Source organism: Erinaceus europaeus, chromosome 16 (genome assembly GCF_950295315.1).
Source record: "Erinaceus europaeus chromosome 16, mEriEur2.1, whole genome shotgun sequence".
Classification (NCBI taxonomy): Eukaryota; Metazoa; Chordata; class Mammalia; order Eulipotyphla; family Erinaceidae; genus Erinaceus; species Erinaceus europaeus.
Window position 1 is genome coordinate 72,207,248 of NC_080177.1, and position 72,089 is coordinate 72,279,336.

The following is a 72,089-nucleotide window of genomic DNA, read 5'->3' on the forward strand; positions in this document are numbered from 1 at the left end:
TGCCTCCCTTTAGTGAGCAGTTAAAGGATATTTGTAGGACCAGAGTACAGTGAGTAGGTGTAATACATCACCTTGCTCCCTGGATCAGAGTTCTGCAAGAAAGAGATTTCTTTCCTAGTGCACCTTGTTATTGTAGGTTGGGTTTTCTTTCTTACTTTTAAAGAAGGTATTTCTCTGTATCCTAATTTTCTGGGTGTTGATCTTTTATCACCAGCTGTGGAAGCTTGCTTATATGGGTACCAGGTCTATTTATGGATAGGTTGTTCTATCTCAAAATGTGTACGTTTGCTGTTCTGCAGGAGGAGGAAACACAGGTCCTCTCTGATCACCTGACTGTCTCGTTATGATGGTCTTAGCCTCAGTTAGTCACAGACCTCCTATAATTTCTAGAAATTCTTTCCTACCAGAGTCTTTGTATTTTCTTTTTTATTTTTTTTATATTTTTTATTATTTATTTATTCCCTTTTGTTGCCCTTGCTGTTTTATTGTTGTAGTCATCAATGATGTCGTTGTTGTTAGATAGGACAGAGAGAAATGGAGAGGGGAGGGGAAGACAGAGAGAGGGAGAGAAAGAGAGACACCTGCAGACCTGCTTCACCACTTGTGAAGCGACTGCCCTACAGGTGGGGAGCTGAGGGCTAAAACCGGGATCCTTAAACAGGTCCTTGCACTTTGCGCCACCTGCGCTTAACCCGCTGCACTACAGCCCGACTCCCTAGTCTTTGTATTTTCTATTCTCTATGTCCCCCCCCCCTTTTTTTATTGTCACCAGGTTTGCCACTGAGGTTCAGTGCCTACGGTACAAATTCATTTCTCCCAGTTACAATTTTTTCTTTTTTTTTTTAATTTTTCACTTGATGGGACAAAGAGAAATTGAGATGGGAGGGGAAGATAGAGATGGAGAATAAATAGAGACAGCTGCAGCCCTGCTTTGCCACTCATGAAGCTCCACCACTTCCCATGCAGGTGGGGACAATGTGCTTGAACCCCATTTTTTGAGCTTGGTAATGTGTGCATTCAACTGGCTGTGCCACTGCCCAGCTCCTATTTTCTAGATGTTTTTCTTCTCTTGTGAAAGTTAAAAAGTATTATTGACTCAATGACTTTTTTTCTAAAAAGAAGTCATCGCCACACATCACTATATATCACCATTTATTCTCTGTCATATTTCTCTTTTAATTTCCTCTTGTATCTTTTTCTTAAGTATTTTGTTTATTTATTATCAATAGAGACAGAGAGAAATTGAGAGGAGAAGGGGAGAAAGAGAAGTAAAGAAGCAGAGAGACACCTGCAGCCCTGCTTCACCACTTGTGAAGCTTTCCCCTGGAGGTGGGGAACAGGGGCTTGAACCTGGGTCCTTGCACACTGTAATGTGTGTGCTTAATCAGGTGCACAAACCAACTCCTGTCCCCTCCTTCTTGTCTCATCAATAGCAGAAATTGTTAATTTTATGTATGTATATTTTGAAGTTTTTTGCTTATTGTTTACTGACTTATTGTCTAGCTATATTTCTTTTTTAATTTCTTTATTGGGGAATTAATGTTTTACATTCAACAGTAAATACAATAGTTTGTACATGCATAACATTCCCCAGTTTCCCGTATAACAATACAACCCCCACTAGGTCCTCTGTCATCCTTCTTGAACCTGTATTCTCCCCACCCCAGAGTCTTTTACTTTGGTGCAATACGCCAATTCCATTTCAGGATCTACTTGTGTTTTTTTATTTTCTTCTGATCTTGTTTTCCAACTTCTGCCTGAGAGTAAGATCATCCCATATTCATCCTTCTATTTCTAACTTATTTCACTTAACATGAATTTTTCAAGGTCCATCCAAGATGGGCTGAAAACAGTGAAGTCACCATTTCTTACAACTGAGTGGTATTCCATTGTGTATATATACCACAACTTGCTCAGCCACTCATCTGTTGTTGGACACCTGGGTTGCTTCCAGGTTTTGGCTATTATAAATTGTGCTGCCAAGAACATATGTGTACACAGATCTTTTTGGATGGATGTGTTGGGTTCCTTAGGATATATCCCCAGGAGGGGAATTGCAGGATCATAGGGTAGGTCCATTTCTAGCCTTCTGAGAGTTCTCCAGACTGTTCTCCATAGAGGTTGGATCAATTGATATTCCCACCAGCAGTGTAGGAGGGTTCCTTTGACCCCACACCCTCTCCAGCATTTGCTGCTGTTACCTTTTCTGATGTATGACATTCTCACAGGAGTGAAGTGTTATCTCATTGTTGTCTTTATTTGCATTACTCTGACAATCAGAGACTTGGAGCATTTTTTCATGTGTTTCTTGGCCTTTTGGATCTCTTCTGTGGTGAATATTCTGTCCATGTCCTCCCCCCATTTTTGGATGGGGTTATTTGTTGTCTTGTTGTTGAGTTTGGCAAGCTCTTTATATATATATATATATATATGTTGGTTATTAAACTCTTGTCTGATGTATGGCATGTAAAGATCTCTCATTCTGTGAGGGGTCTCTTGGTTTGGGTAGTGGTTTCTTTTGCTGTGAAGAAGCTTTTTAATGTGATGTAGTCCCATAGGTTTATACTTGCCTTAGTCTTCTTTTAATTGGATTCATTTCATTGAAGATGTCTTTAAAATGTATGCGGAAAAAAGTTCTGCCAATATTTTCCTCTAAGTATCTGATAGTTTCTGGTCTAACATCCAAGTCCTTGATCCACTTGGAATTTACTTTTGTATTTGGTGAAATATAGTGGTTCAGTTTCATTCTTCTGCATGTTTCAACCCATTGTTTCCAACACCATTTGTTGAAGGGACTCTGCTTTCCCCATTGAATAGTCTGGGCCCCTTTGTCAAAGATTAGATGTCCATAGGTGTGGGGCTCACTTCTGGGCTCTCAATTCTATTCCACTGGTCAGTGTGTCTATTCATGTTCCAGTACCAAGCAGTTTTGATGACAATGGCCCTATAATACAATTTGAGATCTGGGAGTGTGATGCCTCCGGTTCTGTTCTTTTTTCTCAAGATTGTTTTGGCAATTCTAGGTCTTTTCTGGCTCCAGATAAACATTTGTAGCATTTGTTCTATTCTCCTGAAAAATGTGGTTGGGATCTTGATGGGAATAGCATTAAATTTGTAGATGGCTCTGGGTAGTATATTCATTTTGATGATGTTAATTCTACTGACCCATGAACATGGAATATCTTTCCATTTCTTTGTGTCTTTTTCAATTTCCTTGAGTAGTGACTCCTAATTTTCAGTATACAAGTCTTTCACTTCTTTGGTTAGGTTTACTCCTAGATATTTTATTGTTTTGTTGCTATAATAAAAGGAATTGATTTCTGGATTTCAATTTCTTCTAACTTAGTGTTTGCATAGAGGAATGCCACTGGCTTTTGAATGTTAATTTTGTAGCCTGACACCTTACTGTATTGCCTGATGATTTCCAAAAGCTTCTTGCTGGATTCCTTAGGTTTTTCTGTGTATACTATCATGTCATCTGCAAATAGGGAGAGTTTGACTTCTCTTCCAATCTATATGCCTTTAATTCCTTGCTCCTGCCTGATTGCTATGGCAAGAACTTCCAACACTATGTTGAATAGTAATGGTGATAGTGGGTAGCCCTGTCTAGTACCTGATCTGAGTGGAAATGCTTCCAGTTTTTCACCATTGAGCATGATGTTGGCTGTAGGTTTGCTATATATAGATTCCACTATCTTGAGGGATTTTCCATCTATTCCCATTTTTTGTAGTGTTTTGATCATAAAGGCATGTTGTATTTTGTCAAAGGCTTTCTCTGCATCTATTGATATGACCATGTGGTTTTTGGTCTTGCTTTTGTTGATGTGGTGGATCACATTGATTGATTTACGTATATTAAACCAACCTTGCATGCCTGGGATAAACCCCACTTGGTCATGATGAATAATCTTTTTAATATACTGCTGTACCCGGTTGGCTAGAATTTTGTTCAATATTTTAGCATCCATGTTCATTAGAGATATTGGTCTGTAGTTTTCTTTTTTGGTTGTGTCCCTGTCTGCTTTTGGTATCAAAGTGATGTTGGCTTCATAGAAGCTGGGTCTAGCTATATTTCTAAAATTATAATTCCATGAGTCAGAAACTAAGTCTTATTCATTGTCTTCACAGCAGTTATCACACAGTATATGCTCCCTAAAATTTGTTAATTTAACAAATGTTTAATTCATAGAAGTTATGTTTTATATTTGGGTATTTATATTTTGAAGGCATCTAGTGCACATATAGGTATATCATATATAAGTGTATATGTACTTTATGTATATTTAGGAGTAGAATTTCAATGTCATCTGAGATTGTTTTGGCGTCCATTAAAATACAAATGTAGGAGGTCAGAATTGAGGCCTTTATAAAATTTTAGGCCAGGTTCTGGTCATATAGGGAATACATGTCTTGATTTATTCTTTATAGAGGAAATGAAACATGAGTTAGTGGCTATGGCTCTGTGTGTGTGTGCATGTGTGTGCGTATGCGTGTGCGTGTGTGTGTAGGAGACATCTAATAACTGGGTTAATGTTCTTGGCTTATGGAATAAGGTTAGATGAAGCCAATTTAGATTGGCTGCTTGACTTTTGGATTGACTTACCCCAAGAATATATCCTTTTTTAACTTGATGATTCTGAAGAATAGAAAATAAAAACATTTACCAAAAAGGTTAGCAGGACATTTTTGCCCCCTGAGGAATAAATCAGGAAAGTTATTTATTAGTTATTAATTTTATGTCTCTCATGGACATTGAGGTATAAAAGTATATCTCTTTAACACTTTTTAAAAAAATTTTTTTAAAGATTTATTTTTATTCCCTTTTGTTGCCCTTGTGTTGCTTTATTGTTGTAGTTATTATTGCTGCCATTGTTGTTGGATAGGACAGAGAGAAATGGGGAGAGAAGGGGAAGACAGAGAGGGGGAGAGAAAGATAGACCCTTGCAGACCTGCTTCACCACTTGTGAAGTGACCCCCCCTGCAGGTGGGGAGCCGGGGCTCGAACCAGGATCCCTGAAGCAGTACTTGCGCTTTGCTGCCACCTGCACTTAACCTGCTGGGCTACCACCCGACTCCCTATTAAACACTTTTGAAGTGGTGAAATAAGCCATGCTGCAGGTCTGGGTGATAGCTTACCTGGTAGAGCACAGTCATGGATCTGAGTCCAGGTATCATGTGGTAGCAGCATGTTTAACATTTGGAGTATTTTTATTGTTTATATATATATATATATTTATATTTATATTTATTTATTCCCTTTTGTTGTTTCATTGTTGTAGTTATTATTGCTGTTATTGATGTCGTTGTTGGATAGGATAGAGAGAAATGGAGGGAGGAGGGGAAGACAGAGAGGGGGAGAGAAAGACAGACACCTGCAGACCTGCTTCACTGCCTGTGAAGCGACTCCCCTGCAGGTGGGGAGCCGGGGGCTTGAACCAGAACATTTGGAGTATATCACAGATGGTGAAATAGAGCTTTGGTATCTGTGTCTCCCTCTTTCCACCCTCTCTCCCTTTCTCTATAAAAATTTCGAATGTGATATGAGTATATAAATTAAAATCAGTATATTTACATATAACTCTATTTAACTATATGTTAAAATAAAAATTCCCTCTTTCTACATTATTCCAAACTGTTCTTCAGTGATGTCATTTAAAACAGAAGAAAATTAGATCACTTTTAGTTTTTATTATTATTTTAATAAAAATATTCTTTACTTTTACAAGTAGTAATATTGATTAGAAAGCCAAATAAAACAATGTCAAAATATATTTTGGAAAAAATAATTAATGTTTTACATTCAACAGTAAATAAAATAGTTTGTACATACATATCATTCCCCAGTTTTCCATATAACAATATGACTCCCACTAGGTCCTCTGTCATCCTTTTTGGACCTGTATTCTCCCCACCCACCCACCCACCCCAGAGTCTTTTACTTTGGTGCAATATCTTTCTGAAACACTGAGAAAAATGCAAGATAGAAGAGTGACAAGATATTGTCATAAAATAAGTGTCATTTCTTGGTATTTTTGTATAATATGGTTTTCTTATATTTCAAAGATTAGCCTGTATAAACTTTGGTTAAAGAGAAAAACGTAGATTCACTATAGATGAGACCTCAGGAATATCTTTGACAGAGTAAAATTAAAATATTGCCTCATCAGCACACCTGATATTAAACTAGGTTGAACGTTGGCTAGATTTCTTGACAACAAAACAACTTAGAACAGGATACAGTCTAAATACCTGTCTAAAATTTTACTAAGCCCAGAAGAGGCTTTCTAAAATAGATGTTTGAGAGAAGGTAGACTGCATTGCTGAGCTTCATAAATATATACATGAATTGGGGGCTGGGCAGTGGAATACTTGGTTGAGAGCACATGTAGCCATGTGCAAGGACCTGGGTTCAAGTTCCTGTTCACCACCTGCAGGGGGAAGCTTCATGAGCAGTGAAGCAGTGCTTCAGGTATCTGTCTCTCTCCCTTTCTGTCTCCCTTCTCCTCTCAAGTTCTCCATCCTATCAAATATAATAAAACACAGAAATTAATAGTATTAGCAATTTGAGGCTTTGAGTTCAGAAATTTGATAAATTTCATATGGTTTTAGTCTTCCTAATGTTCCTAATGTTCAGATCAGGACTTGCTCTCTCATGTCAGACCTCTTAATAACTTTAATCTATTTGATGATTTTGAAAGCAGTAGTATCACTCCAGTTAAATGCTACTTGAAGTAATTATGATTTCTTTATCTTTCGTAGCTAAATTATGAAAAAATGTGAAGAAATGGAAGTTGCAAATTATACCCGGGTGACAGAATTTGTCCTCACTGGCTTATCCCAGGCACGAGAGGTTCAACTAGTCCTGTTTGTTTTATTCCTCTCCTTCTACTTGTTCATTCTTCCAGTAAATATTCTTATTATTTTCACTGTCAGGCTTGACTCCCATCTGACCTCACCCATGTATTTCCTATTGGCTAATCTGGCCTTCCTGGACATTTGGTACTCATCCATTACAGCCCCTAAAATGCTCGTAGACTTCTTTGTGGAAAGGAAGATCATTTCCTTTGGTGGGTGCATTGCACAGCTCTTCTTCTTGCATTTTGTGGGGGCTTCAGAGATGTTCCTCCTCACAGTGATGGCCTTTGACCGCTACGCTGCCATCTGCCGCCCTCTCCATTATGCTACGATCATGAATCGGCGTCTCTGCTGTATACTTGTGGCTGTCTCCTGGATGGGGGGCTTCATTCATTCTATAATACAGGTGGCTCTCATTGTTCGACTTCCCTTCTGTGGACCAAATGAGCTAGACAATTACTTCTGTGATATCACACAGGTTGTCCGCATTGCTTGTGCCAATACCTTTGCGGAGGAATTAGTGATGATCTTTAGCAGTGGTCTTATTTCTGTGGTGTGTTTTATTGCTCTCCTCATGTCTTATGCCTTTCTCCTGGTCATGCTCAAGAAACACTCGGGCTCAGGTGAGAGCACTAACCGGGCCATGTCCACCTGCTACTCCCACATCACTATTGTGGTGCTCATGTTTGGACCATCCATCTATATTTATGCTCGCCCATTTGACTCTTTTTCCCTAGATAAAATAGTGTCTGTGTTCCATACTGTGATATTCCCTTTACTTAATCCCATCATCTACACACTGCGAAACAAGGAAATAAAAACAGCCATGAGGAAGTTGGTCAGCAGATATATTTTATGTCAAGAAAAGTAAAAGGTAAGTGGCATATTCTGGAATCTTTCTGAGGCTCTTGTCCTAAAGTAGGAAACATTTGCTGCTGTCACTTGCTCTTTCTCCATTATGTTAGAAAATAAAGAAATTAAGGTGGAAATAAATTTATTCACATTCTTCCTGACATTTCTGGCAGATCACCTTTCAAATGTAAGGTATAATGGTGATCTGCTAAAAGAAAGTTTTGCTAATTACTGATTGAATGATTGTTCTGGAGAGATTTTTAGCTGTGAGGAGACTGTTGAGGAAAGGTAAAAACAGAAGACCAGGTGGCAGAAGACCTGGTTGAGCGCACATGTTACAATGTGCAAGGACCCGAGTTCCCCACCTGCAGGAGGAAAGCTTTATGAATGGTGAAGCAGTGCTGCAGGTGTGTGTGTGTATGTATATGTATATGTATGTATGTATGTATGTATGTATGCATATCCCTCTCTACTTCCCCCCTCTTCTCTATTTCTGGATGTCTCTATAAAATAAAGATAATTAAAAAATTAAAAGAAAAAAAGTAAAAATCAATCTCAGGGACAATTTTTTTTATGAAGAAGTGGTTTACATAGGAATATGATCAGCTTCCCCTAACCTGGATGGTGCTTGGTAGGTCATCTTCCTGAGACTGGAAATAGTAGATTATTCTGTCCTTTGTCCCCTCCCACCTAGTTAATAATGGAAACTGAAGACTTATTTATATAAGCAGTTTCAACATGTATTTCAGGTGCTAGCCACTCAACAGTATTGGTGACAGAACCTAAGATTTTGTCATATGCTAGAAACAGATTTTTACAGATTCACAGCTGAGTGTAGTTTGATTGCTACATGACAGATCTTTCTTCTTTCAGGAGGAAACTTCTATCCAACTAGTGCCTTTTATACCCAGTCTCTATTGGCATCCTGCAGAGTTAGAGAAGGAGGAAAGAGATTCTTGGTTTTTCTTTTCTTAAAAGATTACTAGGGGGTCGGGTAGGAGACTACTGGATTAAGCATACATAGTGCAAGGACCTATGCAAGGGTCCTGGTTTGAGCTCCTGGATCCCCACGTACAAGGGGTCGCTTCTCAAGTGGTGAAGGAGGTCTGCAGGTGTCTGTCTTTCTCTCCCCCTCTGTCTTCCCCTCCTCTCGCAATTTCTCTGTCCTATCCAACAAGAGAAATGGGAAAAGATGGCCGCCAGGAGCAATGGATTTGTGGTGCAGCTACCAAGCTCCAGAAATAACACTGGAGGGGAAAAAATGACTAAATCATTCACCATTTTTATATATTTTGTGTGTTTGCTAATTCTGACATTCATAATAAAAATAAGTCAGATGCTGCTTTTGTTAGACATCTAGATGAATTGGTTCTCATATTCTATTAATGACTTATTTAATAATGAATGATTTATTATCCCCTGACACTCAGAACCCAGTTATTGAACATTTTTTTCAAAGTACTTGAGTTCATAGAAGTTTATTTACCTTAACTTCTAAATTCCAAAACTGTGTGGGTAGAAGTCTCTCCATCAAAGGGTAAGAGTGTTTTATGTGTTTTGAATTTTGGTCTTATAGTTTATTTGACAACATGTGAATAGTCCTCTGGAAATATGTTCCTGTCAGTATTGAGAATGAGCATATGTGAATGAATGATAAGAATAATCCCAGGTTTATTATTTATTTATAATCTATTATTATTACTATATGTTGAAGCTTCATACTTACATTATTACACTGCTCTGGGTAAATTCCTTTCCCCTCTCTCTCTCTCTCTCTCTCTCTTTCTCTTTCTCTCTGTCTTCTGGTAGAGACTGAGAGGGGGAGGGAGACAGGAGTGACACCTCAGGACTGCTCAACCATACATGAAGTTTCTTCCTTGCATTGTGCTTTCAGGTGATGGCTTGAGAACTTGAACCCAGTCCTCATCTATGGTATAGTGTGTGCCCTTCTGGGTAGATCCCCTAATTATAATCTGTTATTAACGCAGTTAGAAATTTTTCTCAGGACTAAATCACCTCAGGTAGAAAAAATGAAATGACAATTTATGGAGTTTATTCTTTATCTGGGGAATTTTCTCTTATGATGACCCTCTTTTATCTTTTTTAATTTTTTTTATTTAAGAAAGGATTAATTAACAAAACCATAGGGTAGGACGGGTACAATTCCACACAATTCCCACCACCCAATCTCCATATCCCACCCCCTTCCCTGATAGCTTTCCCATTCTCTATCCCTCTGGGAGCATGGACCCAGGGTCATTGTGGGTTGCAGAAGGTAGAAGGTCTGGCTTCTGTAATTGCTTCCCCGCTGAACATGAGCATTGACTGGTCGGTCCATACTCCCAGTCTGCCTCTCTCTTTCCCTAGTAAGGTGGGTCTCTGAGGAAGCGGAGCTCCAGGGCACATTGGTGGGTTCTTCAGTCTAGGGAAGCCTGGCCGGCATCCTGATGACATCTGGCACCTGGTGACTGAAAAGAGAGTTAACATACAAAGCCAAACAAATTGTTGAGCAATCATGGACCCAAAGCTTGGAATAGTGGAGAGGAAATGTTAGGGGGGTACTCACTGCAAACTCTAGTGTATTTCTGCTTTCAGGTATATATTTTGCAGTAGTTTACGGATACGTGTGAACATATGCTCTCTCTCACAGAAACTGGTGTATATCTAGGTTTTGGGACTTTGTTAGAAAGTGAACCACCTGAGATGGAATTAGAGTATACTATGAAAGGAAAGGTCTCACCCGAGTAATGAAGCTGAAGGGTTGTCATTCCACACCTGAAGTCTCTGGACACAGTCTGAAGTGAAGCATGTTGAGGTGGCAATTGTTGCGTTGGTTAGGTTGTGATCGGCAGATGCAATATTATTTGATATGGATTGGGAGAGGCATACGGGAAAGTGGGCCCTATCCAAGGGTTCCAGGACTGGGAGAAGTAGAGGCTCTATAGTGGAGATATGAGGTTCCTGCTGTCTTAGGGTTCAAAAAGACAATCAATAGTTAATGTTTTCATCACATTATTTGGTAATTGGGTTAACTTTGAAAAATCCTTTTGTTAGGGTTTGCTGTACAGTACCCAGTATCTTGTATATAGCTGTGCTATTGGTTGCTTCTGATCTACTTGGTCTAGGCTTTTGAGAGAGTCTGCATATCAATTACACAGCCTATATATTGAAAAGATTCAGTTTGTGTTCTGAAAAACTTCAAGACATACAATTAATTTTCCCCCTCTCGTATTAATTAGCTAGTGATTTATATGACTACATTTTACTAGGAGTGTACATAAACACCATTCCCACCACCAAAAGACTGTGACCCATCCCTCCCACCCACTCCCACCCCCCACTGGCCCAGGAAGCTGCATGTCTACCCCTCACCACTGGGTTTTTACTTTGATGCCCTACTTACAATTTGATCAGGTCCTGCTTTTAGTTTCCCTTTCAGATCTTCTTCCTCAACTTCTGTTGATGAGTGGGATCATCCCATACTCATCTTTATCTTTATGACTTAGCTCACTTAACATAATTCCTTCTAGCTCCGTCCAAGATGGGTCAGAGAAGGTGGGTTCATTGTTCTTGATAGCTGCATAGTATTCCGTTGTGTATATATACCACAGCTTTCTCAGCCACTCATCTGTTGTTGGGCACCTGGGTTGCTTCCAGTTTTTAGCTATTATGAATTGTGCTGCTATGAACATAGGAGTACACACTTCTTTTTGGTTGGGTGTTATGGAGTCCTTGGGGTATAACCCCAGGAGAGGAATTACTGGATCATATGGAAGGTCCATGTCTAGCCTTCTGAGCGTTTTCCAGACTGCTCTCCACAGAGGCTGTACCAATTTACATTCCCACCAGCAATGTAAAAGGGTTCCTCTGTCCCCACAACCTCTCCAGCATTTGTTGCTGTTGTCCTTTTTGATGTATGCCATTCTTACAGGAGTGAGGTGGTATCTTAGTGTTTCTTAATTTGCATTTCTCTGACAATCAGTGACCTAGAGCAGTTTTTCATATGTTTGTTAGCCTTTTGGATCTCGTCTGTAGTGAATGTTTTGTTCATATCCTCTGCCCATTTTTGGATGGGGTCATTTGCTTTTTTGGTGCTAAGTTTGCTGAGCTCTTTATATATTTTGGTGATTAGTTTCTTGTCTGATGTATGGCATGTGAAGATCTCCCATTCTGTGAGGGGTCTCTTTGTTTAATAGTTGCTTTGGATGTGTAGCCTCTTTTATCTTTAATGTTACAGTGACTTCTCTTCTGAGAACACAAAGACACTGACTGCAATTGATTCCTGAATTTTGAGTTGACTTCTCATCGCCTGGAAATGAATAAAACAGTAGACTTCTCTAATACTTTGCAACAGTTTGTGTGCACACACACACACACAAGGGAAAAGATCTAATATGTGAAATATATGCAAATGTGTAATATATATTAAAAATGAAGTTGTTTCTAGATTTTTATTACCTCACTGTTATTTTTTTGTATATGAATCAGTAGTTTAAGCTTCACTTATTTAAGATTTAAGAATATATATATGGAAAAATTATATCTGACTTAATAACCTCTGAATTAAACTGCTACCACAGAAGATTATTTCTTAAGAATTCTGAAGCTAAGAATATGAAGAAAATATACTAGAAATAGCATAAGAGAGGAATGCTTAATTAGAAAGGCTGTTGGGAACGTGTCACTTGGTAACATCTAGTAAGCTGTGACCTGGCCTGATTCATGGAGGACATGGTTGGTCATCTCAACCTCAAGAGGACAGCTGTCTGCTGACATTTGTGATGGTGACAAGCAGGAAGGCACATATAGAAGCCATAGGTAACTGTTAAATACTGCAGCTAACCCTTTACAAAATATATGGTGCAGAATGTCAAATAGTACTGACACTTTGAAATCCTGACTTGGACAATGAGCAGGAATGGGAAGCAGACTAGTTTATGATAAATAGGTATTAATCTCATATACAATTTTTGTGTGTGTTCATTGCTATCTTAAATAATAATCTAGTAGCCTCAGTTATGTGGGTAGAATCCTTGCCTCTTAATTCTATTTTATCTTTGCTACTCCTAAGTCTTATTTAGGTCTTTTTAAATATCTATTTATTTGTTTACAAGAGAGAAAGGAAAAAGAACCAGAGAATTACCCTGGTTTATGTAGTGCTGGGGATTAAATTTAGGACCACATGCTTGTAAGTATAGCACTCTATCCACTGTGCCCACTCCTCATATATATATTTTTTTTAGATCTTCCAGTCTCAGGCTGGGGAAATAGCATAGTGGTTATGCAAAGAGACTTTTATGCCTGAGGCTCCAAGGTCCCAGGCTCAATCCCCAGCACCACCAAATACTAGAGCTGAGCAGTACTCTGGTCTTTCTCCCCTCTCTCTGTATCTTTCATTAAATTAAATAAATAAAATATTTTTAAAATCTTCCAGTCTCTCCTATACCTCATACCTTCCAAAACTGCTATTGAGTATATATTTTCATTATCAGCAATATCTGGATTGAATAAGCTAATATCTTTAACACTAGATAATGATTATGCTTGAAATTACTCACTAATCTGCCTGAAATTTTAGAACCCAGTTCTACTCCCCAGAACTGTGTGTTGTTTTCAACATTAGCAAGCTGTGTTTACTATTATATCTGGTTTTTAAAAAGTTACTATCCAGGAAGTCGGTCGGTAGCGCGGCGGGTTAAGCACAGGTGGTGCAAAGCTCAAGGACTGGCGTAAGGATCCTGGTTCGAGCCCCCGGCTCCCCACCTGCAGGGGTGTCACTTCACAGGTGATGAAGCACTTCTGCAGGTGTCTATCTTCCTCTCCTCCTCTCTGTCTTCCCTTCCTCTCTCCATTGATTTCTGTCCTAGCCAACAACGACAACAACGATAACTACAACAACAATAAAAAACAAGGGCAACAAAAGGGAAAATAAAAAATAATAATAATAAAGAATTACTTTTTAAAAAAGTTACTATCCAAACAAAAATAAAGTTCTCCTGCTATTATTATGAAAATAAATCCACTATAGTTAAAAGCAGATCATAGGATGGGGGGGGGGGTATTGCTAGTCTCTCCCTTGGGAGTGAGTCTTTCCTTTAACAGAGTTTGTGAACTCTCACTGATTCAGCTCTGCTGGAATTAGGCCAGTTTGCCTCTCTTGCTATCACTGCACAATATAATTAATCACCACTAAGTAAATAGAGGTGAAATGGGAAAAAAGCTACACAATCCTTCAGACAAATATAAGCCTTGATTTTTCTTTTTTTTTTTTTTTTTGGCCTCCAGGGTTATCACTGGGGCTCAGTGCCTGCTACTGGAGGCTATTTTTACCCTTTTGTTGCCCTTGTTGTTTATCATTGCTGTTATTATTGTTGTTGTTAGTATTTTGTTGTTGTTATTGGTGTTGGATAGGACAAAGAAAAAATGAGAGAGGAGAGGAAGACAGAGAAGGGGAGAGAAAGACACTTGCTTCACTGCCTGTGAAACAGCCCCCCTGCAGGTGGGGAGCCAGGGCTCAAACTGGGATCCTTATGCCGGTCCTTGCACTTTGCCCCATGTGCACTTAACCCACTGTGCCACTGCCCAGCATCCAAAGCCTTGATTTTATAACTTGCAAAACTGGCATTTAAACTAAAAGGCATGGTTTTAAACATTAAACAAAAAAATCTGGTAGTATTGTTTCCCATAGAACTTCTGAAGAAACTATCAAAACAAACTTCAAGAACCCATGTGAAGACTGAGAAACCAGAATAGAGAGGGAGAGGGAGAGGGAGAGAGAAGAGCTGAATATTGAAAATATCAATCTGGGTCTGAGGCTGAAATGAATGCGGGAATTGGCATAGCTAAGCAGTGAAGTGCTATATCCCTTCACAATGCTCAGAGTGGAACTGAGTTTAACTCCATCTGGTGACATTCAACAGCTTCCCTGGACCACTCACTAACAACAGATGCACATGTTGAATAGACACCTTTGTAAATACCTGGGTGAACTGAGAAATTAAAAAAAGGGGGGGGCCAAATGGTGGCATACCTGGCTAAGCCACATAGTACTATGCAGAGGGACTGGGTTCGAGCCCCACAGAGGGGACGCTTCATGAACGGTGAAGTAGATCTACAGGTGTCTACCTTTCTCTATATATATATCTTCCTTGTCCCTCTCAATTTCTCTCTGTCCTATCAAATAAATGGGGGGGGAGAGCTAAAAAAGATGACATAGAGTCTATAGCCATAACACATGGCACACAACCAAATCTCTTCTGATCTTGGAAGAAAGATGGCATAGAATATTTTGACTCTAAAGATTGATGAGATTGGGAACCCAGAGAAGCAGTCAGTGACTAAAATAGAAACTTTTTTTCCTGTAAAAAATTGTGTTCCTTTTAAGTCCACAAGTATTAGTGACTGCACATGGATAGACAGAAGACAAAGTCCTGAGTCTACTCAAAGATAAAATCAGTCAACACCAACCTGAATCTCAGTGGAAGTATTCTTAAGATAGTGGTAAAACAGGGGGAAAAAATTGAACCTAAGAGCCTAAGAGGGAAAAAAAAGAATTATGAGCTATGATGAGTTTACACATACTATTTTGCTTTGAATTATATTGAGTACTTCAGCTTCTTCAAATGCTGATTTAATGCAGACATAAACATATAGCTTCCTTATTATCCATTCGTCCTACACATAAGCTTGCAGTCAGAAGAAATGAAAACATCTCCACAAAATGACTTATCAAGCCCCCAGTCCCCATCTGCAGGGCAGAGAGCTTCATAAGCAGTGAGGCAGTGTTGCATATTTCTATCTCCCTCTCTCTCTCTCCCTATGTATCTATCTCCATCTTCCTCTTCCCCCTTGACTTGTCTCTATCCAAGATAAATAAATAAATAAATAAATAAATAAATAAATAAATAAATAGGAAATGTAACAGAATTGGCAAAACAGCTCAGCTGGATAGTGTGTCTACATCACCAGGTGCACACCCCAGGCTCACATCTCACCTGGATGGCATTAAAGGACTTACTCAATGCTTCAATGTCTTTATCTGAAAAAGAAATAAATAAATATTTATTTTTATGCTTTCTTGTCAAAACACATCATTTCTTGAAGGGTACAGCAGAAGCTGATAACTTTCTGTTGTGAGACATAGAAAAAATGGGCATATGAACTAAGATAGAAATAAGATAGAAAGGAGTTTATCTGTGTAAAAAATTATTTTTAATCTTTTGAAACAGGAAAATATTACTTATTCAAACATATGTAACTAATACATATTTTTATAAATATATATAACTAATATATATTTTTTAAAAAACCAATATATTTAAGGCAGATATTTTTCCTGAAATATCCCATATGTTTATAAATTAAACAGAGTCCACACACTTATGTCATCTGAGGTCTCATGAGTTATTCTTCCTGATACCTCATAGTTTGTCAAGTAGTCCCTTTGACTAGTCCTCCAAAATGCATCTTTAGTATAAATTATCTCCTCCATCTCTTCTTGTCTTCTAACCTGATCTACCATTTTCTCTTATCTATCTTTCTTCAGGTGTTAGGCATCACTAATATGCTCTTCACTGAATGTGCCTGATTTATTTATTTATTTATTTTGCTAGCCGAATTATGTTTACTCTGATACACTGATCACCTACTTACCACTTGACTACATTTTTTCTTTTCTTTACAAATCAATATTTTCATATTAATTATGCTATTTTTCTCCTTTTGAATTGAAGTATAAAATGTGAAATAGGGAGTCGGGCAGTAGCGCAGCGGGTTAAGCGCACATGGCGAAAAACGCAAGGGCCGGAGTAAGGATCCCGGTTGGAGCCCCGGCTCCCCACCTGGAGGAGGTCGCTTCGCAAGCAGTGAAGCAGGTCTGCAGGTGTCTATCTTTATCTCCTCATCTCTGTCTTCCCCTCCTCTCTCCATTTCTCTCTGTTTTATCCAACAACAACAGCTATGACAACAATAACAACTAACAAGCACAACAAGGGCAACAAAATGGGAAAAAAAATAGCCTCCAGGAGCACTGGATTCGCAGTGCAGGCACTGAGCCCCAGCAATAACCCTGGAGGCAAAAAAAAAAAAAAGTGAAATAATCTCTATTTGCTTCCTATTCACTAAGGCCTCATAAACATGTTTGTCATTTCACTGTGTCTGTCACTGATGGAATGTTGATTTTTAGAATCACAAGATGACAACGTATCTCTTTAACTGATATGGATTTGAATCTCTAGTTTAGTTTGTTGATATTATCTTTTTGCCATTCTAATGATTCCCACTGAAAGTGTTCTATAACTCTGTTAGCCTCCAAATTCCCAAAGTACATTCTCCATTGCATCAGAAATTGGCTGTGTATTCCAACATAGAAGAGGCCCTTGTGTGAGAAGAGATATTTAAGAAGAAAGGGAGGAGTAACCAGCAACTATCCCTTCTGTTCAAAGCTGATGCTTACTGTATGGCAGTTGTGTCGGATTGCTAGAGAGGTAAAGGTTTGTGTTGTTTTTCATGTTTGTGAGGAACAAATATAAAACATAATTTGAAGTCAATATTATAACTCTTTGGCAGGGGCCTCTGTGTTAGAATGCAATGGTCAGGATAACAAAAGAAGTCTCATATGTGAGGTCTGAATTCAAGAGCACAGCAGCATTTTCTGTCTGTTCTCAATAATACAGTTCTTTAATTCCTCCTGAGATTTAGGGTTACTTTAATGAGAATGTATAAAGAATATTAAAATATCAATTGTCTTAAGGCTGTTAATACTACACAGGTGTGGAGGATATTAGCTGGTAATGAATTCTATCTGTTAACCACTTAACAGAAGACTATTGTATGATTAGAAGTAAAACAAAGGCAGAATGAAAGAACATAAATCTTTTTTTATTAGTTATTTAATAATGATCGACAAGATTGTGGGATAAAAGTGGTACAATTCTCACCACTAGAGTTCTTATCCCATCCCCTCCATTGGAAATTCCCTACTCTTTATCCCCCTGGCAGTATGAGCCAAAGATCTTTATGGGGTGCAGAAGGTGGGAAGTCTGGCTTCTTTAATTGCTTCTCTGCTGGGCATGGGCAGTGACAGATCGATCCATACCCCCAGCCTGTTTCTATCTTCCCATAGTGCAGTAGGGCTCTGGAACATAACTCTTAACTTCAGAGGATTATAGAGATTTCTTCTAAGTATAGAAACAACCTCAGTGTTGAGAAAGAACCTGGGACTTTGGAGCCTCAGGCATGAGAGTCTGTTTTCATAGCCATTATGCTATCTACCCCTCTGCCCTTTACATCAAGTTTTTATGCACAGAAGTGGTAACTAGGGTAACCAATGTGTACTTAGAACAAGAGAAAGGATGAAAGAAAGAGAGAGGGAAGGAGGTAGAGGTGGTAGGAGGGAGAAAGGAAAAAGGAAAGGAGAGAAAGAAAGAGGAAGGAAAAGAAAATGAAGGGAACACTAAAACTAATTTGAATAGCATACGTAAATTAGGGGGGCTTTAAATTTTTATAGAAAATGATGTATATGTATGCATGTAGTATGTTTTGGTGTATGAATGAACATTGCCACACACATATTTGTGCCTATGTAATGTAATCTATCTTATCATTCCCACTTTTGACGGTACATGGTGAGCTCCGTTACTATTTAATTTGGATCTCGACATATAGAAAATGAGATATCGGGCTGAGGGCTGGCACATCTGGTTGAGTGTACTCTTCACTGGGTACGAGGACCAGGGTTCAAACCTGGTCCCCACCTACAGAGAAGGGAACTTCACAAGCAGTGAAGCAGAACTGCAGGTGTTTCTCTCTCTCCCTCTCTACCAACCCTCCCCTCTCAATTTCTCTCAGCCCTATCAAATAAAAGAAAGAATAAAAAAATAACTTCCTTGAAAAAATAAAAGGTATCTGATATTTTTAATAATCATGTCATTGTAACTATATCTTTGTTGACTTGATTTTATGATTTATTATTTTTTCTTCCTTCTACATTCCCTTTATTCTATCTTCCTTTAGGGTTGAGATGTATAGCAATTTTCTCCATCCTGTATATTACACAGTGCTATTTGTAATCAACTATATAACTGGGGCCTTTTAAATTTTGATTCTCTACTTCACTGTGACATTATTCTTTAGCTCAGGAGTCTTCAAGTGTAATGTTGTCTTCATTTAACCTATAGAGCATTTTTGAGCAAGTGTAATCAGTAAGTATTTTATACGTATTTAAATTATATTATCATTTAAATAAACTTAAAACTTTCAAAATTAGGGCTTTAGTTAGGGGGGATAAAATAATACATTCATAGACATTTTACCATTTTCATACCAATAAATTATTATGCGCATTGGATTAACACATTTTCAGTTTGGAAACAAAATTGAAAGCATCAGTCATATCTCCAAGACATCTAGAATTACTTTTATTTAGACCAGGTTGATAGTCTATAAGGAAATATTTCAAGTAGATAAGCTTTAAAAACCTTCAAGTAACATTCCTAAGGTATAATTGACATATAGCAAATGTACACTTTTGTATATTTTAAAAATTCAATGAATTCTCAGCCAGTAGGAACTTGTAAACTTTATAAATATGGCACTCTTCTGTCATCTTTAAAACTCTTCTGTTATCCCAACCTCATAATTACCACTTCCACACAAATATAATACTGAAGAACTTGTATTTCATTAATTTTTTTCTCAACTAAAAAACAATGTTCATATGCCTGATGCAAATCATAAACAAGTCCTGGGGCAAGGCATTCCATAGTTCCCTGTGAGAAAACAATTGACGGAGGACTAAAGTACTAAAGTCACTGAATAGTGACTTTAAGGTGAGGGTGGTGGGAGGAACTGTAGAAGAAGAAAGTATAGAAAAGATTTCTCAAGTGGGCTGGAGAGACAGCATAATGGTTCTGCAGATTTTCACTCCTAAGGCTCTGAGATCCCAGGTTCAGTCCCCAGCCCCACAATAAGCTAGAGCTGAGCAGTGCTCTGGTCTGTCTGTATCTCTGAATCTCTGTATCTCTCTCTCATTAAAAATAAAATAAAATATCTTAAGAAAAAAAGAAAAAGATTTCTTAGTCTGTGAGTGAGTGAGTGATGCACTAACAAGATCTGTATCATATGTTCTTGTCAATTAGAGAAAAGCTATGGCCTAAATGGAAGAGGTACAAATAAATTCTACTCCTTGCCATTCTGTAGGCAGAGGAGATGGACACAGAAAATGTCACAGTGGTGGATGAATTTATCCTCCTTGGTTTGACCCAGTCCCGAAATATTCAGCACCTGGTTTTTGTAGTGATTTTAATTTTCTACCTCATCATCCTCCCTGGAAATTTCCTCATCATCTTCACTATCAGATCAGACCCTGGCCTCTCAGCCCCTCTCTACTTCTTTCTGGGAAACTTGGCCTTCCTGGATGCATCTTACTCCTTCATCGTGGCTCCCAGGATGCTGGTGGACTTCCTCTCTGAGAAGAAGGTGATCTCCTACAGAGGCTGCATCACTCAGCTCTTTTTCTTGCACTTCCTGGGAGGAGGAGAAGGGTTGCTGCTTGTTGTGATGGCCTTTGACCGCTACATTGCCATTTGCCGGCCACTACACTACTCAACTGTCATGAGTCCTCGAGCCTGCTATGTCTTGCTGCTGTCTCTGTGGTTTGGAGGCTTTCTCCACTCCATTATCCAGGTGGCCCTCATTCTCCGCTTGCCCTTTTGTGGCCCAAACCAACTGGATAACTTCTTCTGTGATGTGCCGCAGGTCATCAAACTGGCCTGCACAGACACCTTTGTGGTGGAACTCCTAATGGTCTTCAACAGTGGCCTCCTCACCTTTCTGTGCTTTCTGGGACTTTTGACTTCTTATGCTGTCATCATCTGCCATGTACATGGCTCTGCTTCTGAAGGGAAGAACAAGGCTTTGTCCACATGCACCACTCACGTCATTATTATATTTCTCATGTTTGGCCCTGCAATCTTCATCTACACTCGCCCCTTCAGGGCCTTACCAGCTGACAAGGTGGTTTCCTTTTTTCACACGGTGATCTTTCCATTGATGAATCCTGTGATCTATACCCTTCGCAACCAGGAGGTAAAATCTTCTATGAGGAGGTTACTGAGCCGGCATATCTGTGAATGAGTTTTATAATAAGAAGTCAAGAAGTAGAGATTCTGATTGCAAATCCTTATTCAAGAAGTATTGTTTTTCAGTTAGTGTCTTCTATGTCAGATACCATGGAGGGCAATGCAGGAGAATTATGGATAACTAGAAAATATGTCTATATATCTATATCCATATATATATACATATATTGATGTTTTAAGAATATAAAATAAGACACTGGAGTGGTTGGAGTATAACCAAGTGTGAGAGATACAGGGATTGAGTTAAATTTCATGTGGCTGTATAAATCAAATCATTAGGGTCTTTCATATTATGAGATGAGGAGTTTGTATCTTTGCTAATTATGATTCATTGTCTTATCAATATTTTAAGCAGTAGAGTGAATCATGAAAAATTGCTTCTTTTGTGGTTTAGAGCATCTTCAAGATTCTGGGACGAGATTAACAAATTACAAAATGTCAAATGTTATGTGGCAAGAAAATATTTTAAAATATTCTATCTCTTCCTTTCTCTTTCACTTTTTACCCAAAATTGTATAGAGGGATAAAAAAGAATATAATTGATTTTATGAAACTACATTCTGAAATTATTCCATTTGACTTTTTTTTTAACAACTTCATAATGATGATTAATGGCTGTTTATAAATCTTCCTTGGGTGCTAAATCTGTTCCTCAGTTGATTTCATTCTGAGGATTACAACATTTATAGTTATCTGATACTATACATTCTGTTGAGGATTATATAAATCCTTCCAGTTATTTTAAATATAATGGAGCTAGTGTGATAAATTAGATATTTATAAAAATTTAATGAGGTAGAAGGCCATTCCGTATGTTGAATGTACAGATAAAGCTGCTAGGGAAACATTATAAAACTAATGTGCATGTTAAATAATACCTGCAGTGTATATGAGGCAGTCTGAGAAGAGGGTATTTGGTCACTGCACAGCTCTGGCTTCTTTTACTGACGATGACGCATGAACCCAAGTCCTCCCACATGCAAGTTCTGGGTGCTATTTCTCGGCCTCTGAGATTTGTATCAGTAGTTCACTGGATAACCTCAGCAAAGCACACTACTCTTTCCAAAGCTGGTAGTATCACCCAATTTGTTTGTAGTTTGACTAGAACAAACAGAAAAGGGTCAGGCAGTGTCACTACACACTCAGCAGAGTGCACACATTACCACAGGCAAGGACCCAAGGACCCTTAGTCCCCACATGCAGAGTGGAAGTTTCATGAACGGTGAAGCAGTACTACAGGTGTTTCCCTTTCTCTCTTCCTCTCTCTTCCCGCTTCCCTCTCAACTTCTTTCTCTGTCTCTATCAGCAGAAAGACAGAGGGGGAAAAAGTAGTCAGCAGGAGCACTGAATTCATCATGCAGGCACAAAGCTCTCTTGGCAATAAAATTACTTAGTTAATTTGTTAAAATTATAGAAAAAGGAGGAATTTATCCCTTCTTTTTTGCTTCACCAATTGACTGATTGAGCTGGAACATTTCATCTCTCTTTTTTTATTGACCCTTTTATATATATATATATATATGTTAAATGTATTATGTTTACTTATTTATTTTATAGAGACAGTCAGAAATCAAGAAGGAAAGGGGAGATAGAGAGGAGGAGAGGCAGAGAAATACCTGCAGCCCTGTTTCACCACTCAAAAAGCTTTCCCTCAGCAGGTGGGGACAGTGTACTTGAACCCAGGCCCTTGTGCATTGTAGCATGTGCACTTTAACCAGGTGCACCACCACCTGACCCCTATAATTGATCCTTTAAAAAAATATTTATAAAAAGGAAACACTGACAAAAACCATAGGATAAGAGAGGTGCAACTCCACACAATTCCCACCACTAGAACTCGGTATCCCATCCCCTCCCCTGATAGCTTTCCTATTCTTTATCCCTCTGGGAGCATGGACCCAGGGTCATTATGGGGTACAGAAGGTGGAAGGTCTGGCTTCTGTGATTGCTTCCCCACTGAACTTGGGTGTTGACAGGTCGATCCACACTCTCAGCCTGTCTCTCTCTTTCCCTAATGAGGCGGGCTCTGGGGAAGCGGGGTTCCAGGACAATTGGTGGGGTCGTCTGCCCAGGGAAGTCTGATTGGCATCATGTTAACATCTGGAACCTGGTGGCTGAAAAAAGAGTTACCATATAGAGCCAAACAAATCATTGACTAATTATGAACCTAAAGGCTAGAATGTTGCAGATGAAGATTTGGGGGTCTCTGTTTTGTAGATAAGCCTATTTGAGTTATTTTCCAAAGAGCCCATGACTATACTAGGTTTTTTTTCCTCTTTTTTAAAAATTTCTTGATTGGGGAATTGATGTTTTACATTCAATAGTAATTACACTAGTTTGTACATGCATAACATTCCCCAGTTTCCCATATAACAATACAACCCCCACTAGGTCCTCTGTCAACCTTCTTGGACCTGTATTCTTCCCCCCCCCACCCACCCCAGAGTCTTTTACTTTAGTGCAATATGCCAGCTAGTTTTTTTTCCTGAGCCTGACATCTATTCAAAGAAATAGAAAATGATACCAAGAAATGGAAAGACACCCCATGCTCATGGATTGGAAGAGTTAATATAATCAAAATGAATATTCTCCCCAGAGCCATATACAAATTTAATGTGATACTCATCAAAATTCCACCAAGCTTCTTTAACAGAATAGAACAAAAATTACAATCATTCATCTGGAACCAGAAAACACCTAGAATCTCCAAAACAAGAGTCCGTACTCCCAGAGGGATAAAGAATAGGAAAGCTATCAGGGGAGGGGATGGGATACAGAGCTCTGGTGGTGGGAATTGTGTGGAGTTGTGCCCTTCTTATCCTATGGTTTTGTCAATGTTTCCTTTTTATAAAAAAAAAAAGAAATGAAATGAAATGAAATAAAGAAACAGAAATGGAGGCATCACACTCCCAGATCTCAAACTATAAGGCCCACATAATAATCAACAGCCTGGTACTGGAACAAAAATAGGCACACAGACCAGTGGAACAGAACTGAAAGTCCAGAACTAAATTCTCATACCTACAGACATCTAATCTTTGATAAAAGGACCTAAAGTATTAAATGGAGGAAAGAGGCTCTCTTCAATAAATGGTGCTGGGAAAACTGGGTTGAAAAATGCAAAAGAATGAAACTGAACCACTTTTCTCTCACCAGAAACAAAAGTCAACTCCAAATGGACCAAGGACCTGGATGTTAGACCAGAAACTATCAAATACATTTCATTCCTTTTCTCACAACACATGCTGGGTTTTAACACCAGTTCCCCAGTTTTCTTGAGCCTCTGCACCCAAACTTTCTTCCAAATGGAGATTGAGAGAAACAGAGGAGAGAGGCCAAGGGGAGAGGCAAAAGGAAGACTCCACAGTGCCTCTCCACCACTCATGAAGCTGTCCCCTTGCATGGTGCTCCTAGGTGATGCTGGGAGTGTAAACCTAGGCCCTTCTGCATGGTAAAGGATGTGCTCTACCTGGTGAGCTATCTCCCAGCCCACTCACTGATATTTTAATTATGTGTCTGTATTACCAGAATGTTCTGCATTCCTTGAAGTCAGAATTTGTTATATCAACTGTGTATTTCATCTCTTGTGAACTGATTTTCTCTGGTAGATAAATTATCAATATTAACTGCTAAGAAGTTAATGAGTAAATAAACAATTAATTTTTTACATTGGAAATATAATTGGGAAAATATGAGAAAATACAGAACTTCATCTAATATATGTAATTTAATAAAAATAATACTTTTAAAACTGATTTTGTGGCAGAAAGGAATATTGATGACTGATATACACAATAGAAAAAGATATGCCTGTCTAGTAATTTGTTCATGAAAATATTTGTTTTTTCTTTAGAGGAGAGTGGTAGATAGAGAGAGACAGACATCTGAAGCACTGCTTCACCACTCTTAAAGCTTTCCCACTATAGGAGGGTGTTGGGGGCTCAAACCTGGGTCTTTGCACATTGTAGCTTGTGCTCTTAACCAGGTGCACCACCAACCATTCCCCCTAGTATTACTTCAAAGTACTTTCTGGTTCATTTGCTATTACTTCTTTCTTTCTCTCTTTTTGGCCATTTTGGCATTCTAACTCTATGATTTAAGATTGTGTATTTTTTTTAACCAAAGTACTGCTCAGATCTGGCTTATAATGGTGGTGCAGGGGGATTGAACCTGGGACTTAGAAGCCTCAGGTGCAAGACTGTCTGTCTTAGGTCAACTTGTGGTAAGAACTTTTGAATACATTCATTGTTTTCTTAGCTTTTCTTAAATTCTATATATGTCTAAGGTGATAAAGATTTTATAATTTGGTTTAAAAACCTCCACCCTAAGAACAAACATAAGTTTTCATATTGAGATGGTCATTAAGAAACTATGTATAGTCATGGGCTCTTTGGAATATAACTAAAATAGGACTACTATCTACAAATCGGAGACCACCCAACTCTTCATATGAACTATTCTAGCCTTTAAGGTTCATGATTAGTCAACAATTTGTTTGGCTCTATATGGTAACTCTTTTCAGCCACCAGGTTCCAGATGCTAACATGATGCCAACCAGACTTCCCTGGGCAGAGGACCTCATCAATGTGTCCTGGGGCCTCACTTCCCCTGAACCCCATCTCACTAGGGAAAGAGACAAGCTGGGAGTATGGATCGACTTGCCAACACCCATGTTCAGTGGGGAAGCAATTATAGAAGCCAGACCTTCCACCTTCTCCACCCTTTGGTTCATACTCCCAGAAGAATAGGAAAGCTCTCAGGAGAGGGCATGGAATAGGAGTTCTGGTGGTGGTGGGAATGTGTGGAGTTGTATTCCTCTTATCCTATGGTTTTTGTCAGTGTTTCTTTTCTAAATAAAAATTTTTTAAAAAAAGAAATAATGGAGGGTCCATATTATGCTTATAATTATAGGGAAAAAATCACATTCTTAAAGTTTTTGCTATACCCAACATTCTCACCAGGATTTGCTTTTCTGTCCTTTCTAATGTGTGACATTCTCAGAGGTATAAAGTACTATCTCATTGTTGTCTTTATTTGTATTTCTTTAATAATCAGTGAGTTTGAGCATTTTTTTTCATATATTTGTTCACCCTTCGGGTCTCTGTTGAAGATTCTGTCCATGTCCTCTCCCCATTTTTAATAGCGTTGTTTATTTTGTTGCTGGGTTTAGTGAGCTCTTCATGAATTTTGTTTATTAGCCTTTTATCCAGTGTATGTGATAAAAAGATCTTCTCCAGTTTTATAGGGTATCTTTCTGTTTTAGTAATGGTTCCCTTTGCTGTGCAGGAACTTTTCAGTTTAATGTAACCCCAATGATTTATTTTTCATTTTGTCTTCATTGCTGTTAGATTTAAACCTTTGAAGACATATCTGAAAGAATTTAGCTCTAGATTATGGTAGTGCTAAGGAGCTTCACAAGTGGTGAAACATGCTGCAGATATCTCTGTCTCTTCTCCCTCTTTATCTCCCTCTTCATAGTCAACTTCTCTCAGTGCTTCTCCAAAATAAATAAAGCAAATTAATTAAATATTCAGTTGTGCTACTGATGGCACTATCTCCCCAGATTATCTTAATTTTCATTTCAACAGTCTTCAATAGAAACACAGGGTTGTTTGTGTTTTAGTTTAATCACAGTAAAAGTACAAATATTGACATCATGACACTTACTTTTGTGCCTATATAGGAACAGCTCACTTTTCCTTGAGGAAATGGTCTATCATATAGCAAATGTTTCTTTTTCTTTAAGGGGAGTTATGACTTCAAAGTATTCTTGAGCAGTATTCACAATTTCTCTGCTATGAATTTATCACAAGTAGCATGCTGAATCTCATATACTCATTAATAACTTGGCCACAGTACTTATTTAGGGTCTGAACAATGGTACTAGGTACACAAATCTTAAAGAGTGAAAAGAAAGTTTAATATTAGAGATAAAAATCTGAGCCTTGTGGTAGAAGGAAATTTGTAATGTTGGTGTCTCTAACAAATTTTATGTTCTGTTAAATTTTACCTTAAATTTAATTTTAAATGTTGCATTAAAATATTATTTATCTTGGTTATTAAGGTTTTATTTTTCTTTTAGGTTTTGTGCCTGAGATATGAACCTCAACCTATCTTGGCCTTTCCTGTTTTTATCAATAATTTCTCATCAGTATTTATATTTTTCCCTTTTAATTTTATTATAAAATCTAAGTGAACTTTTCTTAAACTCTATTTAATTTTCACTGAGTGAATGTTTCTGTTATAGCATTCGTTGATAGGATTTTGGCTTTAGAATTCAAAATTATACCAGTGTGGCCTTAAAATATTTTAAAAATATTTAAAAATATTTAAAATTTTAAAATATTTTAAAACATTTAAAAATATCTACTACCCCTTAAAATTCTCTGGCATTTTCTCTTGCCTAATTTAGTTGAAAGACCAATAATTCCCATTGGAAATATTCAGAAAGCATGTAGTAGTCTCAAATCTCCAAAGTATTGCCTCCATTGCATCACCAAGAGGTAGAGGAGGTTTCAAAAGCTAAGGTTGCCTATGTGAGAACAAATGTTTATGAATTATAACAAGAATGGTCAGTTCATGTTTGATCAAGAGCAAGGAAATAGCTACATAATGACGGTTACATAAAACCCTTAAGATCCTAATTTCAAGGAGGAACTATTCACATTTAGAAGAAACAAAAAGAGAGGGCAATAGAGAAAAACATTGGAACTTTCCTGCTTCACTTACCTTGGAATGCAATGGAATAGAGGTCAGACTAAGACTAGTCAGAGACTGACATAATTCAGCGATGCTGCGATTTCTATCCCCTCTTCCAATAGATCTTCATCTGCTTTTTATGCTTAGAATTACTTTAATGATAGATAAAACTTTTATTCTATTATTATGATTAAGCAAAATGACCAATAGCCTTTGGAGAGCTGACATTTGATGTTAAATAACAAGGAACATGCAAGTAACTCATGTATTTCATTTTCCTTATTAGAAGAATATGAAAGGGAGGAAAATGAGGAAAGCTTAGAATAAGGACTCCAAAAAAGAAAAAAGAAACACTAGACTTAATGAATCTTTAGACTAATCCAGATCTCTTAATTTCCATACTCCATGTATTTGTAAGTCTTTTCTATAGACTTTGGCTTTATTATTCATCAACAGAAGAATCTGAACATTTTTGTAAAATACATAAACTCATTAATTTATACTTCAGTAATGCTCAAGAATTAGTCGATGTAAAATAGATTTTTATACTCAGTTTGGGGGGAACTTTGTTAAATATCTTCATTTTATTAGAGTAATACTACTAAGACTTAGTTTTCTCAAATTAGGCCAATCACTCATTTTTCAGATTCACTTATATGCAGTAAAATATAAGGAAATGGAAAGCAATTCGTGAATGGTTCAGAGTTAGTAAATTCAAGAAAGATGTCATTCAGGAGAAAATTGTTAGTACTGATAAATAAACCACACTTTTTCTTTTGTAGATTAAATACTTAGTACAATAAAAAACATATACATTTCTCATTTTTTCTTGATAAGAAACAGCAGGTGGATTTCTTGTTTTGTTTTTAGATCACAATGACAAGGATAATTATAGGTATAACAGGGTTGGATGCACATGTGTTCAAGTAGAATGTGAAAAAGTCAGCGTGAAAATATGAGGGGTATAATATGATTAAGAGCAGATTTAGAGAAAGCTGAGTTAATAGGAAAAGAAAATTAGAGGGAAATTAAAAACAAGTGAACGGGGAGAAGAAACAAAACAATCACATTAAATTAGGGAAATAAAGACTTGATGATTAAAATGATCAAGAAAAATAAGCAGAAAAATTAATGAAAGAAGCATTGGAAAATATTTCAAAGATATGAGAATGTAAACTCCTTAGACTCTCAATGTTTTACTCCCAGAGCTTTTCTGACTATGGTTTTCAGACTAGCCCTGCATATCAACAGTGTCGATCTTTGGCCTAATGTTGAGGCAAATCACTTTTCCCTCACCTTCCCACTCTTCAGCAGAGTCAGAACGCTAACTTTGGTAATGCCAGAGTTAAATGACTCTGAGCTACTGAAATGGTAAGAGGGAGTTGAATGTCGATATGGTGGTAAGGATTTAGATTTCTGTCTCTAATATCTTTCTTGTGAATTCAGCTAAAATAAATTAATTTTAAGGAAAGTTATAATTTTTTTCAGAAACTTATTTTGTTATATGAGACATTCCTGTATCTATGCCAACCACCATTTCAAAAGTCACAATTATAGAAGTTTTCTATTTGAGTATAGAATGTAGGAAAAAACAGACCAAATACATAAGGTAGCATGGTATTCCATCTGTTAGGGAATAGGAACTTAAAAAGCAAGGACAGGAAGGGAAAATATTATAAAGTGAAACTTAGACTGGCTGTAGTGTATGTCACCAAACCAAAGGACTCTGGGAAAGAAGGAAAAGAGATGAAATGCAGGGACATCGGAATCTTGGTGCATAATGGTGGAAAAGGACCTAGACTGTGGGAGGGAGTGTTTTTCAGATATCTATCATGGGGAGATGAGAAATTGTACCAGAAAGTACAAATACTGAGATGTAGAAAAGCACACTGTCAAATCTCTACAGAAGCCCATGGTCGAATGGGAATAACAGTATGACTTTGAGAACAGTGTTTTTGTTTATTTCCTTGTTTGCTTTATATCAGTAGGCAGGAAAAACTTGCAGTTTTCTAGGAGAAAACTTGGAGAAAGTTGAGGCACCTTGATGGATATGTTATTATGCTATCACTGAAGTGATAGATATGTTAAATAACTGAGTTGGAGAGCTAGGATCTAGACAGAGGAAACCATAGTAACAATAAATAATGCTTCTTGATGTACTGCAGATAGAGGAGATGGAGAGAGAGAACAGCACAGTGGTAGCTGAATTCATCCTGCTTGGTCTCACTCGGTCTCGAGAAATTCAACTCCTCGTCTTTGTGCTTGTTTCAATTTTCTACCTCATCATCCTCCCTGGAAATTTCCTCATCATCTTCACTATCAGATCAGACCCTGGCCTCTCAGCCCCTCTCTACTTCTTTCTGGGAAACTTGGCCTTCCTGGATGCATCCTACTCCTTCATCGTGGCTCCCAGGATGCTGGTGGACTTCCTCTCTGAGAAGAAGGTGATCTCCTACAGAGGCTGCATCACTCAGCTCTTTTTCTTGCACTTCCTGGGAGGAGGAGAAGGGTTGCTGCTTGTTGTGATGGCCTTTGACCGCTACATTGCCATTTGCCGGCCTCTACACTACTCAACTGTCATGAGTCCTCGAGCCTGCTATGTCTTGCTGCTGTCTCTGTGGTTTGGAGGCTTTCTCCACTCCATTATCCAGGTGGCCCTCATTCTCCGCTTGCCCTTTTGTGGCCCAAACCAACTGGATAACTTCTTCTGTGATGTGCCGCAGGTCATCAAACTGGCCTGCACAGACACCTTTGTGGTGGAACTCCTAATGGTCTTCAACAGTGGCCTGATGACCCTTCTTTGCTTCCTGGGCCTTCTGGCCTCCTATGCTGTCATCTTGTGCCGTGTACGAGGATCTTCCTCTGAGGGGAAGAGCAAAGCTATTTCTACATGCACTACCCACATCATTGTTATTTTTCTCATGTTTGGTCCTGGCATCTTCATCTACACTCGCCCCTTCAGGGCCTTCCCAGCTGACAAGGTGGTTTCTCTCTTTCACACCGTGATCTTTCCTCTGTTGAATCCTGTGATTTACACCCTTCGCAACCAGGAAGTGAAAGCTTCCATGAGAAAGTTGTTTAATCAGCACATATCCTAACTGCAGAAAAACTAGGGAAACCGTTGTTTTTTTTTTTCTTTGTTTGTTTGTTTTAGGATTTGTAGAATTTACATTTAAGATTAGTTTTTTTTTTCCAAAATATTGCATTTGTTGAAAATCTTTGCAAAGATTGTTCAAAGTACTGGAGAAAACTATTTAATGAGACAAGTAAAGTTATTGCTGTTTTAAAATTTCAGCTAGTTAAAATAAAGTCATTACAAAATAAAATAAATACCATAAGCTCAGAAGCAGATAGTGTCTTAAAGAAGTTAAAAGCAAGGCCATGATAAGTAGAGGGCAAGCGCTTAAAGTGGGAGGTCACCAGTTTACATTTCATTCTCAAACAGGGCCTTCTCAGGGCAACGACTTTTTGGCTGATATCTGATAAACTGTCAACTAATGTAATACCTGGAGGCAGAACATTTTAGGCAAGGGGTGTTAAATCAGTGAATTGGGGTGGCAGTGGGAGAGGGGGTGGGCGGCAGCACACAGAGTTAAGCGCACATACTGCAGAGCACAAGGACCGACCAGCACAAGGATCCTGGTTCCAACCCACACCTGTAGGGGGATCACTTCGGCATCGATAAGGCAGGTCTGTAGGTGTCTATCTTTCTCTCCCCCTCTCTGTCTTCTCCTCCTGTCTCAATTTCTCTTTTCCTATCCAACAACAGCAACAACAACAGTAACAATAGCAGCAACAACAATGGAAAATAGATGGCCACCAGGAGCGGTGGATTCTTACTGCAGGCACTGAGCTCCAGCGATAAGATAACCCCAGAGGCAAAAAAAAAAAAAAAAAAAATCAGTGAACTGGTGTTATATTTGAGGAACACAAGAAATTTCAGATTGACTTAGCTGCAATTACTAGAGTTAAAGTAGGAGATACCGGTTATGTTCATAACATACATGAGTCTATGATATTTGCATGTCTTGTTTTTTTCCCTTGTACTTGATATAAGAGAAACTGTTATAAGGCCTGGAGCTACAGAATGATTTATTTGCTATATCTTTGTAAAGGCCTAAGAGCTGTAAAATCAAGATCCTATGCAGGTACTAAAAGAATTGACAATACCAATAGAGAAACATACTTGGATTTTTTTCCTTCCTTTTTCTAAGAAATAATGACTTATTTACAAAGCTGTTGTCACATAAATATATTTTTTCATCTCCCGGTGATAGGTACCTATGCACCACACCCCCCCACTTATATTTTAAAAGACACTAAACTACCAATTTTGAATTTAAAATTAAATGGAGTCAAAATATCTCACTGTGTCCATGTAAAAAGACTATGGAAATTTTCATTTCCCTTTCTTCAGAATTTCCACCTTTATGACGCTTAGTTGTTTGTCATCTCTTTGCAACTGATTTTACAGAGTATAATGATAATTATTCCTTGGTGTGCTAGTCTGAAACTTACTGTGGATAGAAGAAATCTGTCTAATTATCTTTACTTAATATAATTTACTATAAGTAGTTGACGACTCAGGAAGAATTCAATCTGAATGTGTTGGGATGTATCCTGGAGCTACACAGCGCATGTGGGCTTTCAAGGAGCTGTTCTTGCCACAGTCAGAACCACCTGCTATTTAAAAAGTTCCACACATTAGCCATTGGCCTAAAATCAACACAATGCTCAAGGACTCAATACAATACGTAACCAGGTTCAAGCCTCCAGTCCCCACCTGCAGGGGGAAGCAGTGCTTCAGCTCTCTCTCTCTCTCTCTCTCTCTCTCTCGTTTTCTTTCGTCTTTCTTCCTCCATCAATTTCTCTGTCTTAGAAAATAAATCAATAAATATTTTTTAAATCAATATAATGACCCACATGTACCAGATGCCTCATTGCAAAACTACAATTTCTACCACTGCCTCACTATCTTTTTTTTTATTTTTGTGATATAATTTTTAAATTTATTTATAAATTGGAAATAAAGACAAGATCATAGGATAAAGAGTACAATTTCACACAATTCACACCACCAGAACTCCTTATACCATCCACTCCCTTGAAAGCTTTCCTATGTTTTATCCCCCTGGAAGTATGGACTCAGGGTCATTGTGGGGTGCAGAAGGTGGAAGGTCTGGCTTCTGTAATTGCTTCCCTGCTGAACATGGACATTGGCAGGTCAGTCCATACTCCCAGCCTGCCTCTCTCTTTCCCTAGTGGGGCAGGGCTCTGGGGAGCTGGGGTTCCAGGACACATTGGTGAGGTCCTCTGCCCAGGGAAGTCATCTGCAACTTAGTGACAAAGTAATGAAGCTGGAGGGTTAACATCCTACACCTGGCGTCTCTGGACACAATCTGAAGTGAAACATGTCGAGGTGGTACTGGTTGCATTGATTAGGTTGAGATCAGCATATGCAGTATCAATTGGTAGGTATCAAGAGAAGCGTGCTGCCTTACTATCTGATAAATTTATGCAAATGCAGGTTTCATTAGAGTACATTGAAAGGGCAAATCCAGAGCAAACTGACAATCAGAGTGCATGGAAGTTGTGACTTATTTTTTATTTTAAATAGAATTAAAATATTTATGAGTACAAGTCATGTGAATGTTAAGTATTCAGGATGTAGAAAAATGTGCTCAAGAAACAACCAGTGGCACTGCTATACAAGATACTGGGTACTATACAGCAAACCCTAACAAAAGGACTTTTCAAAGTTAACCCAATTACCAAATAATGTGATAATAACATTAACTATCCATTGTTTTTTTGAACCCTAAGACAACAGGAACCTCACATCTCCACTATAGAGTCTATATTTCCCCCAGTCCTGGAACCTTAGAATAGGGCCCACTTTCCCGCATGCCTCTCCCAATCCATATCAAATAATATTGCATCTGCCGATCACAGCCTAATCAACACGAGTGCCACCTCAACATGCTTCAGCTCAGACTGTGTCCAGAGACTTCAGGTGTGGAATGACAACCCTTCAGCTTCATTACTCGGGTGAGACCTTTCCTTTCATCGTATTCTCTAATTCCATCCCAGGTGAATCACTTTCTAACAAAGTCCCAAAACCTGGATATAGACCAGGTTCTGTGAGAGAGAGCATATGTTCACACGTATCCATAAACTAGTGCAAAATATATACCTGAAAGCAGAAGTACACTGGAGTTTGCAGTGAGTACCCCCCAACACTTCCTCTCCACTATTCCAACCTTTGGGTCCATGATTGCTCAACAATTTGTTTGGCTTTGTATATTAACTCTCTTTTCAGCCACCAGGTTCCAGATGCCATCAGGATGCTGGCCAAGCTTCCCTGGACTGAAGACCCCACCAATGTGTTATGGAGCTCTGCTTCCCCAGAGACCCACCCTACTAGGGAAAGAGAGAGGCAGACTGGGAGTATGGACCAATCAGTCAACGTCCATGTTCAGCGGGGAAGCAATTACAGAAGCCAGACCTTCCACCTTCTGCAACCCACAAAGACCCTGTGGGTCCATGCTCCCAGAGAGATATATGGGAAAGCTATCAGGAGAGGGGATGGGATATGGAGATCGGGTGGTGGGAATTGTGTGGAACTGTACCCCTCTTATCCTATGGTTTTGTTAATGTCTCCTTTCTTAAACAAAAAACAAATTTAAAAAAAAGTTGAGAATATATAAACACACACACAAAAAAAGAAACGAAAAATGTGCTCATTGCTCCAATATCTCCTTCTCCACCCTCACTCGCAGACTGACAGGCTGATTCCTATTTCACTAAGGAAAAGGAGCATTATTTATTGACATTATCTTCTGATAGGAACAAGTAACCAAGCTCATGGTTTTGAGTGTTCTTGTAGTTTTTGTTTGTTTATTTGGTTTTTACAAGTCCCTTTATAATTTCTTGAAGGGCAGGTTTAGTGGTGGTAGATTCCTTCAACTTTTACATGTCCATGATCCTGGGGCCTTTTGCATTAGTGAGTTCACTGCTCCTGAAATGGCTTCTTTTTCATAATTTTTATTTCACACAGATAAACAGAATCAGGAAAACATACAATAATACCAGAGATGACACACCCATATTATTCAAACCCAGGATGCACACATGGTAAGGCACATATCCTAACTGGTGAACTGTTTTCCAATTCGTGGTCCAAAATATTGATTTTTAAAAACATCTTATTTCATATTCCATATCTTCAGTCTAGTTACAAGTCTTATTATTCCATGATAAAACTGACAGGGGAGATAGTCTCCTGATCAAATTCTTTCACTTAGGTCAAAGTCATCATCTTTGTCTACCTTATGGCTGTAGCTTCTTTATTGGTCTAACTTCTGCTTTTGTCCCATTTTAATTTATTCTCAGCCAGACACTAGAATAAACTGCTTAAAATCATGTCATCACCCTTATTTTCTCAAAGCCCTCAATGGCTTCCAGAGATAAAGACTTTTCCACATTATCCATGAAAATCCATATGACATGACAGTCTATATATTCATATCTCCTACCACTTACTATGCTCAGAATTCTTAGCCCACAGCTTCCCATCTCACTCCCTCTGTTCAACCTTTCAGACTTACAGATCCTTGGAATATGCCAGCTGCCTCTCCCCCACATACAAACCCAGGACCTTTGCTTTGCTATTTCTTATGTCTGGTGATTTCCCAAGACTTTGTCAAGGTTCACTTCATAATTTATTACAGAGAGTTCCTTAGATTCAGTTTCCATAGGGTGGCTGAACCACCCTATGGAAATTTGCAGCTCACTCACTCCCACATTGCTCCATATCCTTCTCCCCTAAATAACTTTGATCAGTAATAATTATTTAACTTAGCAGTCTATTGTTTTGCACTATGCTATATAACATCCACAGAAGCAGAGATTAGTTTGTTTTGTCTATTGCCTGGCATATACGCCACTCAGAAATATCTAGTATTAAAATATTTTCAACTTAATATATACAGATACAGTTTTATTTTTATAAAAATTGGAGGTCATTATACATGTAGATTATAATTGGTTTGTTATTATTAAAAGCATGCCCCGGGGTCAGGCGGTAGTATAGCGGTTTAAGCGCACGTGGTGCAAAGGATCCAGGTTCCAGCCCCCAGCTCCCCACCTGCAGGGGAGTTGCTTCACAGGCAGTGAAGCAGGTCTGCAGGTGTCTTTCTCTCCCCTTTGTCTTCCCCTCCTCTCTCTATTTCTCTCTGTCCAACAACGACATCAACAACAACAATAATAACTACAACAATAAAACAAGGGCAACAAAAGGGAAAATTTAAAAAAAGTTTAAAAGCATATCCTATGTAAGTAAAGATCATATACTCCTAGAAGACTAAATTATTTATTGCCGCATTATGATCACTGTTTATTTAAATAATTCCTGCTTTTGTACACTTTGATTCTTTTATTATAAACTAAGTTTTCATAAAAATGTCTTTAAAACATTTCATTTGAGTATTTTCTATCGACATATTTAGTACAATAGAGAGGGCTGGGTGCTGGCGCATCTGATTAAGCACACATATCACTCACTATGCGCCAGGACCCCAGTTCAAACCTGTGTTCCCTACCAGTAGAGGGGGATGCTTCACAAGCAGTGAAGCAGGTCTGCAGGTGTCTCTGTCTCCCCTCCATTCTCCAATTCTTTCTGTTCTATAAAAAAAAAAAAAAGTAGAAAAAGGGAGTTAGACTGTAGCTAGCTGGATAAGTGCACGTGGTGCAAAGCACAAGGACCAGCTTCAGGATTCCGGTTCAAGCCCCCGGCTCCCCACCTGCTCCGGAGCCACTTCACAGTCGGTGAAACAGGTCTATAGGTGTCTGTCTTTCTCTCCCCTTCTCTGTCTTCCCCTCCTCTCTCCATTTCTCTCTGTCCTATCCAACAGTGACAACATCAATAACAACAATAATAACTACAACAACAATGAAAAACAAGGGCAACAAAAGGGAAAATAAACAAATAAATATATTTTAAAAAGTAGAAAAAAATAGAAAATTTGGACACTGGCACTGAGCTCCAGCGAAGACACTGTTGGCAGTTAAAATGAAAAAATCCAACAAAATAAAAAGAAGTACAATTACTGGATCACAAGGTATAAATACCGATATATAGCAAAATTTAATCGATTCTATTTTTATCAATAATTATAAATTTATCCCTTCTCATAATTTGTAATTGTAATATTTGCTTTCTATTAAAGACTTGCCCTTTGGAGCTTTTGAACAGATTGCAGCGTAGAAAGCCAGGCAGTGACAGACTAGGTAGAGCATATTCATTAGCGTTGGGATCCAGGTTCAAGCCCCTGGTTCTCACCTTTCAGGGTCAGCTTTACAAACAGTAGCAGGTGCTCTTTCCCACTCCTTCTCTGATTCCTCCTTCATTCTCAACTCCCTTCCTGCCTATCAAATAAAATAAGAAAAATAGTGGCCACCAGGAGTGGTGAGTCCACGCAGGTGCAAAAATTCATCAGTAAGTCTAGTGGCTGAAGAAAAAGAAAATAGGAAGGGAGGAAGGAAGGAAGGAAGGAAAGAAGGGAGGAAGGAAGGAAGGAAGGAAGGAAGGAAGGAAGGAAGGAAGGAAGGAAGGAAGGAAGGAAAGAAGGGAGGAAGGAAGGAAGGAAGGAAGGAAGGAAGGAAAGAAGGGAGGAAGGAAGGATGGAAGGAAGGAAGGGAGGAAAGAAGGAAGGAGAAATGATACAGGACTTGCGTGCATGTGATTCTGATTCACATTCCTGCTCAGCATATCAGAGGGACTCTGGCTCTCTCTTTCTCTCTCTCTCTTTCTCTTTCTCTCTCTCTCTCTCTCATTAAATGAATAAATTCATCTTAAACAAATATTTGACCTTTGGAAAAAGATAAGACTATTTAGTATGCCTTTCAATTTTGATAATTTCAATCAGTATTTAGTGGCTAAATGTATTTTGATGCATCTGATCGTCATGAGAAATGCTATTATTATTTTTTCTATTTGATTTATAACACCAATTGTCTTATGAAGTAAATAGAAGCTATAATTTATGTTTGAAAATATTATTCAGGTCTTTAAATGAAACCAGCTTCTACCAAGATGGAATAGCTGGAGCTGAATTTAGCTTTCTGCCTGAAACAAAATAATTAAAGAACAATTTTTCCAAAACAACAGATTTAAACACTGTACATCATGCAACCATCAGATTATTTCTGATAGTTTCTATTTTATGCATTTTAGGCATTTCATTTCAGATATTTTAGCTTTCATGTCCGGATATTTTATCTGTGCCTTTTAAAATATCTTCTATTCATATCTTTATGTCTGCATTTTTACTATGTTGTGAAGTACATACACTGTATTTTGGCAACTATTTTCAAATCCCTGATGGATAATTTACTCATCTCTCTAATTTTGGGGTGTTTGTCATGATTTCAATACCGTATTTCCTGCTAGCAAGAAAACACAAAGCAAACCTTGGACTGGGTCTAATACATTGTACCAAAGTAAAAGAGTCTGGGAAAGGAATGAAAGGGAGGGAGTAGAGGAAACCTTGAAGTTTCTTTGCATGATGCACAAAGAGATGAGTAATTGTACCTACGCTTCTGCAAATACACTATAAAACATTAATCCCCCAATAAAAGATAAGCAAATAGGGGGAGGGAAATGGCACTCCAGGAACTTGTCCTCTCTATAAAATAGTAACGGTAGGGACTGCTCCACTTTCCAGAGGGAGGCTGGGTCAACCTACCTTGCCACTCAAGGAAATCTGGTCCTGAAATGAGTGCAGCCTCGAATGTTCCCAGCTGTGACCATGAACTGTGAGCTCAGACCTATAGGGGCTCAGAGGTTAAACAGACTCCTGTGCTAAATATGAATATAAATGGGGCCTAGGCCAGGTGGATGGGGTAAACTGTTAATTTTATTCATAGATTTTTCTTCAAATTTGGGACCTACTGTCTGCCCCAATCCAACTTTCTAGCACTACTCTTAACTTTGTCACCATCTTTCCAGATGATTTTTTTGTTAGCTATCTAACACATGCAAAAACTACAGAAGTCATGGGCCCCTAGAAACATAACCAAAATAGACTTCCTTACTTCTTTCCACCCTAAGATCCCTAATCTCATCTGTTCTATTTCTACTTTTTGGTTCCTGTTCATTAATCATGCTGTTCTGCTTTATAGCTTACTGCCTTTCAGCCACCAAGTTGCAGATGCTACTATGATACCAACCTGAACTCCCTGGGCAGAAGACTTCATTCCAGAACCTCACCTCTCCAGAGCCCTACCCCAATAGGGAAAGATAGAAACAGACTTGGGGGTATAAATTGACCTGCTGACATCCGTGTCCAATGGAGAAGCATTTACAGAAGTCAGAACTTCCACCTTCTGCACCCCAAAAAGAATTTTGGTCCATATTCTCAACAGGGGACAATTTTAGGGAAGATAACCAGAGGAGTCTGAACTCCAACTCCATCAGGACCTGGAGAGAGAAGAAGAAAAAAGGAAAAGCATTTGGAAGTAGTAATGAGTTTAGTTGTAATTTAGAAAGAAAGAGTAGGCAAGACCATAGGAAAAAAGTGGACAAATATATATATATATATATATATATATATATATATATATATATATATATGCAGATAGTGATAGAAATAATAGTCAACACAAATATGCAATCTTGGGAGAACTACTGTAGCTTCCGATAGAGGAAATGGGGATACAGAACTCTGGTGGTGGGAATGGTGCACAATTATACCCCTGTTATCTTATAATTTTGTAACTCAATATTAAGTCAATAATAAAATGAGAGATAGAGAGAGAATTATTATGTCTTGAAACCCACTCATAGTTTCCTGGTTCATTTTTTGAATTCTTTGGGACTAGTAATTCTGTTTTTACTAACTTTTGTTTTTACATGGGAATGTTTATAACTGGTTTCCTATGCTTGCTCAACCACTGTTCTAAGAGAGCCAATAACTTGTTTTCTGGTGTCACAGTTTCCACAGAAGCAAAGACATTTTGTCCCAACGTGGATTATAGCCAGAGCCTTACTTATACCTAAATTACAGTATTTGCATGATGAAATTGGGACTCATGACTTTAAAAAAAATGTTGATAAGAATCTGGACTTCAGAGCATTCTTGGCATCGTGTAAGTACTGAATATGTGCAAATTTAGGAACCAAAAAAATGGTATGTGTTGAATTAAAAGATGATGAATGGGGGCAAGGGTTTAGAAATCTAGGCAGTCCTTGAAAATTAGAAAAGGTAAAATACCAGTCTTTGCTAGAGCCTACAGCCTTGATGTTAGGGTTTCTTTTTTTTTTATTTTGTTTTTTATTTGTTTATTTATTTTCCCTTTTGTTGCACTTGTTGTTTAACATTGTTGTGGTTATTGATGTCATTGTTTTGGATAGGACAGAGAGAAATGGAGAGAGGAGGGGAAGACAGAGGGGGAGAGAAAGACACTCACCTGCAGACCTGCTTCACCGCTTGTGAAATGACTCCCCTGCAGGTGGGGGGGTGAGGGGGCTAGAAGCGGGATCCTTATACTGGTCCTTGAACTTTGCACCACCACCCAGCGATGTTAGTGTTTCTAATCTCCAGATTTGTCAAGATAAATTTGCATTGTTTTAGGTCAAAAGGTTTGTGGTCATTTGCTAAACACAGTAGGAAATGGATGTAAGTATGGATTAATGAATGTTTATTTCTTTTTTTTAATTTATTTTTTATTTAAGAAAGGATAAATTAACAAAACCTAGGGTAAAATGGGTACAACTCCACACAATTCCCACCACCCAATCTCCATATCCCATCCCCTCCCCTGATAGCTTTCCCATTCTCTATCCCTCTGGGAGCATGGAACCACAGGGTCTTTGTGGGTTGCAGAAGGTGGAAGGTCTGGCTTCTGTAATTGCTTCCCCACTGAACATGGACGTTGACTGGTTGGTCCATACTCCCAGTCTGCCTCTCTCTTTCCCTAGTAGGGTGGGTCTCTGGGGAAACGGAACTCCAGGATAAATTGGTGGGGTCTTCAGTCCAGGCAAGCCTGGCTGGCATCCTGATGGCATCTGGAACCTGGTGGCTGAAAAGAGAGTTAACATACAAAGCCAAACAAATTGTTGAGCAATCATGGACCCAAAGGTTGGAATAGTAGAGAGGAAGTGTTGGGGAGGTACTCACTGCAAACTCTAGTGTACTTCTGCTTTCAGGTATATATTTTGCACTAGTTTATGGATACATGTGAATATATGCTCTCTCTCACAGAACCTGGTCTATATCCAGGTTTGGGGACTTTGTTAGAAAGTGATCCACCTGCGATGGAATTAGAGAATGCTATGAAACGAAAGGTCTCACCCGAGTAATGAAGCTGAAGGGTTGTCATTCTACACTTGAAGTCTCTGGACACAGTCTGAGCTGAAGCATGTTGAGGTGGCAGTCATTGCGTTATGAATGTTTATTTCATACACTGGGTTATAATCCACTACTACTATGTCCATTTATTTATATGTTTGTTTGTTTTTGTCACTAAAGTTTCTTGATGTCAGTGTGCCTTTGTCCCCAAATAGCCATATAACATTAGAGCATAAGACAATGGAGCATAAAAATGGGGATATTTTTTGCTCTTGAAATGCTTCTTCAGTGACTGTTCAAAGTTCTTGTAGCCCAGTCCCAGTTGGGATTGTCTCTCTAATGAACATGTTTCATCATGAATGGGAATCATCACTTTAAATAACAAAGATGCAGCCCATAGTTCTTCTTGAAACTTTGTGGATGTCAGTTTAATATGTTAATAACTCCCACTGCAAGTAAAATTATAGTGTCTAATCCCTCGCCTCTTGAATGTATCTGGCTTCTTGTGGCTTTTATACCACGACCAGAGGAAATGTATATTCATATTTCAGGTTCTGATGCTAACTAAGGATTATCTTGAATTCAACTGTCTTGTAAATTTCAAAGGACATTTGAAATTTGATTGCTTTTTGATACCTGATGTATGAATGGTAGGTTAAAATCTAGAGGTAGTAATAAGAATCTTGAGAAGTAGTTGTAATTTGTGTTCTGCAGGGAAAAAAATCATTTGATTATTGTATAAAGCAATAATAAATAAGAGATATACTTAAGAAAAATATGTACAATTTGAAGACAAAAAAAGATGGATGATTTCATTAAATAGATTTAGAAATGTCATGGAGATGAAAGGAGAAAAAATACTTGACAACTTTATTTACTTTCAATGAACACATGAATATACTCACATATATATGTATGTATTAATTATATCTAGGTATAATAATAGTTTATGTGTTCTCATGATTACATTCATAAGTCTTTTCTATCATCTTTATGACTATAAGGATAATAGAAGAGATATTCAAATATGCGAAGATTAGTAAGATTTTCAGTGTTTTAACATGTCAATGTACTCATAATTTGCAAATGAAAGAGAAAAACTAACTTACAAAATCTATTTTGGAAGCATACACACCTTCTAAATTCTTGAGTGGAAGTGAGAGTGGGATATGTTTTATTTCAATCATCATTTTTATTAATGAAATATAAAAGCTTATTATGTCTGGACAGTATTATTAAATTTAGATTTTGAACTTAGAGAGTTTTTAGTTGTTATCTAGGAAGTGTGCTCAGTGATTTTTATAATTCTCACAGGTAAAGAGACCAAATTTAGAAAGGCTACTATGAGCAAAGTAACACAGCAAATCAAGAATAACTTTATTTTCTTAACAATCTGAATTAAGTTTGAGATTTCAGGAATGTTCTTCTCTGACAAAGTTTTACGCATTTATCACTATTGGCAGAAAATATTTGAATATGTACACGTAATTGATAAGGAGCCAGAGTTGTTTTTTTTTTTCTTCATAGGAGAGTATGGGGGGGAATCACAAGATTTATTTGTAAAACTTATATGCTGCAACAACTGAAAACTCAATTTTGGAAATAAGCCTGAGTCTCTAAAGAGTTTTTATTTTCTGATGACTGCCACTAGTGTGGCGTTTGATTGTTTGCTCTGTTCTGCTTTGCTTTGCAAGTATTTTTTCTTCCACTACTACAAAATATTCAACTCTCAGCATGTATATATTCCTAATTTTTTTCCAAACCAAAAATAATTTTCTTTGAGTAGCTTGAGGTGAAATTAAAGAGAGATATTCTTCCTCTTTTTCAAAAATGTTTTCATAATATCATAAAATAACAATGTTGAAACTGTTAGGTGTATTACAGGTATGCCTTTTGGCCATCAGTAGTTTTATTTTATATACTACTGAATGAAATAATAATTATGAATACTTACAACAAATAAAAATCTACAAGTAATATGAAACTGTAACTAATTTTTTCTTATCTGAGAAAACAGAATTCACTGTAGCAAAAAATCATATATTGTCCTCCTAGAATACTAAGTGACCCTTTGAAATTATTTTGTTGGACTGTTAGTAAAATTTAGTGTTCAACAATAAGAAGTTAAATAAAATTTCATTTTTTTAGTCTAATAGAATCTTCTAGATGGTGCTCTTTGTTTAAATTTTATTATTTGATTTAGCAAGTAAAGCACATGGGTTTGGTATAGACATTCTCTGTAATTATGGATTATATAATTCTTCAGCAAGTATTTACAAATGAAATACTATTGTATGAGTATGTGGGGAGTAGAGCCTAACATGTACTAATGCTGGTCCAAGTCAAGAACTTGTTTATTTGGAGTAATATTAAATGGCAATTGTTAAAGTGGTTTTAAAAAGAAAAACTGTTTACTGATATGGCTATTAGTTGGACTTTAGATAAGCAATATTCTAGCGAATTATTCACTGATATTATGATTCCTTCAATCTTAGAAGGATAGTGTTTTCTAGTTCTGTCATTTGTTCCATTTTCTAATTATAGAGCAGTCTGCTGATCAATGGAGGAGTTCAATAATTCCAGAGCGTCTGAATTCGTGCTACTCGGACTCACTGATTCTCCTGAGCTGCAGATTTTCTTCTTTGTGACGTTTTCCATTTTCTATGTGATGACCATGTTAGGTAATTGTCTGATTTTGCTTACGGTGCTATTCACCCCACAGCTTCATTCTCCCATGTACTTCCTGCTCAGCAACCTGTCTCTCATTGATATGTGCCTGTCCTCCTTTGCCACACCAAAGATGATCATGGATTTCTTTGCCAAGCGCAAAACCATCTCCTTTGAAGGCTGTATTTCTCAGATCTTCTTTTTGCACCTTTTCACTGGGACAGAGATTGTGCTGCTGATTTCCATGTCTTTTGACAGGTATATTGCTATATGCAAACCTCTCCATTATTCCATAATTATGAGCCAAAGAGTGTGTACTGGCCTCGTGGTAACTTCTTGGACAGTGGGATTCCTGCATACAATGAGTCAGTTAGCTTTTACTCTTTATTTACCATTCTGTGGTCCCAATGTTATAGACAGTTTCTTTTGTGACCTTCCTTTGGTCATCCAGCTGGCTTGTATAGATATATATGTTCTTGGAATCTTCATGATCTCAACTAGTGGTGTGATTGCTCTTATCAGTTTTCTTCTTTTGCTTACCTCTTACATCATTGTTCTTGTCACTATCAAGGGCCACTCCTCCAAAGGCTCCTCCAAGGCTCTTTCTACCTGCACTGCACATTTCATAGTTGTGTTAATGTTTTTTGGGCCCTGCATCTTCATCTATGTGTGGCCTTTCACAAACTTCTTGATGGACAAAATCCTTTCTGTTTTCTATACTATATTTACCCCCTTGCTAAATCCACTTATCTATACTTTGAGAAACCAAGAAGTGAAAACAGCCGTGAAAAAGAGACTAAGTAACCGGTATTTAAGCCTTGGGAAAACTACTCCAAAATACTCAATGCAATGAATAGAAAGTTCCTGTCTGAGATCATCAGGTTTACTATCAGGCGATAGGAAATTAAATTTAGAAGCTTCCTTTCAAATTCATTCAGCCTAAATTACTGGTTATAAGAAGTCAAGACTGAAAGATGTGAAACATCTTCCCTAAACTTTAGTGAAATGCCTTTGAAAATTTTAAATTCATTTGAATGTCTCTTGAAGTTTATAACTATTCTTACAGAAAAAAAAAATGCACATGTCAGACATGTGAATATAAATTCAGAACTTCAAAGACCTCTAAATCCTACAAACATGCTTTAAATTAAGATTATTTAGACAGGCCTTTCAACATAGAACAATTCCATACAGAAATATATACCTGTTGACTTGTAGAACTTCAATTTAGAATATTATACATAACAAGTTTTGCTTTTTATTAGCTTTTGGAAAAGTGATATTGTGAAAAAATACTTTTTTATCATTTGATTGGAAAGTTAATGACTTACAAATTGTTGACATGTGGGTAAGATTTCTCGCCTCCCACTGATAGGCGTCTGTAAAACACTCCGATCCTCAACTTAAGTTCTTTCCCATTACAACAGGACTCCAGCCTCCCACCCAGCCAGCCTCCTCCCTGCCCCCTTCCCCAGAATCCTTTGCTTCGGTGCAATTCATCCCTTCAGTCCAAGTTTTACCAAGTTCGTGTTTCCCCTTTTTGTTATTATTTGTTAAATTCCTTCTATGAGGGAGATTATCCTGTATTCATCCTACCCTTTTTGGCTTACCTCACTTAAAATGAAATTCTTTAGGCTATTGAACAGGAGCAAGGTAGTCGAGTCCTCGCACACCAGGTTGAGTGCACATATTACTATGTGCAAGGACCAGAGTTCAAATCTCATTTCCCCATCTGCAATGGGAAAATTTCATGTGTGGTGAATCAGGTGTTTCTCCTTCGCCTCTCTCTCTCTCCCTCTCTCTCTCTCTCTCTTTCTCTCTCTATCTGTGTCATCCTTTCTATATCATCCTTCCTTCTCTACTTTTCTCTGTCTCTATCCAACAAACAATAAATAAAATAAAATATTAAAAACATTATTGTTAAACAACATTGACTCAGTGAATGTAATTGAGTTCTGAGCCATCTTTCAACAAAGAACAAATTTTTTTTGATAGAACAGAGAGAAATTGATAGAGGAAGAGGAGAGGGAGAGAGGAAGATAGACACCTGCAGATCTGCTTCACCACTTGTGAAGTAACCCCCTGCAGGTTGGGGGGGTTCAAAATGGGATCCTTGCGTGGGTCCTTGTGCTTCACACTATGTGCGCTTAACCCAGTCCCCAAAGAGCAAAGTTTTGAAAATCTGAATTTAACAATGAAATTTCTTGTTTATTTATGTATTAATTTATGTTGAATAGAGACAGAGAGACATTGAGAATGAAACGGGAGGGAATAGGGGGAGAGAGAAAGAGAGAGAGAGAGAGAGAAGCTTACAGCACTGCTTCACTGCTCATGCATCATCTCCCCTGCACGAGGGACCAGAGGTTTGCATCTGTCTCTTTGCACACTGTAGTATGTGTACTCTACTGGGTTAGCAGCCACTGCCTGGCCCTAATAATTTCTTAATAGTGTAGACCAATATCATATTTAATAATGAATATAACAAGTTACTAATCAAATGTCAATTTGTAAAGCTTATATCATAGAAAGAAAACTACTCAATTATGGTTGGCATTTAAATTTTTATTTAATATTCTAGGTACAGTTAATGCATTTAAAAGCAAGACTAAATGTTTGGAGGAAAATAATACCTATTAAATCATGACAAGCCTATTATTTCCTCTTTAATTTTTTATTATCCTTTATTTATTTATTGGATAGAGACAGCCAGGAATAAAGAGGAGAGGGAGTGATGGGAGAAAGAAAGACACCTGCAGCACTGCTTCACCACTTGCAAAGCTTTCCCCCTGCTGGTGGGGACTGGGGACTCAAACCCCGGCCCTTGCACATTGTAACCTGTGCATTCAACCAGGTGCACAACCACCCAGCCCTTCTGAAGGCATTACTGAAGCATAAGTAGTTCTGCGAGTGTTTTCTTCTATATATTTGTGTGTATCTGGTCTGAGGTACTTGTCTATGACCCTTTTGAAGTTGATTTCTGTGCACATCATTCAAGTTTTACCCTTGTGCAACTTTGAGCATGTATTTTTAATGTTTCTAAGATCAGCTTCTTCTCCTATAAAGTGGGTAATTGGGGTGGGGTGGATAGCATAATGGTTATGCAAAGGGATTCTCATGCCTGAGACTCCGAAGTCCCAGGTTCAGTTCCCCACACCACCATAAGCCAGAGATGATCAATGTTCTGGTTAAAAAAAAAAAATCAATAATACCCACTGATTTAATTTGAAGCCAGATGGTGGCACACCTGGTTGAGCGCACATGTTACAATGCAAAGGGACCCAGTTTCAAGCCCCTGGTCCCCACTTGCAGGGACAATGCTTTGCAAGTGGTGAAGAAGGGTTGCAGGTGTCTGTCTGTCTCTCCCTCTCTATCACCCCCTTCTCCTCTCTATTTCTGGCTGTCTTTATTCAATAAATAAAATAAAGATAATTTTTTTAAAAAATTAAAAACCTATAAAAAGTGTACATAGTATTTAAGCACAGGAATGTAGTGAAAATTGAAGTAGAACATGTTACATAACTAGGAATGTCGGAGATTTGAGAAATATTATTATCTTTACCATTGCTATTGTAGTAAATATATACAAAACTGCAGTTCCCTAAGTGGAAATAGATATGGGTAATTGAAATGGGAGGGCATGATTCTCATACTATACACAGTAGGATTCTAAACTTGCATAAGATTAACTGATGTTAAAATACAGGACCTGTGCCATATCTTTATCTTTTCTCCCCTAAACTTTATCTTTTATTCCCATTTGTGTTAATGATTTACAAGATTATAAGATTATAGGGATAGAGTTCCACACCACACAAAGTTCTGTGATACCCTTCCCCAACCCCCAATAATAACCACCATAGTTCTTGGAAACAATTTGGCCACTTTTTTCTTTTTTTGCAAGTTCATGTATTTCAATTCCCTATAGTCTGTATATAATCAAAACTATCTAGTGGGTATCTTTCACTTCCATAATTACTTCACTGACTGTGCCACCTATTAATATGTAAGAAGATATGCAGTCGATATTGTCTTTTGCATGCCAGTCTTTTTCAAAAGTATTATATTTGGGGATTTATTGTTCATTTTAAGTTTTTGAAATATAAAAAATTTGTAGGATTGTGTAAGCATACAGTGTTTGCTAGGTCACTGGTTTCTATCACAATTTTTAAAGAGAAATGTGCATAATTAAAAAGTAGTAAAATATCATTCTCATATTTTACCTTTTTTTCTTTACCTATTCAAAAGACAGCAGTGAACTGTTTTATATTCTTATACCTAGATTAAGTAAACATATTAACTGGGAACTAAATGACAGCAAGTGTCTATGCAAAACACATTATTAAATATTCCAAAAACAGACAGAAAAGACTTGGTCCTGATTTATGAAATCAAAAAGGAATTGATTATTTGAAGATTTGATTAGAATTATAATTCAGGAAAATGTTAAAACTGTGACCACAGAATTATAGCAATAGTCAGACATTTCATTTGGCTAAGCTATCCCTAAAGGATACATTTTCCATAGAATAAATATTTGACTTCAACATGGATATTTCTGATGGTAGAGTTCTTTCCATTCTTCTTCTAGCGTTTGTCCTTCTTCCGTAGCCAGTCAACAGCGTCAGGTTGAGCCTGATGTCAAGTTTCGAGACCTCCTTTGAATCTGGAGAGGTGGCAGTCATTGACTATGTGGGTCATAGTCTGTCTTTAGCCTCAGGGGCAATTCAGGTCGTCTCTGGCTCCCCAGCGATGGAACATAGCAGCACACTGGCCATGGCCTGTTCCATAGCGATTGAGGAGGGCCCAATCATAACGTGCTAGGTCCATTAAAGTCAATTAAATCTCAAATTGTGTTATCATCATCCACTTTGATAATTTCAGAATAATTTTTTTCTTTGTATTCTGGTATCTTTTATTTTTTGGATTTGAGATACTAGTCTAATGTGAAGATCTAAGCTTTATTAAGCTTCAAAAGTGGTCTGTGGTGCATTTGTATGAGTATGTACACAAGCATGTGTGTGTTTATGCTCTTGTGTGTGTGTTTATGTTCGTGTGTGTGTGTGTGTGTGTGTGTGTGTGTGTGTGTGTGTGTGTGTGGTGTACCTGCTCATAAGACTTCTGGAGTGGGAATTTTGAGTCTGACAATTGAAGCCAGATTTCCTGGTTTGAATTAGCTCTACATAACCTAACAGGTTTGTATTTGGGGGCAAATTTTAAACTTTCTATCAGTTTTCTGATCATTCTTTAAGTAGAGTTTGCAAGTCAACAGATTTCAGTCTACTGCTGCCTTCACTACAAAGATTGCCTTCCCTCAAAGGATTACAAGGAAATCAAAGTAAACAATAAAATTGGATAGTGAAATAAAATGAAATTAGATAGTGGGTGATTTCACAAAAAATTTAAAATTTCTTCTAAAAATGAAAGCACATTGAGTAAGAATTCTAAGCTGTAACTGAGCTTCTATGTAGAGCTCATTTTTACATCCCCTATCTCTTGCTTGACTTGCACCAGATCTCTCTATTCATGTGTATTACCTCAGCAGTTTTGTTTTTGTTGTGATGGGGGCTTGAACCCGGGTCCTTGTGCACAGCAGTTTTGTTTCTGTTTTGTCAGGTTATCAATGGGGCTCAGTGCCAGCACCACCAAATCCAAAGCTCCTGGCAGCCTCTTTTTTTTTTTAATAAGACAGAGAGAAATTGAGAAAGGAGGAGAAGATAGAGACGGGAAAAGAAACATAGACACCTGGAAACCTGCTTCACCACTCAGGAAGCATCCCCCAGCAGGTGGGGAGCAGGGCCTCGAACCAGGGGTCTTGAGCTTGGTAATAGGTGTGCTTAACTAAGTGCACCACTGCCCACTCTCCCTCAGCAGTTTTCAATCCGTACTAGAGGGCTTAAAAATGTATATCCATGTCTTTTCCACCACCAAACCTATTACTTTTCTTTCATTTTTAACCCTCACTTGGATATAATGTATAATGCATTCACCTTTTGATGGTTTGTTCTCAACAAACATTTTTATTAAGTTACCCAGAAATATTGATATTCCTACAGAGTATTCCTGTACCATGATTTATACTAAATTGGAGTATAAAATATGTGTTCCACACCTATCTCCTTTTTTATTGTCTTTATCTTTCTGAGTCTTGGTTTTTAATCTTCTCTGCACTCCATCAGAACTCAGTTTACAAATGTCTCATTATGTGGTATCTCTTCCAGTTTGCCTTGCCTGAAGGAGAATTAATTTGGCATCCTACAGAAGTAGTTCATCAGGGCAGGGGGAGATAGCATAATGGTTATGCAAACAGACTCCCATGCCTGAGGCTCCAAAGTTCCCGGTTCAATCCCCTGCACCACCATAAACCAGAGTTGAGCAGTGCTCTGGTTAAAAAAAAAGTAGATCAGCATTAGTCAGAAAGAAGATGAAATTACCATAAGTAGGATTTTCTGCCTTTGCTAAAACAGTGGCGTTTTTCTCCTTTCCTAGTAAATACAATTCAAGAAATACTTTTTGATCCTCAGGAACTACACTCTACTCTTTGGAAACAGAAACAGGAAGACGTTGTTCATCCTCTTAATGAGTGTATAACTTATAAATGCAGTTTCATGATTGTGATGAGGTTAGAATATGGAGTTATAAGAACGAGAAGAAGACATGTCTAGATATCTCTCTGTAGTTAGAGAAAACTTATCAAAGGTAGTGCTAACTACAAGAAGCCCACATTTGATTTAAGGTCTTACACAGACTAAAAGTGAAGGAAGAGACATTAAGTCAAAGGAAAAACAAAACATTCGTTGAAAATATCTTCAGAGGGGCCAGGCAGTGGTACACCTGACATTACAGTGCACACAGACCTAGATTCAACCCTCTTATTCCCACCTGCAGGAGGAAAGTTTCATGAGTGATAGGGCTTCAGGTGTCTGTCCCTTTCCCTCTCTGTCTCTCCCCCCCTTATCAGTTTCTCTATGCCTCTATCTAATAAATAAATAAATATTTTGAAGAAAAGAAAAGACCTTCAAACAAATTAAAATAAAAATACAGCATACTGAATCTTACATCATATAGACCTCTGGGTCACTAGGGACATTTGAGAATATAGAAAACACTTCCTTTTCTCAGACTGTGACCTTAAATTCTCTCATATTCTAGAAATCTTATACATGAACTACCATGGGACAGAATAATTTGAAGTTATAAGTCCTCTATACCAGATGAGAACTTGGAAGAATCCCATAGATAGGCTAATCAAGTTAATGATATGCACAAAGCACCGTAAGTAATGATATGCACAAAGCACTGTATGTAATGACAAATCATGGGATCACCTTCTTATTACTGAAGTTCTCCTTCCTTAACATCAACATGATGGTGACAACATAGTTAAAGACTAGTGAGATATTGAAAGGACATTTCTTAGAAAAAGGGTCATTTATTTTGAAGAGACACTCACTCACTCCAAAGCAGTGCTAAATAATGACAATAATCTCTGCCTCTTATTGCAAGTTTTTATTTCAGCAATTTCAGTTGTCTGTGGTCAACTACAATTCACGAATATTAAGTACACAGAATATCTTTAGAGAGACATAAAATTTACATTTACATAAAATTTGTATAGCATATTATTTTTTTAGAATTCTAATAATACCAAACTTTCTCTTTCTATCCCAGACTTTGCCCTAGAGCAGGATTTTGTAATAAGGGACACAGCCTGAAGAACAGGTCTCATGACGTTTTTATTATTATTGTCTTTATTGAGGAGATTAATGCTTTACAGTGCAAATATTGACATATGCATAGACTCCCCCCAGAATTTCCCTCCTCTTGGCATTTTCAGTCAAAGCAATGTATCTGGCAGACAAATAAGCAAACATATGCTTGGAGAGTATAGAGGCAAAGATAAAAATCAGCAGGGTCTCTTCTTCTTCTTCTCCTTCTCCTTCTCCTTCTCCTTCTCCTTCTCCTTCTCCTTCTCCTTCTCCTTCTCCTTCTTCTAGCGTTTGCCCTTCTTCCGCAGCCAGTCAACAGCGTCAGGTTGAGCCTGATGTCAAGTTTTGAGACCTCCTTTGAATCTGGAGAGGTGGCAGTCATTGGCTATGTGGGTCATAGTCTGTCTGGAGCCGCAGGGGCAGTTCGGGTCGTCTCTGGCTCCCCAGCGATGGAACATAGCGGCGCACCGGCCATGGCCTGTTCGATAGCGATTGAGGAGGGCCCGATCATAACGTGCTAGGTCAAAGCCGGGTTGACGCTCGCAGGGGTCTGTGATGAGGTGTTTGTTCTTTACCTCAGCTGACTGCCAACTCTGTTTCCAAGAGACTGGAACAGAGAAGTTCAGTGTAGGCGTAGGGGACCAGATTGGATGACGAGACGTCAAGCATTGGACAGGGTGGGCGAAGATATCCGTGTATATTGGCAGGTCCTGTTGAGCGTAGACGTGGGAAATGAACTTAGATGATGCCGCATCCTGACGAATATCTGGCGGGGCGATGTTGCGAAGAACTGGCAGCCATGGAACCGGGGTGGAACAGATGGTTCCAGAAATTATCCTCATGGAGGAATATAATTTGGAATCGACCAAGTGGACATGGGGGCTACGGAACCATCCTGGGGCACAGTATTCTGCAGTGGAATAGCATAATGCCAGAGATGATGATCGTAGTGTGGAAGCGCTCGCGCCCCATGAGGAGCTTGCCAGTCTTGCAATGATGTTATTCCTCGCGCCCACCTTTGCTGCAGTTTTTATGAGATGTTCGTGAAATCACAGGGTGCGATTGAGAGTAACGCCAAGATAGACTGGCTGGGCTTCATGCCGGATTCTCGTATTGTTGTTAAAATTCGTAGGCTCTTGCCGGGCGGGTTAGCTTCACGGTGGTGGAGACAACGGAGGGAGACAACGGCTGGGCAGGGAAGCTGTATTTCTTTATTCAGGAACAACGATTCATAAACTAAGACAAACTAATCACCAAACAGAACTCTGCTGTCTCTTTGCGGCGGCACAAACACTCTCTCTTACTCTGTAACTCGGGAACTCTCCAACTCTGGAACTCTGGAACTCTCGTACTGGGGAACCCTCTGAAACTCTTACACACTGGAACTCTCTCTTACTCTGTAACCCTGAAACTCTCGAACTCAGGAACTCTGTCACTCTGGAACTCTCGGACTCAGGAACTCCCAGACTCAGGAACCCTCTCTCGGGGTTCCTTCGGGAGGGGCCAAGCAGGCCCGCGAAATTAACAGGACTGATCCAGTTCTCTTGGCGGGGGGAGGGCTAGGACAAACCAATGTAAAGCATATGACATCGTATCATAGGGTCTCTAATAACAAGTATCAGGAAATCTGGGATCAAAAACCTTCAACACCTCAAAATGAATGCCAGCATATCTCACCACTAAAGTGCTGTCTCCCTCCACTATGAGGAACTATGTCTCAGGCCCCTTTTCCACTCCCCACTTCTCCACTGCTGATACAGGGCTTGTTAATGTGGTATTCTATCTTTTGTCTTGCTTAGTTTTTCGAACCCTACATGAGTGAAACCATCCATAGAATCTGTTTTTGACTACCAATTCCAGTAACTTTTTAATTTTAGATAAAAGGCATAGTTGTTATTTATTATTGTATAGATTCAATTATAGTCATGTCATCTACTAAGTCAATTTATTAAGCTATATAATCATTTCTTTATAACTATAATTATATATTTATCACCTATGCAAACTATGTTCAACATCATTTGTCATCATCTGTTTCATGCTGCCTAATCCTTCCCCTCCATGCACTTAACCATCTATCTACCCATCCGTTCAAACATTTGCCCTGCTACTCAACTCTTTGCAATCTACTTTTCTATCAATCATTTATATAGAGAGATAAACTTTTATTTGCTATAAACACACCCTAGCACAAGTTACACACAATGTCATACAGACTTTGCCATTAACTGGAAAAGTGTGGTCACAATATCTCTAAACCTTTATACATTAAATATTTCTACTATGTGTAGCTGTCAGCATGATAATGGCGTGAAGCACAAGGACCAGCGTAAGGATCCTGGTTTGAGCCCCCAGCTCCCCACCTACAGGGGAGTCACTTCACAGGCAGTGAAGCAGGTCTGCAGGTCTCTGTGTTTCTCTCCCCCTCTCTGTCTTCCCCTCCTCTCTCCATTTCTCTCTGTCCTATCCAACAACAACAACATCAATAATAACAATAATAACTACAACAACAATGAAAACCAACAAGGGCAACAAAAGGGAAAATAAATAAAAGAGTAGAGGAAAAGAATAATCTTCTAGGCTATATTCTATCATCACACAGGTCTGTGAACTTGAGAATGTCACTTATTTCCTGGTTCTTAATTCCCTTATCTGAAAATACATTTGTTAGATAATTTCTGTGTCCTTAAAAAAGAACAGTTATAATCTAGACCATATATGCTGAGGGATCTCAATTTTATGGGTTTTTAAAGCAAATACTGTGTTTAATCAAGGAGTCTGAGATATATTAGGACCTGATTATTATGACGTAGTTATAAAAATTATCCAATAAATGTATGTATGACATACATGTTGGATATAAAAATGATACAATAAATGTATGATGGCACCAAACTAATATATTATAGCTTAAAACATAAATACCTAGGGCTGGGAGGTGGTGCATTTGTTTGAGCACACATATTACAGTGAACAAAGACCCAGGTGCAAGCGCCTGTTCCCACCTGCAGGTGAGAAGCTTCACCAGCAGTGAAAGGTGCTGTAGGTACCTCTCTCTCTTCTCCCTGTCTCCCTCTTCCTAGTCAACTTCTCTCAGTGCCTACCCAAAATAAATAAAGCAAATTAATTAAATACTAAACAATAAAAATAAATGTTCATATAAAGTGGCGAATGATATTTCTTCTGGCTAGCATGATTTTGAAAAGAGTGCTGTGTCCTTAGGACTTAGTTTCGTCTTCTGTAGAATGAGTGTGTGAGTAAGATTAGAGTGCATGACACTAAGATCCTTTGAATATGTAATGAATGCATGTAAGGCTACAGAAAACTTTCTTGGAGTTTGTTGTACTATTTTAAAATTGAAAATAAAATGCATTCTTATTTTTATGAAAGCATAGTCATAAAAATACTAAATAATAATTTTCTCATCGAAACCCTCTATCTTTTATGACTTTTAAACTAAAATAGTGCAAATGTCAGCAGCTTTGTCAGCAATTTTCAGAAATTCCATTGTTGATATCAGGAGAGATAGCATCATGTAAAAGACTCCCATTCCTGAAACTCTTAGGTCCTAGGTTCAGTCCCTAGCACCACCAAAACCCAGAGCTGAACAATGCTTTGGTGAAATAAAATAAAGGAGAAAATCCATTGTTACTTCAGCCTACAGGGTTCAGTTAGATATTGTCGCTTTTAAAGCTGCCTCTTTTCTTACTGAGAAGAGACTAGAAGAAATTATGCTCTTTCTTAAAACAAGCAGACATCTCACAGAAAGAATACTCAACTATCTATTCATACCTAACCAAAGTTGGATATTCTAAAATGTGAGACATTAGGCAGTAACACATTGAGTATAGGTTTGGTCATTCTCTGTAATAAATATGTTGTGTGAAGAGCAATTAATATTGTTGAAACTCTGACTGCTGAGTCTGATTAATAAAATAGTTCTGCCATGAACAACTTAAATTCTTACAGTAACGTCACTATGTTGGCCAACTGAGTCAGAAGGATAAATTCTTAATAAGAATTTCAGTTTGATGTGAGTAAATCAAGGGTTATGGTCTGTTTTACTAGATTTAAAAATACGGCCACTGAGTTTCCTCATGGAATTCTTCACATCTTTATTTCTAAGGGTATAGATGACTGGATTCAAGAGGGGAGTGAAAATGGTATAAAAGACTGAGAGCACTTTGTCTATTGGGAAATTTTCAAAAGGCCACACATAGATGAAAATGCATGGGCCAAAGAAAAGGGTCACCACAGTGAAGTGGGCACTGCAGGTGGAGAGGGCTTTGGAGGACCCACCAGAAGAACGTTGCCTAACAGTGACCAGGATGATGGTGTAGGAGATCACCAAGAGGATAAAGCACACCAGGGCAATCATGCCACTGGTTGAAATCATAAACACTCCCAGAATATAAGTGTCCACACAGGCAAGTTTAATTACCAAGGGAAGGTCACAAAAGAAGCTGTCCACTTCATTGGGACCACAGAAGGGCAGGTTCACAGTAAATGCTAACTGACTCATGGCATGAAAGATTCCAACAATCCAGGAAAGCGTTACAAGCCCAATACACATTTTCCGGTTCATGACGGTCAAATAACGTAGAGGCTTGCATATAGCCACGTATCTATCAAAGGACATGGCTATCAGCAGGACGATCTCAGCTCCCCCCAAGAGATGTAGAAAGAATATCTGAGTGATACACCCTTCAAAAGAGATGGCTTTCCGTTCACTGAGAAAATCTGCAATCATTTTGGGAGTTGCAAATGAGGCCAGAGACATGTCAATGAAGGAGAGATTGCCCAACAGAAAGTACATGGGGGAGTGAAGGCGTGACTCTGACATGATGGTGAGCACAATTAGGAGATTCCCCAGTACAGTGGCTGCATAGACAGTGGAGAAAAATAGGAAATAGAAAACTTGTAGTTCCCAAGAACTGGAGAGACCCTGTAGTATGAATTCAGTTACCACTGACTGGTTATTCCTGCCCATTTGCTCCAATTTCTAGAAGGACTCTGATATTTCCAGCTGGGAGGAGAAATAAGAAAAAGAAAGAAAAATGATTAAACTGAGTAATAAATACCTTAATAAAATAATCCGGGGTCGGTTGGTGGCGCAGTGGATTAAGTGCACGTGGTGCAAAGCGCAAGGACCGGCCTAAGGATCCCGGTTCGAGCCCCGGGCTCCCCACCTGCAGGGGAGTCGCTTCACAGGCGGTGAAGCAGGTCTGCAGGTGTCTGTCTTTCTCTCCCCCTCTGTCTTCCCCTCCTCTCTCCATTTCTCTCTGTCCTATCCAACAACGAACAACATCAACAATTGTAATAATAATAACCACAACGAGGCTACACCAACAAGGGCAACAAAAGGGGGAAAAAAATGGCCTCCAGGAGCGGTGGATTCATGGTGCAGGCACCGAGCCCAGCAATAACCCTGGAGGAAAAAAATAATAATCCTATGGCAGTTCATCCCCATATATTTTTATTGATGCAATTCTTTTTTTTAATATTTTATTTAATTTCCTTTTTTTGATGCCCTTGTTGTTTTTATCATTGTTGTGGTTATTATTGTTGTTGTTGATGTTATTGTTGCCGGATAAGACAGAGAAAAATGAGAACGGAAGGGAAGACAGAAATGGGGAGAGAAAGATAGACACCTGCAGACCTGCTTCACCACTTGTGAAGTTACACCACCACCCCCCCACCCCCCCCACCCCCCCACCCCCCCGCCAGATGAGGAGCCGGGTATCCTTATGCGGGTCCTCCAGTTTCGCACCATGTGCCCTTAACCTGCTGAGCTACAGCCAGACCCCCTATTGATGCAATTCTATATTTAATCATTCAGTTTCAATACTGCGATTTAGTAATCTGCTTGTAAGATGAAAATCTTTATTAAAATGAATGGAAAGTTCTGGTACTTGAATATTAACAAATATATTTGTGAAATTGTTTTTAAAATGAGCATCTAGCTGCCAACAAATCTTGAAGGGTAATCTCTTTCTACATATCATGATGATAATGAGAGACTAGAGTGAGACTCATGACTGATCATTAGTGGAACCCAATATTGGTAACATGATCACTGACCTCTTATAGTGGCTAGGCTAATAGAATAGACTTTAACAGGAAAGAAAAGAATAACAAAGATACATAACATATTTCAATCTTCTAAGTTATTTCCAGAATAAAAATGAAATGACGTCTTATTTTAGTTCTTCACTTCATTTGTACAGATATGAATGGCCCTTGATTCTGTCACTTGATTCTGTTAGCTATATATTTTTTAAAAAACTGGTGATCCCAATGTGGTTATGCCCTGGATATTTTAAATGTCAAGACTCCACTAAATACCAAGCTGCCTGAATTCAAGTATTTTTTTTTTTAGCTTCTGATTTTATAGATTTTCACCAAAGCAGTTTGAAGCAGAAACATCTTCCTATCTCCAAAGTTCAATTGGAATACATTGAAGAACTATTTATATAAATGGAAAATGATAATAGCAAGCCTGGAATTGTATAAAATTCCTTAAAAATTATAACTAGACTTCCTAGAGAAAGATTCTGAGATGTGAAAAGACTTTACAAAGTTCATGAAAAGTGAATTGAAATGATGGACACCTAGAATTCATGACAAAACCTGTCCATCTTACCACTAACTCAACTTTTCTTTCATTCTAAATCAATTTGTTTATCATAGGTATAACAAAAATCAAGTTTTAATAATTTTTTCTTCTTTTCACTATTTTTCATTCTCAAAACTGTGCTATAAGTATATATTTTACAATAAACTGGTTTAAGACTAAAGCCAGTTGTTGCATGCAATCACACAGGCTCTGGGACTTCTTGTTTGTGATTAATTGTCCTTGAACTTCACATTGCCCTTCTGACTTTAGCCATTCTAGAGACTTTTTTATTTGCTTCTACATCCACTTACCTGATACTTAAAAAGGATTCCTCAGCACAGCTCCCATTTAAATTAGCATAGCAGAAATTGGAACGACCTGAGATTCTGAAAATGTTGACTGAACATTGACATATTAAGGCTTCATAATGTGCTGAATCAAATGATGTCTCTGATTCTTATTCCATGAGAGTGAGTTGAGCTAAATGACTTTAGGATCTTGTCCATATAAACACACATGCTTCAATGCTGAATTAATCCCTGGAAGCTCCAGAGCGGTTTCAGGTCAACTCTAGACCTAGTTAAGTAAAAGAGACTCATAGTTCTTCTGGTCTGTACTTATAATATCTTACTGATATGATTGATACTATCACTACATAGCAGAAAAAGACCATTTGCTGCTTGGGGAATAAACAAATGTTCAAATTGCAGTGGGAATTATTAAAACATCAAGTTGATTTGGCCACACTTAATGATAGGTCACAAAGTATTATGTGAATTCTCAAATGCTTTATGTACATGGCACGTGTGTGTGTGTGTGTGTGTGTGTGTGTGTGTGTGTGTGTGTGTGTGTGTGTGTCAGGGGTGGAAAAGTAAAGAATAGCTTTATCTTAAATCATAGTAAAGAAAAGAAAAATGTGTTTTTTTTTTACTTTTGTATTTCTAATTATAGTTGGTTACAAGGTTGTTGGATTACAGCGTGTAGTTCCTCATGAGCACCACCACCAAAGTTGTATTCCTCTCGCCTAGCCACTCATAACCCTATTACTACATCCAAATGATAAAACTTGCTTTAATTAAAGCTGCAAATCACTGTTCAATATAAAAAAAAAGGATTGTCTTGGCTGGGAGTAGGGATTGACCTGTCAACGCCCATGTTCAGCGAGAAGCAATTACAGAAGCCAGACCTTCAACTTTCTGCACCTCACAATGATCTTGGGTCCATACTCCCAGAGGGATAAAGAATAGGAAGGCTATCAGGGGAGGGGACAGTATATGAAGGTCTAGTGGTGGGAACTGTGAGAAGCTGTACCCCTCTTATCCTATGGTTTTGTCAATGTTTCCTTTTTATAAATAAAAAAATTTTTTAAATAATAATAATAAAGATTGTCTTTTGAAATGTTGACATGTTTGGTCATTTATTGACCTCTCTTTCATGTTCTTAAGTTCATTTCCCCTTTATGGATATTTACAGTAGTTTGTTTACTAAGAAATATAATAAATGTTGCAAAGGACACAGAAAGGGAACACATGATTATTTTTACTTTTTTATTGATTTAATTATGAACAAGTCCGTTGAATAAAAGGGGTACAATTCCACCCAATTCCCACTACCAGAGTTCTCCATCCTACCCCCGCCATTGGAAGCTTTCCTATTCTTTATACCTCTGGGAGTGTAGACCCAGAATCATTATGGCATGCAGAAGGTGGGAGGTCTGGCTTCTATGATTGCTTCCCCGCTGGACATGGGCATTGGCAGGTTGATCCATACTCCCAGCCTGTTTCTGTCTTTCCCTAGTGGGGCAGGGCTCGGAAGAGGTGAGGTTCCAGGGCACATTGGTGAGGTTGTCTGCCCAGGGAAGTCAGGTTGGTGTCATGGTAGCATCCGCAGCTTGGTGGCTGAAAAGTGTTAAGATATAAAGCAGAAAAGTTGTTTAGCCATCAGGATCCTAAAGGTAAAAATAAAGCAAATGAGATTTGGGGTCTCCTTTCTGGAAAAAGTTAGGAATTCCATTTTAAGTATATTCCAAGGGGTCCATGACTTTACTAATTCTTGTTTGTGCCCGACAGCTAACATGCAGATTGGCTAAAGGTACTATGAGGGAGATGGTGTCAGAGTTGGGAATAAGACTAGAAGCTGGATCAGGGAAGAGAGGGACTCCCATTAATTGGGAGTCGGGTGGTAGCGCAGCAGGTTAAGCGCAGGTGGCGCAAAGCTCAAGGACCGGTCTAAGGATCCCAGTTCGAGCCCCTGGCTCCCCACCTGCAGGGGAGTCGCTTCACAAGTAGTGAAGCAGGTCTGCAGGTGTCTGTCTTTCTCTCCCCCTCTCTGTCTTCCCCTCCTTTCCATTTCTCTCTGTTCTATCCAACAATGACGACATCAATAACTACAACAATGAAAAACAACAAGGGCAACAAAAGGGAAAATAAATAAATAAATATAAAAATAAATAAATAAATAAATACCATTAACTGTAAACCCCATCGATCTGATCCAGGGTCCATATTTAGTTCAGGTGTCTGTGTAGCTTCTGCATCCCTGTAGGTCTGAGCTCACCCGTCTTCCTCAAGTGGCAGAGTATTTGACTCAACATCCCTTCAGAGAGTCAGGCAGTCCCTACCATTGTTGTTCCACACTGACGGCAAAGCCCCATAGAGGTTCCAAGTGGGTCCACGAGTCTGTTCCTGATGATTGACCAGCAACAGTGGAGAGAAGGATCTGTTAGATATCTAGGCCCATCATATCTATGTGGGACTCCCAAGATTCCCTGACTAGGGCCCTGGATGATGAGATGGCCTGGTAATGACCAAAAGAGCCATCACTGAAGTATGCCAGTCTCTTGCCCTTATCCAGCTTTTGTAGTCCTTACTTTACCTGACAAGGTTAGCCTTAGAGTGATTGAGGGAAGTGAAATAGGAAGTAAGTGAGGAGGGTATCTAGGTCTAAGTAGAAACTATTTGATTAAGTACTTTATGGTGTCTTTTTAAGGTCTTTCTATTTGCTTGTTGCCCTTATTGAATCACTGTAGACAACTGTACACTTTTACTTTAAGGTGTATATTTTTCCATAACTTATGGATACCTGTGCCTTGTCTAATAAGCCCTGGTCTATATCTAGGTTCTGTGGCTTTGTTAGGAAGTGTGTCACCTGAAGTGGAATTAAGGAGTCCTGTGAGCTGGGAAAGGTCTCACCAGAGTAATGGAGCTAAAGGGTTGGCATTCTGGGCCTGGTGTCTCTGTACACTGTCTCATTGAAACATGTTGATGCAGTTACTGGTTGCATTGCATGCTTTATTTTTTAGCTTTTTGTTTGTTGTTATTAATAGTTCAGTACAAATTGTAAGATTACAATGTATAGTTCCACGCCAGAACCACCACCCAAGTTCTGTATTCCACACTCCCTCCTCCCAAAGATAATCACCATAGTTTTCATAACTTATATTTTGCTTGCTTCTCTTTTGTTTGGATTTTTTTTGGGGGGGGGCAAGTTCATGTAAATCAGATCTCTAGAGTCCACATATGCATGAAACCATCTGGTAGCTGTCTTTTTTATTTATTTACTTATTTTGCTAAGCATAATCACCTCCAGTGTCATCCGTTTTGTCCCAAAAGACACAAAATCATCTTTTTTGATTGCAGAGTAGTAGTCCATGGAACATATCTCCCATAACTTCTTTAGCCAGTCATCTGATGATGGGCGATTAGGCTGCTTCCACTCTTTGGCTGTTGTTAATAATGCAGTTATGATCATAGGGGTGCCTATGTCCCTTTGAATTACTGGTTGAGTGTCCACTAGATAAATGCCTAATGGGTATTGCTGGGTCACAGGGTAATTCCATTTTTATTTGGTTAAGTATTGTCTATACAGTCTTCTGAAGGGTCTATATTAGTTTGTATTCCCACCAGCAGTGAAGCAAAATTCTCTTTTGTCCACAACCTCTTGAACACCTGTCATTTCCTGGTTTGTTGATATAAGTCATTCTCTCAGGTGTGAGATGGTATCTCAGTGTAGTTTTAATGTGCATTCTCTGATCATCGGTGATGTGAAGCATAGCTTCATGTGTCTGTAGGCCATGCGTATCTTCTCTTTAGAAAAATGTCTATTTAGTTCTTTGGACCACTTTTTTATTGGGTTATTTTTGCTTCTTTTGTGGATGTGTACCAATTCATATAGACGTTTGATAACAGGCTCCTGTCTGGTATGTGATGTGAAAATATCTTCTCCCATTTACTGGGTTGCCTGGTTATCCTTGTGTAATTTCCTTTTGAATTGTAGAAGCTTTTTAATTTCTTGTAATCACATTACTTCCTCTTGTTTTCATTCCCCATGCCCAGGGGCTTGCGTCTCCAAATACATTTTTGATGTGAAGGTCCTTCAAAGTTTCACCAACATTTTCTTCTATAAATCTTAGAGGAGTTTCTGGTCTAATATCTAGATCTTGAATCTGTTTTAATTTGACCTTGCCGTATGTATGGTGTTAGGTGGTGGTCTAGTTTCATTTTTCAACATGTGGCTGTCCAATTTTCCTAGCACCCATATGCTGAAGAGACCTACTTTACTCCATAGCATGGTTTTGGTCCCTTTGTCATGTATTATTAGGTGGCTGTATATGCGTGGGCTCATTTCTGGGCTTTAATTCTGGTCCATTGATCCAACTTTTCATTTTTATTCTAGTAACATACTATTTTGATTATCATTGCTTTGTAGTACAAACTGCACTTGGGGAGTGTGATACCTCCATATTTTTCCTTTTTTCCCAGAAGTACTTTGGCAATTCATGCCCCTTTGAGGATCCACACAAATTTTTGGACAAGTTGTTCGGTTTGGTTGGAAATTGCTATTGATAAGTATTGCATTGAAATTGTGGATTGCTTTTGGTAGAATGGCCATTCTGTAATGTTTATTCTTCCAATCCAGGAACAAAGAATGTTCTTCCACATCTGAGTATCCTTCTCTATTTCTTTTAGCACTGCTTTGTGGTTTTCATTGTAAAGGTCCTTCACCTCCTTCTTAAGATTCACTCCAAGGTATTATATCTTTTGGGGTTCAATTGTAAATGGGATTGAGTCTTTTATTTCCCTTTCCTTTCACTCCTGGTTTATATCATAAACAAAGAGTGAAATTTTTTTTAATTTTTAATTTATTTATTATTGGATAGAGACAGAGAGAAATGAGATGGTGAGAGATAGAGAGGGAGAGAAAAAGAGAGACATATCCAGCACTGCTTCACCACTTGCAAAACTTTTCCTCTGTAAGTGGGGACCAGGGGCTTGAATCTGGGTCCTTGTGCATTGTGATGTGAGCACTTAGCCACCACCTAGCCCCAAAGAATGATTGTTTTATTTCTTTTCCAATCTGTATGCCTTTGATATCTCTTTCTTGACTGCAGTGGCAAGGACTTGCAGAACAATGTTCAATAACAGTGGATATCCTTGTCTTGTTCTGGATTTGAGGGGGAAAGCTTGCAGCTTTTTCCCATTGAGAATGGCATTAGCTGTGGGTTTGTCATAAATGATCTTTAGTATGTTGAGGAATGGTCCTTCTATTACCAGTTTCTGGAGAGTCTTAATTATAAATGGGTGTTGGATCTTGTCAAATACCTTATTGGCATCAACTGATATGACCATGTGACTTTTATCCTTCTTTTTGTTGATATGATGAATTACACTGATTGATTTGTGGATTTTGAACCATCTCTGTTTCCCAGGGTGAAGCCCACTTGGTCTTGGTGAATTATTCTCTTAATATTTTCTTGGATTCTATTTGCCACAATCTTGTTCAAGATCTTTTCATCAGTGCTCTTAGGGAGACAGGTCTATAGTTTTTCTTTTTTTTCAAATATTTTATTTATTCACTAATGAGAAAGATAGGAAAGAGAGAGAGAACCAGATATCACTTGTACATGTGCTGTCAGGGACTGAACTCAGGACCTCATGCTTGAGAGTCCAGTACCCAATCCACTGTGCCATCCTCCAGACCACAGTCTATAGTTTTTCCATCTCTTCCAGGAAGTTCAATTTATTCACATGGAGAACTTCATAATATGTACATACGATTCTTTGTATATCCCCACTGTCAGTTGTAATTTATCTCTTGATTGCTTTTATTATAGCTTTCTTTTTCTTTTTGGTGAACCTAGTCAGTGGTTTATAGATTTTATTTATCCTTTTGAAGAACCAGTTCTTGGCTTCATTAATTGTTTGGATCATCTTTCTGGCTTCTATTTCATTAATTTAGCTCTCACTTTGACTATTTCCTTCCTCCTGGTGACATTTGGGTCTCTTTGTTACTTCCTTTTCTAGTTGGCTCAGTTGTGATGTTAGGCAGCTTACTTGAGATCTTTGCTGTTTGTTAATATGGGCCTTTATTGCTATCAATGAACCTCTTAGGACAGCTTTTGCTAAATCCCACAGGGTCTGGTAGCTGGTCTCTTCATTTTCATTGTCCTCCAAGTAATTTTTAATTTCGCCTCTAATTTCTTCAGTGACCCAGGTATTATTCAGAAATGTATTGTTTAGTCTCCATGGTTTAGGTGTATTTATTTCTTTTCTTTCTTTCTCTCTCTCTTTTTTTTTTTTTTTGGTTGATTTCTAACCTCATTGCCTCATGGTAAGAAAATATACTTTTTATGATTTCAATATTCACATATTTATAAAGGCTGTCTTTGTGTCCCAACACATGGTCAGTCCTTGAGAATGTTTCATGTGCACTTGAAAATAATGTATATTCTTATTCTTCAGAGGGGGGGGGGTAGATGAAAGGTTTTGAATGTATCTGTTAAGCTCATATGTAAAATAATTGCTGAGTTCTTGAATCTTAACCTTAGTTTATTGAATTGATTTCATAATGAGTTTTCTGAACTCAATCTCTCTCATTTTTTCCAGATCTGTGTCTGTCTTGTCATTTGGGGTTTCTGTCATTGCTATCTGCATATTTCTGTTTCCTCACTTAGTGTGGATTTTATTGTTGTGCCAGCAGGAGGTGCTGTGATTAAGGTATTTGATTTCGCTGTTTGTATATTTTGGTGGGGCAGAGGAGATTTTATCCTGAGTCACTGGGCCAGTTCTGTGACTCTGAGGTCTCTCTGCTGTTGTTCCAGCCTCTGTGGAGCAAAAGCAATGGAGACTCAAGAAGTCACAGTTGTAAATTGGTGAGTTTTTATGTGATTTTTTTTTCCTTTATAACAGTCTTTCTGTTGCTAAAACTCAGACTTGGAAATGGTGTGTCTCAGCCAACCATCTAATTTGGTGTCTGCCATCTCTGAGTACCAGTTTTTAGGCCTGGGAATTTCTCACTCACCCCCCTTTCCATCCACAAGCCACATATGTCTGTACTTAGCTGTGATTTAGGCAATTTTTTCCTTTCTTTCTTTCTTTCTTTCTTTTTTTTTAACAGTTATTTCTTTAACTCAGACCCAGAAATGGTGTGCCTCAGCTTCCAAACTCCCAGTCTGGCATCAGCCATTCCCTAGTATGGACTTTAGTCCCAGGAATCTCTCCTTCACCCCCTTTCTATCCACGAGCCACACTTGTCTGTACTAACCTGCAGCTTGATGAGTTTTCAAAGAAATCCTGGTTGTATTTTATTACATTTTCAGGTGCTTTTCATTACTTTTCTTCGCCACTCATCTGTTGTTAAGCATCTGGGTTGCATCCATCTTTGGGCTATTACAAACTGTGCTGTTATGAACATTTGTGTGCATAGGTCTTTTTGGATAAATGTTTTTGTTTTCCCTGGGTAGATACCTAGGAGAACGATTGCTGAGCCATGATGTATGTCCATCTCTAGAGTTCTGATGAACCTCCAAACCGTTTTTCCATAGAGATTGGACCTACTTACATTCCCAACATCAAAGGAGAAGAGTCCCTGTTCCCCTACAGCCTGTTCAGCAGTGGATGTTTCTGTCTTTTCTAATGTATGACATTCACACAGGTATAAAGTATTATCTCATTGTTGCTTTTACTTGCATTTACCTGATCATCTGTGACTTTGAGCATTTTTTCTCATGTCTGTTGGTCCTTTAAATCTCTTCTTTGGAGAAGTTTCTGACCGTATCTTCCCCCATTTTTCAAATTTTTTTATATCGTTGAATTTGGTGAGTTCATTGTGAATTGTTGTTATCATTCAGTTTTAGCATACTAACTTCTAGCAGAGTACTGATAAATTTAACCCAATTTATGAATTACAGATTTACCTCCACGCAGTCACTCTCACCCCACCCCAGGACCCTATCAACATCTCTGTTTTGGGGGGTCCTCCTGTATCACTGTACCTCTTAATGACTCCAGCTCCATGCAGGCCTTTATTGGCTAATATTTTTTATTCAATTAAACATTATTTGATAGGACAGAGAGAAATTGAGATGGGAAGGGAAGATAGAGAGGGAGAGAGAAAGAAAGACATTTGCAGCACTGCTTCACCACAAGTGAAGCTTCTCCACTGTAAGTAGGGACTGGGGGCTTAAACCTTGGTCTTTGAATATAGTGATGGATGTGCTCAACCTGGTGCACACCCAGCTGGCCCCATTACCATTACTCTTTGTTGTCCTTGAGTCAAGCTATTCTTCAGAAAGACAGTCTTGTTTTTTCTAACTTCTTAGCTAAATATCTTTGAAATGATAGGGTATTTCATTCCCAACAAGCTTTTTTATTTTATTCTTTCAAGTCATAATTTTTGTTTTAGTTTTCATTCTAGGTCAAAATCATGACATATCTCCCACATGAACATTTTTATTAGTTAAGCACATTTTATGTTTTTCTTTTTATCTAGTTCACTCATGAGCTCTGAGAATTAATTGGGTACTAGCGTTATCTGGCTAATTTTTTTTTTTTTTACTAATTGTTTCACTAATGGGTACTCACTATCACTAAGTACTATTAATTCCTTGAAGCTGAGAAAAAAACCTTTTTGAATTTTATTCTCCACTTCTACTGGAACAGAACTAGGTAGATGAGTGCTTGTTACAAAATATTGACTTGGTAATTCCTGACACCTCTAAAATGATGGTTTTTCCAATTTCCATTCCCCAAATCATTCAGGTCCAGGTGAAACAATGGTTGTTAATTCCCATCTGACTCTTGAAATATCTTGTACATCAAATAATATGACTCTCGTTACTTAATAAATCCCTTTGAAAGCTGATTTCTTGGTCAATTCCCAAGTTTCTACACTATCCCTTTTACCTACAGCTCATAAACAACTAATGATTCAACTAGGTCATTTATTTATATTTAAAGTTGCCTCCTTTTGGCTTTCTCAGTCTCCCTAACACAGTGTAATCTACATCCCTGATTCTCCTATAGGTCTGGTAAGCAAATATTTTTTACAAATGATCTTTATTGAACCTGTCTCCATAGTGTGGTGGTTATCGTGTTCACCTCATAGGTTCTTTCTCTTTTACTTTCTTTCTTTTTTTCTTTCTTTTTTTCTTCCTTTCTTTCTTTCTCTTGCTTTCTTTCCTTGTATCCAGGGTTACTGCTGTTCCAGCAATACGAATCCACTGCTCCTGGTGGTCATTTTTTCCTTTTACCTTTTCTATATATATTTCATTCTATAGGACATAGAGAAATTGAGAGGGGAAGGGGAGATAGGGAGAAAGATAGATGCCTGCAAACCTGCTTCACTGCTTGTGAAGCTTCCCCACTGCAGGTGGGGAGCCGGGGCTCAAACCTGGATTCTTGTGTGGATCCTTGGACATACTATTATGTGCACATATCTGGATGTACCACCTCCCAGCCCCCAGAAATAATTTCTCTTGAAAGATTTGAAGTATCTGCCTGTCCTACTTCTATCTCCTAACCACTGTTCCATGATTCTAAAATTGTCTGCTCCATTCTATCAATAAAATAGCTTCCATAAATGGAGAAAAAAAATTAGAGCAGGGATGGAGATAAGAAAAGGTTGATCTTTGAGCTCTTTCTCCTCATAGTGTGAGATAGCCTTTAGGAAACAAGATAAATTTTAAAAGATGGAGTGATAAAATTTGCCAAACAGACTCATATTATAGTTGAAATAAAAAGTCAAACTACAGCAGGGGGAGATAGCATGATAGTTTTCCCTGGGTGGTAGAGCTGTGTTTTAGCAAACTTGATAATAAGGGATCCTCTTCTACTGTATACGTATCAGCAAAACTGTTCTCTCTGTGTTTCTAGTGAGTTTCAACCAGAAAGCCTTATCAATAAATATGTTCCAGATCTTCTCTGGAAATTTAACAGTTCTATGATTGTTCATTGAAGCCTTTCTATACTGTTGTGTAAGCCCATCTCACTTATATATAATATAATTTTACATGTTCTTTCAGTAAAGATAACCTGATGGATGAATCCAACTAAAAATGCTCAAATGACTACTTGTGTATAGTTAGTAGTACATTGTCAGGGGCTGGGCAGTGACACACGAGGTTTAGCACACCTAGTGGAAGCACAAGGACCCACACAAAGGTCTCGGTTCTAGACCCCGGCTCCCCACCTGCAGAGATGGTCTCTTCACAAGCTGTGAAGCAGGTCTGCAGGTGTCTGTCTTTCTCTCTCCCTCCATATATTCCCCTCCCCTCTCAATTTTTCTCTGTCCTATCCAATGGGTAAAAAATGGCCTCCAGGAGTAATAGATTCATAGTGCCTGCACTGAGCCCCAGCAATAATCCTGGAGGCCAAAAAAAAAAAAGTGCATTGTGAGAAGTAAATACTTCATGCTAACTTATCTTTAGGATTATATAGATGCATGGACTTAGAAATATACAGAGAAATATATCTGATCAGGATAATTTCATTTCAATTTGGTTGGTATTGGTACCAGAATGGATAGAGTTGTTTTTTTAAAAAATAATAATAACTTATTTGTTTGCTTTGATAAGACAAAGAGACATTTAGAGGAAAGGGAGAAAGCAAGAGATACACACCTGCAATGCCCATTGCAGGAAGGGACAGAGGGATCAAACTCAAGTTTTTGTGCATGAACCACTGCCCAGCCCCATATAGTGTTATTTTAAATATTTATTATTTTTTTAAATTTTTTATTATCTTCATTTATTGAATAGAGACAGCCAGAAATCAAGAAAGTTGGGGAAGATAGAAAGATAGAGAGACACCTGCAGCACTGCTTCACCATTTGCAAAGCTTTCCCCCTGCAGGTGGGGACTGGGTGCTTGGACCCAGGTCCTTGAGCACTGTAACACGTGCGCTCAACCAAGTGCGCCACCACCTGGCCCCAACATCTATTACTTCAGCGGCATTTTATTATGATTATTAATATCCTAGAATTGTCTTTCCAAGCCACATACTCTATGAGAAATATAATAGACAGGGAGAATAGTAAAGATACTTTCAAAGAAGAAATAAGAATTATGAGAGCTGAATCCTGGAAATGGAGCATTTGTTTCAATAGAAGTATCCTTTGTCTTGATTTTTTTTTCTTTGGTACAGACTTCCACCTATCAATCTGGACTATGGATGTGGTCAATAAATCCACTGTTTCTGAATTTGTTTTGCTGGGACTTTCTAATTCCTGGGAACTACAGATATTTTTCTTCATGGTGTTTTCGCTGTTTTATGTGGCGACAATGGTGGGTAATAGCCTCATAGTCATCACAGTTATAGCTGATTCTCACCTCCACTCTCCAATGTATTTCCTGCTTACCAACCTTTCCATCATTGATATGTCCCTTGCTTCCTTTGCCACCCCTAAAATGATTACTGATTACATCACTGGACACAAAACCATCTCCTTTGACGGCTGCATCACACAGATCTTTTTTCTCCACCTTTTTACTGGTACTGAGATAATTTTGCTTATGTCTATGTCCTTTGATCGGTATATTGCGATTTGCAAGCCTCTGCGCTATGCTTCAATCATGAGCCCCCAGGTCTGTCTTGCCCTTGTGGTGACTTCCTGGGTTGTGGGAGTCATGCATTCAATGAGTCAGGTGATCTTTGCTCTCACATTACCCTTCTGTGGTCCCAATGAGGTAGACAGCTTTTTCTGCGACCTCCCAGTGGTATTCCAGTTGGCTTGTGTGAATACTTATGTTCTGGGTCTCTTTATGATCTCAACAAGTGGCATAATTGCTTTATCCTGCTTTATTCTTTTATTCAATTCTTACGTGATTGTCCTGGTCACTATTAAGCATCATTCTTCAGGAGGCTCTTCGAAGGCTCTTTCTACCTGCACAGCGCATTTCATTGTTGTCTTCATGTTCTTTGGACCATGTATCTTCATCTATATGTGGCCTCTACACAATTTTCTGATAGACAAGATCCTGTCTGTGTTTTATACCATCTTTACTCCCGTTCTCAACCCAATCACCTACACTTTGAGAAATCATGAAGTGAAGACAGCCGTAAGTAAACTTAAGAACAGGTTTCTAAATCTCAACAAGGCAGGTCCTTTGAGTTATTTTTAGTTGTAACTTCTAGCTCTATTCAAATTTGAGTTTTAATCTCCTAGAAATGAAGTGCCACAGCTTTTGTGTACACAGTGTTGGTCACAGTAACGGTGCCAGGCTCATTTCTGTTGTTATTTTCCTTTTGTATATACCTTTTTTATTATAGTTATTTATTTATTTATTGGATAGAGACAGCCAGAAATCAAGAGGGAAGTGGGTGATAGAGTGGGAGAGAGACACCTGCAGCCCTGCTTCACCACTCGCAAAGCTTTCCCCCCACAGGTGGGGACTAGGGGCTCAAACCCAGGTCCTTGAGTACTGTAAAGTGTGCACTCAGCCAGGTATGCCACCACCCAGCCCCTCTGTTGTTCTTTCCAAACTATAGTTGCTAAAATTTGTTAGCAAGCAAGGTAATCTTGTGTTGAAACTATTCTCCAGTACTTGTTTAAGATACATTTTAAATTTTTAAAAGGCAAGTTGACAAAAGGAGTTATTTGAAGAAGCAGAGTATCCATAAAAATTCTAAAATTTTTATTTTATTCATAAAATTTTATTTTATGAATATTCCAGTTAAGAAATTCAATTTTGTACCACAGGAAATAGTGTAGAGGTATAATTCTAGATTTGAAAGATGAGGTCCTGAGATCAATCCTTAATACTGCATATACCAGAGTGTTCTCTTTCTCTTGCTGTTGTTTCTCTCTTCCTCTCTAGCTCATGAAATAAATAACATAAATATTTTTAAAAGAGGAGATTTGATGTCAGTAATCTATTCACTGGGGGGAAAAAAATCAAGAGAAATGAGAAAATGATGTGTAGATTAGGGCCGAGGGTAGATAGCATTAGTTATGCAAAGAGACTCTCATGCCTGAGGCTCCAAAGTCCTAGGTTCAAGCCTCTGCACCACCATAAGCCAGAGCTGAACAGTGCTCTGGTTTTAAAAAAAAGTATAGATTTAAAAACTAGGAAATAGTGGAATTTGCATACAACTAGCAACAGAGTTATTCCTTAAGTAGGACAAATTAGTGAGATTTCTATAAGGCTTAGATTCTTCATGACGAATGAAAAACATTTGGCTCATCTATCCCTCATTCCTATTCAACATTTCAGCCAATTTGTGAGCTCATCTACTGGGGAAAAAAAATGTGTCATATATTTCATTACAAATGTTATTGAAGTCCAAAGAAAACACTAAAGTATGAAAGTACCCACCACTCACTTTTCAGAGAGTAAATAATAAATAGTCATGATTACTTTGATAAAATAGAATAAATAAAGAGCACATGTTTTCATCCTAAGTTATTATATTGTTTTATACTTCAATTAAGGTACTTTTTAGTATTTTGAATTAAAGGTAAATAATGTGTACTTAGTGTTATTTTTTCAGTTTAGTATACACATTTATGTATATAACTAATTTCTTCTTTTTTTTTCTGGCATTGCCATAGCTTCACTGTTCCAGGTTTGAATTTTTCAAATGGGGGGGGGAGAAACACCACAGAAACTTCCCTGTGGTATACCCAGTGCTCAAACCTGGATCAAGAGCAGGCAAAGTAGGTGTCCACCTAAGGTGAGCTCCCTTGCTACCCTCTGAACTCCCACCCCCCTTACTTATTTTAACTAAGAATGCTATGCTCAATATTAGTTTTATACACAAGGTGTCAGTGTCACTGACTGATAGGTACTAGAATTTCCAACAGTGAAAATCAAGAAATAGTTCTCCTGAGTGTCTTGCTTTGCATATTACCTTCTTTTGAGAATAACAAGGGAAGAGCTGTATCTTGAATTGACCAACTATAGTCATGAACTATATAGTCATCAATATAT

The 72,089-nt window shown here is 38.2% G+C and overlaps 6 protein-coding genes across 6 annotated transcripts; 5 read left to right on the forward strand and 1 right to left on the reverse strand.

Moving 5' to 3' along the window:
- The first annotated feature begins 6,689 nt into the window (after positions 1–6,689).
- On the forward strand, positions 6,690–7,797 carry LOC103126338 (olfactory receptor 734). The gene has a single exon (XM_007537241.2). It carries the CDS (start codon positions 6,767–6,769, stop codon positions 7,724–7,726), a length of 960 nt encoding a protein of 319 aa, XP_007537303.1. The 5' UTR covers positions 6,690–6,766; the 3' UTR covers positions 7,727–7,797.
- Positions 7,798–19,737: 11,940 nt separating this feature from the next.
- LOC103126349 (olfactory receptor 4N2-like) lies at positions 19,738–20,841 on the forward strand. Its single transcript, XM_007537252.2, has one exon. The coding sequence runs from the start codon at positions 19,915–19,917 to the stop codon at positions 20,839–20,841; it is 927 nt and encodes a 308-aa protein (XP_007537314.1). The 5' UTR covers positions 19,738–19,914.
- An 8,866-nt stretch (positions 20,842–29,707) lies between these two features.
- LOC103126359 (olfactory receptor 4N2) lies at positions 29,708–30,643 on the forward strand. The gene has a single exon (XM_007537264.2). The coding sequence runs from the start codon at positions 29,720–29,722 to the stop codon at positions 30,641–30,643; it is 924 nt and encodes a 307-aa protein (XP_007537326.1). The 5' UTR covers positions 29,708–29,719.
- Positions 30,644–43,454: 12,811 nt separating this feature from the next.
- LOC103126368 (olfactory receptor 4K2-like) lies at positions 43,455–44,414 on the forward strand. Its single transcript, XM_007537273.3, has one exon. It carries the CDS (start codon positions 43,455–43,457, stop codon positions 44,412–44,414), a length of 960 nt encoding a protein of 319 aa, XP_007537335.3.
- A 10,895-nt stretch (positions 44,415–55,309) lies between these two features.
- Positions 55,310–56,282, reverse strand: LOC103127206 (olfactory receptor 4K3). Its single transcript, XM_007538100.2, has one exon. The coding sequence runs from the start codon at positions 56,255–56,257 to the stop codon at positions 55,310–55,312; it is 948 nt and encodes a 315-aa protein (XP_007538162.1). The 5' UTR covers positions 56,258–56,282.
- A 13,019-nt stretch (positions 56,283–69,301) lies between these two features.
- On the forward strand, positions 69,302–70,280 carry LOC103127212 (olfactory receptor 4K2). The gene has a single exon (XM_007538111.1). The coding sequence runs from the start codon at positions 69,327–69,329 to the stop codon at positions 70,278–70,280; it is 954 nt and encodes a 317-aa protein (XP_007538173.1). The 5' UTR covers positions 69,302–69,326.
- The last annotated feature ends 1,809 nt before the right edge of the window (positions 70,281–72,089 follow it).

Excerpts from the sequence above, each read along its gene's own strand:
- LOC103126338 (XM_007537241.2), top strand. The coding sequence starts at position 6,767 with ATGAAAAAATGTGAAGAAATGGAAGTTGCAAATTATACCCGGGTGACA.
- LOC103126349 (XM_007537252.2), top strand. The coding sequence starts at position 19,915 with ATGGACACAGAAAATGTCACAGTGGTGGATGAATTTATCCTCCTTGGT.
- LOC103126359 (XM_007537264.2), top strand. The coding sequence starts at position 29,720 with ATGGAGAGAGAGAACAGCACAGTGGTAGCTGAATTCATCCTGCTTGGT.
- LOC103126368 (XM_007537273.3), top strand. The coding sequence starts at position 43,455 with ATGGAGGAGTTCAATAATTCCAGAGCGTCTGAATTCGTGCTACTCGGA.
- LOC103127206 (XM_007538100.2), bottom strand. The coding sequence starts at position 56,257 with ATGGGCAGGAATAACCAGTCAGTGGTAACTGAATTCATACTACAGGGT.
- LOC103127212 (XM_007538111.1), top strand. The coding sequence starts at position 69,327 with ATGGATGTGGTCAATAAATCCACTGTTTCTGAATTTGTTTTGCTGGGA.